The sequence below is a fragment of the Cupressus sempervirens genome, chromosome 10 (assembly GCF_028749045.1).
Source record: "Cupressus sempervirens isolate cs-2001-9-10 chromosome 10, ASM2874904v1, whole genome shotgun sequence".
Taxonomy (NCBI): domain Eukaryota; kingdom Viridiplantae; phylum Streptophyta; class Pinopsida; order Cupressales; family Cupressaceae; genus Cupressus; species Cupressus sempervirens.
In genome coordinates this window covers 782757875-782829963 of record NC_143127.1, presented here as the reverse complement: position 1 = coordinate 782829963, position 72089 = coordinate 782757875, and the positions used below count along the sequence as shown (strand labels likewise).

The window sequence follows — 72089 nt, the reverse complement described above, 5'->3', positions numbered from 1 at the left end:
AAGCTATCAAGCAAGTCTTGAAGCCACTGTAACTTGCATTTGCAGTATTAACAGGTAGAAAAATATTTTCCTTGAAATCATATGGAGATTTTGAATAACAACTATCAGGTGTTGTAAGCACCACTTCTTCAAGAGCTCCCCGCAATTTTCTATTGTAAGGTGGAGTTTGAGGTTCTCCATCTATTGCATCAGAAGTCTGTATTCTCCGACAACTAGGTAGCACACTAGCCTTTATCTATTGAATAGGATCTATCATGTCAATTTTTTTGTAAATTGCAAAATAATGGAGAGGCATTAAACCAAAAAAATTAGGAATGACAAGGGTTGTGTTGGTCATGTCAAAGTAGATGTTGACTGAAATTTATTTTATCTACTGTCATTGAATCAATTGTTTTGAGTATAACAGAGGTCATAGAAAGAAAAATTTGACACACAACTATAGAAATTATAGGGGATGAAAGGCTCCAGTATGGGGAAAAAATGAGGCAGATAGTCATATTTATAGCAGTGTCATCGGTTCCTACAAACATATAAGCATTACTTTCACAAAAATTTCAATACTTCCAAGTGAGGATAGAAAGCTAGTTTTGCATAATTCTTATATAGCCTCACATTTTTAATGCTTTACAATAAGGATTTGATTCTATTTCTCAAGGCTTCTTGTCTCCCTTAGATGGCACTCTCATAAATTCCAAACTAGATCCTACTAAAATGGTCATATAATCTACAAAATTTGTAGTAGCAATGTTAAATTAAATGACAGTCCTATAGATTTTTGAAGAGAAAATACTTATATGTGTTAGATTCATAACCAAAAAATTCAAAAATTTCTTTGAACATAGAAATAAAAATTACGACATAGGAACTCGCCAAATTTGATCCTTAATATGATGAAATAATTGCTAACATGATTGCATATGTGCATGTAGCATAATGCCACACAAAACATCAAAATGACATATGTCCTCAGACATGTAGTGTAATGCCACACAAAACCTTCAAAATGATACATATGTTACATTTGAGAAATTCCATGGCTACATTTTTAAACCCTATTTTCACTTAAATTTTCTTACAGATAAAATTGAAAAGACTACTGAGAAAGATGAGCACATTCAATCGAATAATAGAAAATTAGATTAAAAAAATTCAATTAATGAGTAATTTTAATCATACCATTGTATAAACTAGACATTCTACAAAATGCATTGTTACCGAAATGAAGATTAATTGATTTAGTCAATCAAAAACTATAGTCTCCGACTATATATATAGGCAGGACTGATAATCAAGAACTCATATATCTTTGGAGGTTTACTTATGAAGTATTATCTAGTCTTTATCACTATAATTACTTTTAACCAACATCATGTACTAAGTAGGATATTGATATTTGCATACCCCATCATTTCACATTCAAAGTTTTCTATAAATAGTACCAAAAAATTGTCTAATTGACACAAACCCATCTCTATTACCACTATTTTATAACCTTGCTTTCATATATTTTCTTTACATTTGATGCCAATAGAAAAAAGATAATTTTTATTGAAGTTTTAAAAATAATATAATATGTTACATCGTCCAAAATATGTATTTGGGTTCCAAGAATCCAAGCGTCTGCCATTAATAAATTTTAGGAAAATATAAATTTTCAAAAGTTGTGGCTTTTGACTGCCATATCTAGAAAAATGAGTTGTTTAAGTCAACTTCTCGAGATGAAGGAAGGGATGTATCGATGAGACAATTTTTCAAGATAGGATTTTCCAAATCTAGACAAGCGTCAATTCTTTTTATTCCACACAAAAATTGATAAACACTCTTCAATACATATGAACAACTTTATGACTCCTTATTCTACCTCTAATAAAAAAGTTGTAAATTTAGTAATTCTTTCTACATTGTACATGGTCTAAAAATGAGAAAAATGCATATTTACCAATATATTCTAATCAATTTCATGCATATTTAAAATATTTTTGCATTTTTCCTTATGCACTTAGGTCCATCATTTATTTTTTGAGTCATATTCATTTACCCATATTTCATGAATGGTTATTCAAAATGAATCCATCTCTCATGAGAATAAATGCAACACTTAGCACTCATTAAATCTAGGTGATGCTCACAAAGGTAAAGCCATGGGACTTCTGGGAGGTCACCCATCCTAGTACAACTCCATCTTTCCTTCTAATAATATAGAATTATTAACATATATTCCATTTGTAAAGTAACCTTAACGCTATTTCAGCTAGCCTACTAACTAGAAATTGTTGTATTTTTATTCATATGAATATAATTGTATTCTAGATTTTTGAACTAGATAGAGACATTCTATATACTTTAAGATACTAACATCACTTATCCTTATTGCCTAGCTATTTACCAATACCTCCACACTACCATTTCTTAACATCATTCTTATGGACTTTTTTTTTTTTTTTTTTGCAAACTAATTCTTTTGTAGAAATTCAGCACAATAAAATCTTAATGATCATGAAGTTATATCCATTAGAAATCCTTCATAAAATAGTTTCTACTCATTTTAATTATCACTCAATATTTACATACATATTAAATCATACTAGAGATTAATTATAAAATAAGATACACATAGAGTTCAATTCTCAAAGATGAAAATGAAAATAAGGCTTTTTTTGTTGACTAATTTGCTCTTTAATTTTGCAGTCATTTGCATGTAGTTGTGCATACTCAAAAAGTGAAGAAATATGTAATGGATGTTAGTGAATACCCTACATTTTAAATAATTTATTTTACACAATCTTACATAGATGTTATACGTATTCAATTATAAATCTATTTAATTTATTTACCAAATTATATGATATATACTCTAACACCCATAATCTAAAGAAAACTAGAAATCACATTTTTTCGCTCTCAATCCATAGTGACTACAATTTCCCTTCAAAATAAATTAATTCTTAGTACATCACAATGAAATCATTAGTACATAATAGATATATGAAATATGTATGTATTTTATTGGTATTTTTCTAATTCAAAATACTTTCTATTAAATTTTATTATTTATTTATTTAGTTAAAATGCATTTTGTTTATTCTAGACTAATTTTCTTTATTCTTTTGAACTTATCTTTCTCAACAATGGGTAAAATGCTTCATTTAACATAAGAAGTTGCATTAGTTGAACTAGATCACATGGTGTGGCATATTCAAGGATCAAGTTGCATTACATGGACTTATACTTAACATTGGTACTATGACATATTATAGGACCAAGTTGTATTACATGGACTTATCCTTAACATTAGTTACAACTCATTATATTTTCTAAAGTACATTATAGATTTATAGTTTGAAACTAAATAAGTTCCCCCTACCCATGTCCCACATTTTTTCAATTACTTACCTTACATTTACCATTCTAATAAATTAAATACTACTAAATAGTATATTCAGAATCATCTTAATTTGACTATAGTTAAATTAAATATTTATAATTTTATAAAAATTATAAACAGTATTTTTTAATCAACTTTACTTAGTTAGGTAGGGAAACTTCAACTTCTTAAATAAACTTTACAAAACTTACTACAATTTGTTCAAAATGACAGAAGAATTTTTGGATTCTATTTAAAAAGTGCAAAGGAAATTTATTTGGTCTAGAGTTGTGGATAAAAAAAGGTTGGCTCGGGTTATATGTGTTAAATTCTATAATGCTAAATCTAATGGGGGCCTAAGTATTCATTCTCTCATATTGCTAACGTTAACCCTTATGGCTAAGCAAATTTGGCATATTTTTGAAGACAATATAGATTGGAATAAGATCTTGAAGAGTAAATACTTTATCACTAATATGAGCCTTATAGATTTCCTGGACTCCCAAAACTTGATTTAGGGATCTTGTTTTTGAATTGCATCCAATAGGGTAAGAATTTTACTAAGTCAAAATCTAGACTAAAAGTGGAAAATGGTCAAAGTGTTGACTTTAAGGAAGAGAAGTGGAATTTCCAAGATCTGTTCTCTTCCTTGTTGATGTTGGCTCTCTTGAAGGAAAGATTCATTTTTTGGTTTGGATTGTAGGTTATGAATTACTCGTAGAATGATAGATGGGTGCACCTAACAATTCTTGATCCTATCTTTACTCATGTTATGATCAAGCTAAATTCTATAGTGCTAATTAAGATAGAGATTAATCAATCATTTGGGAAGGTAGTGTTAGTGATTCTTTCTATTTGGCAACAGGGATTACTTCTTTTCAAAATCAAATCAATCCTCCCTTGGTGTGGAACATGGTGTCGAACATTCACCTTATTCCAATAAATAATATCTTCCATTGGCTAGTACTACAAAAAAAAATGCCCACAGTTGATAATCTTATGAAAAGAGGTATTTTTTACTAATTGATATTTTATTTGTGAAGGGGCCCTTGATACTAGAGACAATATCTTCTTGAAGTGCCCTTATGCTTGGGAGCTAGAGATGGAAGTTGCATTGGACTTTTCTTGGGTTGGTATTTGAGATGTGGATTATGTTGAGAAGTTGTAAAGTGCTAGAGGATAAAGGTCTCTAGTTTCTCTTGTTTCTCTTGACTCCCCATGTATTGTAAAACTTCTAGAAAGAATGACATGATAGGGTTTTTAGGGAGTCCTTTCAATCACCACTAGTGCTAGTTGGTAGAGTCAAATTATTTCTAGTGTAAAAATTTCATAGAAGATTCAATGGAAAGTTGGACTTTGATAAGGGGATTATTGAAGATTTCTATGAGATGAAAAAATATATCATTAAAGAGAAAATGGAGAATGCTAAATAGGACTGTTGGCCTAATGGATAATGCAAATTGAATTTTGATGGAGAAACAAAGGGGAACCCTAGAGCTGTTGGCTATGTTGTGATTATTCAAAATGGAAATGAGGATCTTATTAAGGATATTTCTATTACTCTTGGATTTCAAGCTAATCACATAGCTGAAGCTATGGGTCTCTTCATAGTTTAAGGTTAGTGAAAAAATGTAACAACAAATGGTTATGGATAAAGGGGGATTCCATGAATATTCTAAACTACTTAAACAAAAAGGGTAAGGCCTTGTGGACCATAGCCAATATTATAATAAACTTTAAACTTATTGTAAAAATATTAGATATGGTAGTCATTAGCCACATGTATATCGAAGAAAATAATATGGAAAATATCCTTGCTAATGTTGTGGTCATGATCTTGACGAGATATTGCGGGATGATAGCATAAAAGGGTACAAAAAATTAAAAGTGATGATCGAACCTAACAAGTTGTTATGCAAAGCATGAAATATAAAAAATTTGGTTATTAATGAAAGCCAAGCCTAGGGACATGTATAGCAATGATGGAAGTATTTATCAAAAATTGATGTATTGATTTCAAAGATTTTCCCATACTTTGTGGGTAATTTTGTTTTCCTTCACTTGCCTTAGCCTTACTCTAAGCAAAGAGTGTTTTATTTGGAAAAATAACATTGATGAGGAAAGTTGTGGAAACATAACCATGGGAGGCATTCTAAAATGGTGAGACCCTAGGGACTATGTTTGATGGAGGAAAGAACCCAAAGTTTAGGACTAGTTAGAAAAGGACATTTTGGTTCCATATATGGAGAGAATAAAAGGTGTCAAATCAGAGATCACTGAGGCATTTATTAATGGATGGGATCTGGGAATGTTTACCTTACCAAAGAGATGTCTTAAGTATAACATCAACATCATGGTTATGATAAAGCAACTTAGAGCTAAAGGTGTGAACTTTTACCATAATAAAGAAATTATTAAGGAAGTAGTTAAAAATTCCTAAAATCTAATGATGGACCTCTAGTTAAAGAAAAGGGAGGGATCTTTGCTATTTCCTCTATTAAAATATTGTGGAAATTAGTCCTAAAAGCTACAATTTAGTACATTCCTTTGGATGGGAGGTATGATAGGGCTTTGACTATCATTTTTTTGCATTAAATCATTTTGGACATAAAATTATGGTTTGTTTTTCCATTTTACTTTCTTTGCTCTCTAGTGCATAGTATTAAGGATTTCAAGGAGAAACTGAACAAACCCATTCTCCATGAAGGGTTGATGAGTTTGATTTTTGAGTTTATGATGGTTAATGTTAAGGAGGATCTCCCTAGATATACTTTTTTTAAAATTGAGAAAATCCCCAAAACTCTTGGTAGTAACAAATGAAAAGGTATGCATTTGATTGTAGAGGTGGGTGAAGAAAAAATGGATTATGAAGGTTTTAGTCAGGAAGAGGTGAATAGTATAGATTCTAAGGATGATGGTGAGACAAATTACTTTGGTGGGTTAGTTGAAGAAATAATATGACCTTCGAGTATGTGCCCTTCTCCTGCTTTTGTCCATTCTAAGAAAGTTACAAAAAGTATGTAGAAGAAGGAAGATGCATCTATCAAAATGGTTGACTCCAATGAGGATGATAATGAATTTGATAAAGAAGCCTTGTGCTTCAAATATTTTGAAGAGAACATTACCCATGATATTTTTATTGCTTCTCAGAACATGCCACTAAAATCTTCCCTTGAAGACTTAAGAGATAAGAATGAGGAAAATAGGGAAATGAATTTTCTAGTGGCCAACCAAGTGGATATGAATGAGGTTATTGTCAAGATTTTAGAAGATGATCTAAAAGGGGTGGAAATTCAACCTCCTATGGGTGTTATGCAAATAGTGAATAAAATCTCGATGTATACCTTTGAAATAGAACAATGGACATTTAACTCCATCAAAAATTGCAATATAAATTGTAGATCCCTAAATGTCAGAATGGAAGAAGTTGTGAATAAGAAGAATGAGGGACCTGAGAATGAATATGTTGGGTATGACATGGATAAGAATATATTTTTTAAAACTTTTGTGAATATCATTGATGACCTAGAAAATACTACCAATAGCATGGTTAAAAATAACTAGAAACTCTTAGAGGAGATGGTGGAGAGCATAAACAAAATTAGAGCTAATGTTGTTTGAATATAGACAAGGTCATGGTGCTATACTTGAATGACCTTAAGGTAGTGGAAGAGTCTCTTTGTAAATAAATAAATAGGTCAAAAACTAGAAAGATAAAGGCTAAGAATTATGAGCTTAACAAAGAGGACACCAAAGTAATCATGGAAAAGATCAAGGAAATGTAGGAGATGACCCTTGAGCTAGCTTAAAGTTTGGTTAGTTACCGGTCTAGATTAATTATGTTCTTGGATTTTTGAGTTTAAGGGATAGGTCTGCAAATGTGTATTATTGTTGTTCTCTGTGTAAGTTTTAAGTTGGTCTAGTGGTGGGTTTCTGTATGTTAGGGGATCATGCTAGCTTTCATTTTGAGTATGATTTTAACTAGTAAATTATTTTAATTTTATTTTGTAATAACTTTCAGGGTTTTTGACCCCTTGTAAAAAACACTTTTTAACCCTAAATCAAAATCATATATTCTATATGTAAATAAACCTAAATATACATTTCTTAAGATAGTCTATTAATTAGAAATATTTGTATCAATGATTCATCACTCACCACATTCTTTTGGTATATTATACAAGGTTAAACACCATATTCTTGTTGGTATCTCTAACCATTGTTGTCTATTAGTCTCAATCAATTAGTCATTTACAAGGTAGATTCAAATGGTCATCGTTGCGATCGAGCTACTCTAAATAGGCCTAGTCATGTAAAGAAGATAGTATGTACTAAGCAGTTCTATAGAAACCAAGCAAGTGTTTGGTCATAGAGTAATAGATTAATTTTCTATATGTATCGATCTCATGAGCTCAATGATGGATTGAATTTCCAAGTATGAAGGAATCGAGTGATATAGTATGTACCAAGTACAATATATGTCAAGCATTAGAAGGTTAAAAAAGGTCGAGAAATAACAATGGTGAGCATTTGAAATAGTAAAGCCTAAGAAATGTAGAGTTTACGTAAAATTCAAGAATGGAACATAGTTTTAGGAAAAATTATTATTAGGCCAACTTGGAAGGTTTATTTAATTTTGGAGAAATTGTTATAGAAAATTTATTACTTGAAGAGGTTGTTACAAAAAATCTACATTACATGGATCACACATCCCTATGTGTATGTTCAATGATTAAGATGAAGAGGCAAAACATAAATCCATCTAGAAGACTCTTCATGGAAATCTCTAAATCATGATGATCTTAAAGTAGATCGTTTGACAATGAGAGAGGTCAGAGAAGAGAAGAGTATATGTGTGAACATGGAGCATTATAATATGGAGGATTGAGGAGATCGAAAGTCATTCAAGGGTTATGTTATCATCTAACAAAGCAAGCAACCTATTCATAAGTAGTGAAAGTAAAAGAGAAAAGATACATGTTATCAGATCAGAGGAGAGGATCATTAGTAAGGAAGGGACACAAAAAATGATTTCAACAAAAACTAAGAGTTAGGTACCAGTCATTTTTAACAAAATTAAATTAGGGTAAATCTCTTCATTTAGTGGTCTTAATAGTTCATTGTAAATCCCCTAATAGAGGCCTTAGTTAGTTGTAAGTGTCAAATCCTTTAACAAGGTGAAACCTAATAGTTTCTTAATTCTTTAACATGACATAATCCTCATAGGGTACATCATATATTATGGTCAAATATTGTAATCGTGACTCGTTAAATTTATTACTATAATAGTAAAGATTTGTGCCTGTCATCCCCACCCCAGTTTTACCTTTACCTTAGAGGGTTGTGTTATGTGTTATTAATTTCATGCATGTGATTGAAGTGATTTACATCCTACAAGAAAGTTTACATCTATATTTTTATAGGCACAAGTTATTATTAGATGTGGATGAATTTGTGAAAATTAAAAAGTATTATATATTCTAATTCACCCCCACCCTCTCAGTATCTAGTTTACCCCCCTATAAATCAACAATTGGTATCAGAGCATCTAGTTCTTTAAAAGAAGCTTAAAAGATTGGAGATTAGATCTTGGAAGATAGATGCTTTTGAATTGGACAAGACTATTGATAATCATTTGATCAACATCCAAATCAAATTGTAGAAACTTGAAAAGGCTAGACAAGATCTAAATGATTTCCTAAAAAGAAGAAAGGAAATTACTATCGAGATAAAATAATACTCTCATGAAGAAGTTGAGACTGAAGGACTATTTGAACCAATCAATCCTAATGAAAAATTATCTCCTAAATTAATTGAAAGGAACAAAATCCTCAATGAAGAGATAAGGGCACTGCAAAAAGAACATGAAATTGAGTCAATGAGACTATGAGAAGTGGCTAAACAAAGAAAGAACATTGAAGAAGATAGGAGTATGGAAGAAGAAGAAAAAAGTGTAATGGCTACCAGACTTGAAGAAAGGATATTAGATGTGCAGAAAGTCACAAATACACAAATGGATTTGATGAATCAACTAATGCTTGCAAATTAAAAATTGAATCATAAAGATGAGGAAATTACAAATCACAATTCAAGAAATGACATAATGAAGAATGAGAGGGAATCTATGGAGAAATTCAACAAATAAAAGGAAGTAATGAAGTACCTTGAAGAACTTATGAGGTCATCAAGCCATTCTAATGGATCAAGACATTCTTGCACTAAAAAAGGAGAATCATCTAGGAATGGAGAAATAAGAAATGCAATGCTTAAAGACAAACCAACATGCTATCGCTATGGAAAAATTGGTCATACTAAAAATATATGTTGAAGAAAACATGGTATGCAAAATTCTAGACCTATGTTTATTGGTTACTATTTTTAATGCAAGAAACAAAGGCGTCAAATACATGAGTGTACGTCAAGATTGAGAAATACATCTACTACACCTAGATTTGGAGGATACTCCTACAACTATTAGAAATATGGGCATAGAGATTTTGAATGTAGATTAGAGATAAAATACTACTCATAAAATTAGAGGAAGAAGAGTTATGCACCTAACAATACATGTTCCAAGTGTCGCAAGTTTGGACATCAAAGAAAGAATTGTAGAACTCAAGTACATTAAAAAAATCAGGATAGAGGAAAAGGTAAAGTGGACATTGAGAAAGTTAGAAATTAAATAAACCAAAAATGGGAAAAGAAAATAGAAGATGAAAATAGTGAAGCTAATGGAGCTGAGGTTACCCAATCCAATGGAGAAGGTGATCATGTCATCTCTAACTAAGAAAAAGAGGTATTTATGGTTACCTAAATTATATATCATACCTTAGTTTCTTGAATGAGTATATGCCAACAATTCATATTTTCATATACAAGATGCATAAGAGCAAAGTATGTAAAAGGTTGCTAAGTATTAGTAAAACTATCTATGTTGATTGAGTATTTGAATCATAGACCGAACACTCCAATAGAGATCGAAGGTTAAGGAAGAGACTGAGATGTTGTGCTAGCTGGCTTGCACTCAAAAAAGTACAAAAATATTAATGGTGAACCTAATCAATCTAAATAGAGGTATATAACAAATTTTGAATACATTATTTCATACCTTGCATCTAGATGTTTGAAGAGCTCAGAGCGATTATAGTATTTCAAGCAACCAACAAAGATTTCAAGTAGAAAATTTGATTAAGAAGTTTGAACGAGAGCGTGAACAAGTGTCGAGTATCTAGAGAAGATAGAACATCAAACCATAGTTATGACCATGGAAGATTCATCAACCACTAGAACTAGTCAAATAGTTAGTAAACTTCAATCAATGAAGAGTGATGTGTATTGTCCACATAAATTTTGTGCTATTCCAAAAGTTGTTGTAAAAGGAGACTCAATGGGTGCATTATCCTCAGTGCTACGTAAAGTCATTATGATACATGATGTCAGAAGTTTTTATATGTGAAAAATTGGAGAAGTGGGAGATTATGAAATCAGGGAAGCTTATGAGAAGTTGTGTAATGAAGGAATTTTGAAGGATAAGTTTTAGATTGTTGAGAGAAAAGGATTAATTTGAGCCCTAGAATTTTTGAGAAATTTCAGAACAAAATGTATTAAAGTTATTTTGAGTAGAATTCATCATATGAAGTACTAGTTATAGAATGGACTAGTGGAGATCAAAAATAAAATGATACACATGGGTACAACTTATCCAACCCTAGAAAAGAAGAAAACCATGCGATGCTTGAGATGGGGAGAAGTTGAGTTGAATATAGGAGCTGAGTGGAATGGATGTGGTCTGTCCATCACAAGCATTTATGATCCACTCATAGAATTTTCATTGAGAGCCATTGCTCAAAAATTCTATGATAGTGTGATGTGCATGGCTATGGACCAAGTTCAGAAGATTGTGATAAAAGATCACGAGTATGACCTTACGGAGCTGCAAATGTTACAACTAGCACAAAATCTCTTGTCAATTAGAAAGGAAAAGAATATAATGTGTAAGCTTCATTTCCTAATTATGTGTATATTCTATTATAACCAGAAATATTTTAATGTTATAGATAATGTTGTATGGGAACAAGATAAACAAGTGACAAGGAAAATCAATGATTTTTTACTCAATTGGGAGACAACTTTGAAAATTTAATGAATACATGTTTTGATGAATTAAAGCTAAGAATGAAAAAAGAGAATGAGAATTCCAGAGAAATTAGTCATAAAATACTGCAGTGATATATGTTTTCTTTTCGATATGGATGACACATTTGTACAAGAAGTTAAGCCTAGGAAGGAATGGCTATAAAGCTTTGAATATGAGACAGATAGTGATGATGTAAGTGCAAACATTGATGCATTATTAAAATAAGAAATAGATGCTAAGGTCGAACATTTTGGAAGATATGAAGAAGACAAAGAAAGGATAACAGTTAACATCAAGATATATTCCAAGGAGAAGGAAAGGAAGAAGATGGTTGAAGACATAGAAGCTAAACAAGGCACCCTAGGAAAGGGGAAATAACCATTGCAAATAACATGAGATCTTGGTGAAGATAAAGAACAAGACAGTGGTGATGATAAAGATGAAGCAAAAGAAAATGACAAGGTTAAAGCCCTAGTTTTTGTCATGACATCGAGAAATAAGGCTCAAAGAACAAAGAAGAAGAAGGCAATGACACCATCACCAAACAAGCCATGGACCAGGGAAACTACTATTGTCAAGTAGTTTTTAAAGAAGAAAGTAGCAGAGACTACTGAGCCAAGTGAACCTCAAACTAGGAGAAGGAGACTGGTTAGAAGAAATAGAAGTCAATTGATGAGGTATGCTCAGATCTAAAAAGATCAACATGACTATTTAGCTTTAGAATTGTAAAGTATGATACATTAGATGATTTTGATAGAAATAAGATAGAAGAGGCTATGGTGGAAAAGATTGCAAATAGTAAACTAGCCCATAGTGAAATAAAGAATAGGATGCCTCAAGATATTTTTGAAAGACTAAAGAAAAGGTGGTAGCAGGTAGAGGAATTAGAAACATAGATAACAACTGATACATTAGTTAGAGTCATGCCTGAACTATCATAAGATCAAATGAATATTTTTTTGGAGAAATATAGGAGCAGATTTGTTACTAAGTATAGAATATTTTTAATATTGCCAAATATAGAGGAAACTATACAAAAGAAAGATGAGGTACTTTGGAAAAGAATTTTTGGGCTAACAATAAAGAAATAAAAGTCTCTAAACATTGATGATGAGTACAGTACAGGGGAGAAATTCTAGGTGTGCCGAGTCCACAAGGAAATATGTCTCCTATACATACTGACACCCCTAACACTCCATAAGCTAGGTAGCCAAGGCTTACAAATGAAGAATAATATGGTGAATATAGAGAAAAAAATGAAAATGAAAATACTATTTCAGCACCTCAAAGTGAGGAAAAAAAAGAATCAAATAAGTTTGAACCAAGTGTGACTATTGTTGTCTCGAGCACAGATGCACAAGAAAGACCTAGTGGTGGCAACCCTTGACCTAGTCCTAAGGCAGTGCTGAGAAGAAACATCCCTTCATTGAACATCAAGAGACATGAAATAAAAGATGTTTCACTAGATATTGAGGCTAGTTTGGATGAAATCGTTGCAATGCCACAATTTGATTTGGCAAATCTCACCTTCCAACAAAACTTTTAATACAAGAAATTTTGAAAAAGAAAAAGAGACAAGAAGAGGTAAAAAGAGAGTTGAAGCAACAAAAGACATTATAGGATGTCAAGCATATTTGTGTTGATGCTTTTGACATACAAAATTTAGATGAAGTAACTCCAAATATTGATCAACTTGGAAATATAACTACTGATCAAGTTAATGCTAACAATTTTGAATCCAATGAGAAGTTGATGGATTGGTTACAAGAAGAGATGAAACCAAGGTTGTGGACAAATTTTTTGTAACTACTATTGAGAAGAAGGTGTTATTTCAAGAAAAAGATTAGGTTATGATTGAAATCATACAGAGAGTACAACATGTGTACACAATTTTGTCAGATGTGCCAAGGTTTATAGACTATATTTAGGCACAAATAGATAAGACTCAAGCTAAGATAAAGGCATCCAATATTATTATTTCAGAATCAGAAGAATCCAACATTGATCACTACAATACTCTACTAAATTGTCAAGCCACATTGGCTGAGATTTAGGCAGTTGATAACTATATGAGATCCAAATTGATCTCCAATCAAGAAATGATAACACCTCATTTGGAGGTCATGTAGAGAGAACTGAAAACAAGCTAGGATCTTATCATAGAAGATCATAACTTATCAATGAATGAGAGTTTAATTTATTTAGCTACAAGACTACAACTACAAAATCAAAATTTGGAGGCAACAAGAACCACATGGAACCATGTACTGACCATGATTACTAGAGTTCATAAGGAATTCATCAAAACATATGGATTACCTAAACCCTATCAACCCCAAAAATAGTGACATCTTGTGTTAAAAAACAATGGGAAAATGTAAGGGGGAGTGTATTGAAGAAAGAAAGAAAGAAATCTATACAAGTCTAGTATAAAGACTATAATGAAAATTTTATTCATTATTCATAAGTCATAGGACTTAGGGGAAGAGCTCACTTTATCAAGAGTGTAATTATATGATAAAGTGATGTAAATATGACAAAGTGTTTTTTCCACTAATGTCAAAGGGGAGATTGTTGGTATCTCTAACCATTGTTGTCTATTAGTGTCAATCACTTAGTCATTTATAAGGAAGAGTCAGATGGTCATCATTGCATCCAAGATACTCTACATAGGCCAAGTCATGTATATAAGATAGTATGTACCAAGAAGTTCTATAGAAGTCGAGTAAGTGTATGGTCACAGAGTAATTTTCTATATATATCGAGCTCATCAGTGACCGAGCAAGTTATCAGTAACCGAGTGAATATTATTTGGATATTAAGTCATGCTAGATATTAGTGATAAATTCAAGATGCATGTTAGAGATAAATTTTCAAAATTCAAAAAATAAAATTAAGTTATGTTCTCTCCTTGTGATGCAAGAGAATCCTGGGGTAGTTGGCAATCTCGTATCTTGGAGTGGTTTGGACCTTGTAGTTGGAGAACTTAGTAGAAGAAGTGATGTGCAATCACTATTGGAGTAGTTTCTAGTTATAGTTTTACTTGAGGAATTCGGTGAATGAAGGATCTCAATGATGCTTGGGATTCTTGGTTGATATGCTTCTTAGTGGAACTTATGCTCAGTGATGCTTGTGGGAAATCAGTGGATGTTCTTACATAGTATGCTTGGTGGCTTAGTTCACTAACTAGGTGTCTCATGAGATTTGATCAGTTGATCTATGTATTTAATATATTTTGGACATGATCATGATGTGGATTGATCATGGGATGTGTGAGACCAATTTAGGGTCTTTTTTATTTATCCTATGTGCATTTAATGATTTTTGTGAGCCAAATTAAGGTGTATTATGTTTAGTTGAATTCTAGATGATTCTATTTGCAACATAATGACTTGTGGTCATGCAAGTATGCAAGAAGGGTTTGGGGTAGTGTTATAGCTAGTTAGAGGGAAGTAAATTGGAGAAGAATAGTTGAGAGAATGGATTTTTAGTCAAGCTAGTAGCTGAGTGTGGGCTTAGGAAATAAGAAGGTTTCTTGGTTGTCTTGCGAGCACACATTTAGATATTGATTGGAGTTTATATCATATTGTTGTGATATTATAGATATGGGCTAGCTAGGGTTACCTAGGAGTAATTGGATCTTATGAGGTCTTGCATAACTATTACTTGATCTATATTTGTCTGTAACTAGGAAGGCCTTACAACTTGACACATTGCATGTAATTAGTTTTTTGTGAGTAAAGAGTTATTTTTGGTATCAAATCTTGTGTTCTTGTTGTCTTTCCACTATGTGGTTGTTAGTTGTAGGCTTGTACGACTATTTTAGGGATTCTCTAGCCTTGTACGACATCACCTTGATTAATTTATTCTTAAAATTTTTAAGCATTCATTTTGTATAGGGATGGAGATATAGAAATAATGAAAAAAGATGGAAGTAATATTAGTGAATACCGTGTATTTTAACCCCTTCATGTAATGCCATCCTACATAGAAGGAATGCGCATTCAATGTTAGCACTTATCTTAACCTATTTAATACCCAAAATAATATTAATCCTTGCACCTATAAGCTAATTACAATTATAAACCATTTTTTCCATTTCCAATTTCTATTTTTAGTACATATTTTTCATCAAGATACATTGACTATTAGTTTCAATCATTCACAATAACATGGCTATTAGTTGCACATTATTTGTATTAAAAGTGCATGAATTCTTTGCACTTTTAAAAATTCAACATGGCTTCTAAGAAACTTAATCTTTATGAAATTGATTAAAACATATTATCTCTATCCAACAATGTTTCTTATTATGCTTCAAAACTCATTTTTCTAAATAATCTATTTAAAATACATAAGTATTATTGAAGTCCTCATGCTTTATATTTGATAAACAATATCTCCATATTTGTGACTTCTACAAAATCTATAGGGTTTGATGAGCTATGACTTTGTTATTTGAAGTTTAATCTATAAGCTCACTACTTGAGTTGTTGAAACTTAGCTCAAAGTATGATATGAAACGTCTTCTAGTTATGGATAAATTTGGAAGCTAGAAAACTATTTTTCTCCATGACCATGCTATGTGATTTTTTATTTAGTGAATAAATAAAGCATTATAATATCATCCACAAGATTTAACATTCTATGTTTCGAAGACAAATGTTGTTAATTTATCTACATGCTCTTTTACATGTTAGACCTCCTCCTATTGATCTTGAAAAGGATGTTAACTATATGGTTCATCTTTTCTTTCTCAAACAACCAATGCAAGATTTTATGCTTATAGACTTCTTTTCAATGAGTACATATATATTCATAAGTTGCAATTCTATGCTAAAATGTCATTCCATTTCTACAGCTCCCTTGTAGAATATGTACACTATTTCTTCTACATTTTCCTTTTCCATCTTCTATCTAAGAGTCTCATATGTATAATGATGTAATCTTGTCCTCAATTTTATAGCTAGCAATCTAAAATTTTCTTCATCCAAGTTTTTTCTTGCAGTCCAGAACCTCCTTAACAATCATTTTAGGCCAACTATGATTATTCATAGTTACAACATTTTTAAAATAGCTTACCAACTAGATTATTAATAATGCCTCAAATGAAAATGTTCTAGCTTTAGCTAAAATAAGTACATTTGAAATATTTTATTTTATTTTATTATTGCTTGTGATTATATGAATCTAGATTTCATCTAGTTTTAGATTAGGGAAATTAGATTTTAAAGGAAGTGAAACCCCTTACAACATGATTACATTAGATTTATAAAGAAACTCAATTCTGACCAAATAACAGAATCTATAATGTTGACAAATAGAACAAACACCCCCAATTAAAAAGGAGAAAACCCAAAAAAAAAAAGAAAAAAAAAAAAAAACTCAGGCCCACTTGGAACAGTAGTTTAAAAGCTTAAGAAATTCAGCAACCTTCTTCATGTGCATAATCTTTATAATCTCTAGTACATCTAGTATAACTACATAATATGGAAAGTAGACTAAGCGAATATATATGGAAAGTAGACAAAGCAAATATCTATCGACACCCAAAATAAATATTATGTGGCTCACCAAATAATGGTTTGATTTAGAGAAAAGCAAGGTATTTGTTGTAGATACATGAAGCCTCTATAGTATGTACACCTTATAGATGACACGTTTCCCAAAATATGCGGACAAAACTGACAAAGCAAGCGAAGAAATAAAAAGTAGGAAAACTAAGAGTTTTTGTCTAATGTGATGGTGGGACTTCACAAACAACAAACACATGGTTGTACCAGTAGTCTTGAATCTTGACCTGATTTAATATGGCCTATGTTAGATTTCAGCTGTCAGTGCTATGATGCAATAGTTTCTCTCCAAGTGTTTCATCACCATACTATGAGTGTACGGATTTGAGTGTTAATCACATTGTCGACCCAAGGATAGTGGCTCTGTTTACCATTTCACACATTCCCAAGTTTCAATAAGGAAATAATATGCTTGTGAAATTGTTCTTGCATAAATCCTTGTCATATAGAATCGCCATTATCAATATATAATATTGGTTTGGGTTGTACTTTTTTAGTTAGCTATTTGAGAAATTCCCTCATGGTGGGGATAAGTTTTATTATTATTGTTCTTTGAAAGCTCATTTATAGATATCAATATGTTTTCTCACTTTTTAGTTGGTAAAATTTTAGCACAATATTAATGATGCCAAGAGGCATATACAATGGGAGAAACACTTCCCAGCACAAAGAATATTCTAAAAAATAATCCATGTAAGGAAAAAAGATTTGGTGAGAGTTACAAATGAAATTAAAATATGGAATGCCATTTGGCAATCGAAAAGATTTGGTGAGAGTTACAAACGAAATTAAATAATGGAATGCCATTTGACAATCAAAAAGGTTTGGTGAGAGTTACAAACAAAATAATAGGCCTGAAAAAGTAGGGCCCGAAAAAGTAGGGCCTGAAAAAATAGGGGCAAAATAATTTCAATATGATTTTTTTTTTGTTAAATATAATTTTGCATGCACATTCATACTTGCTTTTTGTGGGGAGTGGGGGAATTTGAAACAAATTCGTGGAATGTGAAGAGACGTCTGTTGGGGGATATGAGGAGCCTCTCAGAAGTTATAAAACCAAGGCTCACCATTTCATTTTCATTTTATGTTTTTGCAGGAAGGAAGAGGTGGAGGTTATTGGAGGATTAGATTGGAGTTTTTGAATAGGAGTAGATTGAAGTTTTGGAATAACATTTTTGTAGGTGAAATTTTTATTTTTTATTTACATTTTCATTTAGATTTAGATGTAAATGTAAATTGAAAATCAAAATTAGTTATAATATTCTACTTTGATTTAGATTTCAATTTTAATTAATTTCATTTATATTTAGAATTCTATTCATAACTATTTAGGCTTGCATTTAATAGTTTAGTCTTGCATGTTTGATTTAGATTTAGATTTGTATTCAAAATCTATTTGATTTATATATTTTATAATACTTCTCATTTACATATTTTAAAAGTGCATGTTTCAAATTAGTTTTATATTTGCATGTTTCATATTAGTTTTAGATTTTCATATTTCAAAATAGTTTTGGTTTGCATGTTTTAGATTTGAATGTTTCACAATAGTTTTACATTTGAATGTTTCTAAGTATTTATATTTTCATATTTCAAAACATAATTTTATCATTAATCTGGATGAGAATGCCACCATATCAATACAATTTATAGTTTATTAAAGTTAATGATTTATTTAAAGTAGATAAATCATATATTTAGTATATATTTTAACATTACTGAATTATAAAATAAAATAAAATTTTCAAAATAATAGCTAGCCAAAATAATATTAAGCCAAATGGATGCTGAAATAATAGAACTTGAAAAAATAAGGCCAAAAAAATAGAATGCAAGAAAATAAGGCTGAAATAACTTAATTAAAATTTTAAATATAAAACATTTTCTTTTTGTTAAATATAATTTTGCATGCACATTCATGCTTATTTTTTGTGAGGAGTGGGGGAATTTGAAACAAATTCATGGAATGTCAAAAGACATCTATAGGGAGATATGAGGGTTCTCTCATAAATTATAAAACAAATGCTCCTCATTTCATTTTCATTTTGTGTTTTTGCAACGAGGAAGAGATGGAGATTATTGGAGCAATTAGAGTTTTTTAACAGAAGTAGATTAAAGTTTCATATAGTTTAGCCTTGTATGTTTGATTTAGATTTAGGATTCAAAAACTTTTTGATTTAGATATTTGATAATACATTTCTTTTGCAGATTTTTAATGTGCATGTTTCAATTTAGTTTTACATTTGCATGTTTTACATTAGTTTTAGAGTTGCATATTTAGAAATACTTTTGGTTTCCATGTTTAGATTTGTATGTTTCATAATAGTTTTATATTTGCATGTTTCAAAATATTTATATTTTTAATGTTTCATAATTAAATTTAATCATTGATGTGGACAAGAAGTTCACCTTATCGATAAAATTTGTATTTTATTAAAGTTAGTGATTAATTTAAAATAAACGAATCATATATTTAGTTTATATTGTCATTATTTAATTAGATTATATATGTTCCTACTAAATATATTAATTAAGAAAGAAAATCATAAGTCTAAATAGATTCCTTAATGATAGGGAGATTTATTGATTACAATTCTTAATCATTGCAATAAAAATTGCATTAGCATTATTAAAAATTCAACAATATATAATGTTCTCACATCATCATGGAGAAATAATTAGAGTTAGAATTAGAGTTAGAGTTAGAATTAGAGTTGCAATAAAAATTGCATTAGCATTATTCAAAATTCAACAATATGATAATGTTCTCACATCATCATGGAGAAATAATTAGAGTTAGAATTAGAGTTAGAGTTAGAATTAGAGTTAGAGTTAGAGTTAGAATTAGAGTTAGAATTAGAGTTAGAGTAAGAATTAGAGTTAGAATTAGAATTAGAATTAGAGTTAGAGTTAGAATTAGAGTTAGAATTAGAATTAGAGTTAGAGTTAGAGTTAGAATTAGAGTTAGAATTAGAATTAGAGTTAGGGTTAGAATTAGAATTAGAATTAGAATTAGAGTTAGAATTAGAATCAGAGTTAGAATTAGAGTTAGAATTAGAATTAGAGTTAGACTTAGAATTAAAATTAGAATTAGAATTAGAGTTAGAGTTAGAATTAGAGTCAGAGTTAGGGTTCAAGTTAGAGTTAGAGTTCAAGTTAGAGATAGAATTGTGATCAGGGTTAAATTAGGGTTAGGGTTAGAATGATAGGCAGATTTATTGATTACAATTCTTAATCATTGCAATAAAAATTGCATTAGCATTATTAAAAATTCAACAATATATAATGTTCTCACATCATCATGGAGAAATAATTAGAGTTAGAATTAGAGTTAGAGTTAGAATTAGAGTTAGAATTAGAGTTAGAGTTAGAATTAGCGTTAGAGTTAGAGTTAGAGTTAGAGTTAGAATTAGAATTAGAGTTAGGGTTAGAATTAGAATTAGAATTAGAATTAGAATGAGAGTTAGAATTAGAATTAGAGTTAGAATTAGAATTAGAGTTAGAGTTAGAGTTAGAGTTAGAATTAGAATTAGAGTTAGAATTAGAATTAGCATTAGAATTAGACTTAAAATTAGAATTAGAGTTAGAGTTAGAATTAGAATTAGAATTAGAATTAGAATTAGAATTAGAGTTAGAATTAGAATTAGAATTAGAGTTAGAGTTAGAGTTAGAATTAGAATTAGAGTTAGAGTCAGAATTAGAGTTAGAGTTAGGGTTCAAGTTAGAGTTAGAGTTAAAGTTAGAGATAGAATTGTGATCAGGGTTAGATTAGGGTTAGGGTTAGAGTTAGAATTAGAATTAGAATTAGAGTTAGAATTAGAATTAGAGTTAGAATTAGAGTTAGAATTAGAATTAGAGTTAGAATTAGAATTAGAGTTAGAGTTAGAATTAGAATTAGAGTTAGAGTTAGAATTAGAGTTAGAGTTAGGGTTCAAGTTAGAGTTAGAGTTAAAGTTAGAGATAGAATTGTGATCAGGGTTAGGTTAGGGTTAGGGTTAAAGTTACCTTATTAGATTTAGGGTTAGGGTAAGAGTTAGGGCTAGGATTATGATTAGAATTAGGGTTAGTGTTAGAGTTAGAGTTATATATAGTGTTAGGGTTAGGATTAGGGGTAGGTTTATAGTCAAAGTTAGGGTGAGGGTTAATATTGGGGTTAGGGTTACAAAAAGTGTCAAAGTTAGAGTTAGGGTTAGAATTAGAGGTAGGGTTAGAATCAGGGATAAAGTTAGAGTTGGAGTTAGGGTTAGAGTTAGAGTTAGAGTTAGATTTAGGGTAAGAATTAGGGTTAGGATTAGAATTAGCATTAGAGTTAGAGCTAGGGTTAGAATTAGGGTTAGGGTTAGGGTTAGGGTAAGAATTAGTTTTAGATTTGCATATTTCAAAATACTTTTGGTTTCCATGTTTAGATTTGTATGTTTCATAATAGTTTTATATTTGCATGTTTCAAAATATTTATATTTTTAATGTTTCATAATTAAATTTAATCGTTGATGTGGACAAGAAGTTCACCTTATCAATAAAATTTGTATTTTATTAAAGTTAGTGATTAATTTAAAATAAAGGAATCATATATTTAGATTATATTGTCATTATTTAATTAGATTATATATGTGCCTACTAAATATATTAATTAAGAAAGAAAATCATAAGTCTAAATAGATTCCTTAATGATATGGAGATTTATTGATTACAATTCTTAATCATTGCAATAAAAATTGCATTAGCATTATTAAAAATTCAACAATATATAATGTTCTCACATCATCATGGAGAAATAATTAGAGTTAGAATTAGAGTTAGAATTAGAGTTAGAGTTAGAATTAGAGTTAGAGTTAGAGTTAGAATTAGAGTTAGAATTAGAGTTAGAGTTAGAGTTAGAATTAGAATTAGAGTTAGAGTTAGAATTAGAGTTAGAATTAGAATTAGAGTTAGAGTTAGAATTAGAGTTAGAGTTAGAGTTAGAGTTCGAGTTAGAATTAGAATTAGAGTTAGGGTTAGAATTAGAATTAGAATTAGAATTAGAATTAGAATTATAATTAGAGTTAGAATTAGAGTTAGAATTAGAGTTAGAGTTAGACTTAGAATTAGAGTTAGAATTAGAATTAGAATTAGAATTAGAATTAGAATTAGAATTAGAATTAGAATTAGAATTAGAATTAGAATTAGAGTTAGAGTTAAAATTAGAATTAGAGTTAGAGTTAGAATTAGAGTTAGAGTTAGAGTTAGAATTAGAGTTAGAGTTAGGGTTCAAGTTAGAGTTAGAGTTAAAGTTAGAGATAGAATTGTCATTAGGGTTAAATTAGGGTTAGGGTTAGAATTAGAGTTAAATTAGGGTTAAATTAGGGTTAGGGTTAGAATGATAGGGATATTTATTGATTACAATTCTTAATCATTGCAATAAAAATTGCATTAGCATTATTAAAAATTCAACAATATATAATGTTCTCACATCATCATGGAGAAATAATTAGAGTTAGAATTAGAGTTAGAGTTAGAATTAGAGTTAGAGTTAGAGTTAGAATTAGAGTTAGAATTAGAGTTAGAGTTAGAATTAGAGTTAGAGTTAGAGTTAGAATTAGAATTAGAGTTAGGGTTAGAATTAGAATTAGAATTAGAATTAGAATTAGAATTAGAATTAGAATTAGAATTAGAATTAGAATTAGAGTTAGAGGTAGAATTAGAATTAGAGTTAGAATTAGAGTTAGAGTTAGAGTTAGAGTTAGAGTTAGAGATAGAGTTAGAATTAGAATTAGAGTTAGAATTAGAGTTAGAATTAGAATTAGAGTTAGAGTTAGAATTAGAATTAGAATTAGAATTAGAGTTAGAATTAGAATTAGAATTAGAGTTAGAGTTAGAAGTAGAATTAGAGTTAGAGTTAGAATTAGAATTAGAGTTAGAGTTAGAATTAGAGTTAGAGTTAGGGTTCAAGTTAGAGTTAGAGTTAAAGTTAGAGATAGAATTGTGATCAGGGTTAGATTAGGGTTAGAATTAGAGTTAGGGTTAGAGTTAGAATTAGAATTAGAATTAGAGTTACAATTAGAATTAGAGTTAGAATTAGAGTTAGAATTAGAATTAGAGTTAGAATTAGAATTAGAGTTAGAGTTAGAATTAGAATTAGAATTAGAGTTAGAGTTAGAATTAGAATTAGAGTTAGAGTTAGAATTAGAATTAGAGTTAGAGTTAGAATTAGAGTTAGAGTTAGGGTTCAAGTTAGAGTTAGAGTTAAAGTTAGAGATAGAATTGTGATCAAGGTTAGATTAGAGTTAGGGTTAAAGTTACCTTATTAGATTTAGGGTTAGGGTAAGAGTTAGGGCTAGGATTAGGATTAGAATTAGGGTTAGTGTTAGAGTTAGAGTTATATATAGTGTTAGGGTTAGGATTAGGGGTAGGTTTATAGTCAAAGTTAGGATGAGGGTTAATATTGGGGTTAGGGTTACAAAAAGTGTCAAAGTTAGAGTTAGGGTTAGAATTAGAGGTAGGGTTAGAATCAGGGATAAAGTTAGAGTTGGAGTTAGGGTTAGAGTTAAAGTTAGAGTTAGATTTAGGGTAAGAATCAGGGTTAGGATTAGAATTAGCATTAGAGTTAGAGCTAGGGTTAGAATTAGGGTTAGGGTTAGGGTTAGGGTTAGGGTTAGGGTAAGAATTAGAGTTAGAGTTATAGTTAGGGTTAGAGTTAGGAACAAAGTTATAGTTAGGGTTATAATTAGGTTAGGGTTAGAGCTAGAATTGGGGTTAGGGTTAGAATTAGGGTTAGAGTTAGGGTTATATAGGTTTGGGTTAAGATTAGGGGTAGAATTAGAGTTACAATTAGAGTTAGAGTTAGAATTAGGGTTACATATTGAGTTAGAGCTAGAGTTAGGGTAAGGGTAATAATTAGGGTTAGGGCAAGAATTAGGGTTACAAATAAAGTTAGGGTTAGATTTAGAGGTAAGATTTGAGCTAGATTTAGAAATAGAATTAGAATTAGAACAAGAGTTGGAGTTAGAGGTAGGGTTAGAATTAGGGCTAGGATTATGGTTAGCATAAGGGTTATGGTTAGAGTTAGGATTAGCATTAGGGTTAGGGTTATAATTACTGTTAGTTTTAGTGTTAGTATTAGTGTTAGTGTTAGAGTTATAATTGGGGCTAGAATTGAGGCTAGGGTTAGGGTTAGGGTTAGGGTTAGAATTAGAGTTAGAGTTAAAGTTTGAGATAGAGTTGGAGTTAGGGTTAGATTTAGGGTTAGGGCTGGAGTTAGGGTTAGCTTTAGGGTTAGATTTAGGTTTAGAGTTAGAGTTAGGGTTAGAATTAGGATTCGGTTTATGATTAGAATTAGGGTTAGGATTAGAGTTAGAGTTACATATAGTGTTAGGGTTAGTATTAGCATTATATATAGTGTTAGGATTAGGATTATGAGTAGGATTAGGGTTAGATTTAGGGTTATTGTTAGGGTTACAATTAGAGTTAGAGTTATAATTATAGTGAAGGTTAGAGTTAGAGTTAGAGTTAGGGTTAGAATTAGGGGTAGGGGTAGGGTTAGGGTTAGAGATAGAGTTGGAGTTAGAGTTAGAATATGGGTTTAAATTAGGGTTAGATTTAGGGTTAGAGTTAGAATTAGAGTTAGGATTAGAGTTAGGATTAGAGTTATAGGAAGGCTTAGGGTTAGGGCTAGAATTAGGGTTAGGGTTAGAATTGGCATTAGATTTAGGATTATAAAGGGTTAAGATTAGGGTTAGGGGGAGAATTAAAGTTAGAGATAGAGTTAGAGTTAGAGTTAGGGTTAGGGTTAAACTTAGATATATATATATATATATATATATATATATATATATATATATATATATATATATATATATATATATATATATATATATATATATATATATATATATATATATATATATATATATATATATATATATATATAAACAAATAAATCGATACTAATTTTATCAAAAATAAAAAATTAGAATATATATATATATATATAATATTAAAATTATTATCATATCTTCCATATTCGCAACGATTGCTACTAGCTTATATATACTTATATATATATATATATATAAAATGACGAGAGTCATCCTTCTCGAGGCACCTATTTTAATTCAAATCGTATCCAACACAAAAAAACCATTACGATTTAAATAAAATAGGTGCCTCGAGAAAGATAACTCTCGGCATTATATATATATATATAAAAGCTAGTGAGTGTTCTGTTTGAGACATTTATTGTTAAGCATCAGCTATTTAGATAGAGTGGTTTTAGATCTTTGCCAAACAGCCCATAAAATTATATCATAAGTAGCAAAAGTGTTGACAATGAAGTTGAGTCAAAGTTGCAGCAAATAATTTATTGGAAAATGCAGCTCTGGTTAACTAAGAATTTGTGCTAGCTCATTTAGGCCTTGTATTAATGATGGGAACTGAAGGTAGAACTTCAGAAAGGAGGAAAACAAAACATCGAATCTATACAGGTGTTATAAAGAGGAACTGGGGACAGTGGGTGTCTGAAATAAGAGAGGCAACGAAGAAGAGTATATGGTTGGGCTCATTTCCCACAACAAAAATGGCTGCCATTACATGGGATGCAGCTGCGTTTGCCTTAAGAGGAGAGTCTGCCACTTTCAATTTTCCTGAATCGGTTCAATCTCTTCCTCACTCCACAACTTCCTCAGCAAAAGACATTCGAGCTGTTGCATTCCCGACCACCAGAAGAAGAACAACTGCCTCATCTGTGCTCCGCCAACAGCATTGATGACGATAACAATGATTTCCTAGACTCAGATCATCCACTACAAAACTCCACTAATAAAGCTGATTCCAGTGATCTTGCAGGGATTGATGATAAAAAGGAGGTGGTGGATTCATGGCTGGATTAGCCAACCTTGCTAATGAACATGGCAGATGGAGTGCCAATTGGATCTTCTATCGTCTTTCATAACCGAATCTCTGGAAAGGAGGAACAGGATGATCAGTTTACATCTCTTTAGGATTTCATATTCAGTGCTTCTTTTGGATTCATGACAAGGGCTTAACCACCTCTTGTGTACTATAAGTTAAATCGTTGTATCGGACATTGATAAATTGGTCTTTTGATACAAAGACAACCCCACTCTAACAAGATTGTTACTGATTATGCAGACTCTGTCTAATAGACAATTGAAGAAAATAACCTAGGTTTTATCTTGAATAGTCAATGCTAGAAATGCATTCGTAAGATCAGTTTTATCGCTGAAATTAAAGCCATTCTGCTATTGTTATTGCTGTAGTACCATCATGATTTTGGAGAGTCATGCATGTATAATTTCAGATTATTTTTGCTTTGCGTCAGTGTGAATCCATTTTGCTATTTTAGCATGACATCAAAAAGGTGCACAAGAAAAGTTCCACGAGTTTTTTTTGGGTAGGACGTTATCTACAGTAAAGAAAAATATTGTACAAACAATGTTGATAATGGTAAAACAGCTGGAATTCATTCTGCCCATAGAACTATCTCACATATTTTGAGGTACAAGTATCGTAAGCAACATTCTTGTTGCTGTAGTTTATTGACCTCAGGATGAGTAGAAACACCCCCCTTGGGACATAGAATTTTTATGACTCGTAGATTAGAATTCTGTCATACAATTTTACCATGTTTGTCCGCAGAGTATTGAGAAATCTCAATGAGACAAATCACATAGATCCGGATGCTTACCACACTGTTAAATTTTGGTGCAGATGATATGGAAGAATAATTAGAAATTCAAATTTACATAAATGAAGAATATGGAAGTGAGGAATTGGTCAAATCATATTCATTTATATAATTTTGTAAATAAATTGCTTTCTTATAAATGTGGTAAATAGAGTATAGAGGAATGACAGCTAATTAAGAGATGGAGGACAAATGTGGTAAACAAACTACAGAGGAATGACAGCTAATTAAGAGATGGAGGATAGGTCTATTTTAGTCCTTTACAATCCATTGTCACATATTTGTGATTCGGTTTTCACTTATTTATTATCTACATTCAATTTTGAGGCACCTAATTTGTCTCGATAGATGTCCTCTAATACCAAGAACTGATTTGAAACTCACACATCAATTTGCTTCTCATTCTCCACCTGTCGAATGAAGCCACCACTAACGCTCCCTTTTATTTTTTCTACAATGGTCAATTCAACTCACATGAGCAATGTGGGATAAAATATTTTCAATATAAAAAATAGTAAAATAATCACTTATGTCTCCCTTAGGCGCCCCTTTTGATTTGCACACATTCCCATAAAATTTAATATTAAAGTAACTTTAATATTTTACAACTAAATTAAATGTTGCTTTAATCATACTTTAGGCATAAATATATATTAGCTATTGGACTCTGAACAACATGAGTGATAGCTCGTTGGAAAGCTCTCGCCAAGGAATATCAAATCCAATCACCAAAACTAGTTTACACTGTGTCATGCCGACTTACTAAAAATAGTAAGTATGCCTAAGATCGAGTAAATCAACTCTGTTTTGGCCCAAACTAGAGATGACTATGCCAAAACACTCTAAGATCTCTTTAAACCCTTCGTTATCCCGTGGGACCATGTAGAACTAGGCTAATGCATACACACTTGGTTGACTGCTAAAGTGACGACATTACATTCAAGTTTCTCCCAACTACTGGTATAGTGATGTAGCTATCGTCCAAGCTTCGAAACAAAACTTGACACCATTTGCACATGAAATGCCTCATAACCCTCTTACAGGTACGATGTCATGCTTCTAGATTTTCAAATCTCTGTAACTATTGGACACCAATCAACACGTGTGTCTCATAACCCCAATGAGGTATAGTTTCCCCAATCCGGTAGCATATTACACTATTGAGCATCCATCTATCCTCTATTGCACCCTTTCCTATCTTAAAAATATTGTATTCTTCAAAATATAACATTTTGGATGCCAAATTAGAAATTCAAGTAAAGAGAAATGAAGAAGATGGAAGAGAGAAATCATATATTCATTTTATTGATCAAATGCTACTCATTTATACAATTTTGGAGACAAACTTCTTTCCTATAAATCTAGTAAACTAACTAACAATAAACTATAGAGGAATGTCAGCTAACTAAGAGATGGAGGACATATCTACTTTAGTCATCGTTTGCAACTCAAACACATTGCCACATGCTTGATGATTCAATTTTGACTTATTTAACAAGAATATCACTCAATATAAAATGTTTTAAGAGATGAAGATATAATAAGGAACAGTGTTTGATGATACCAGTTTTTCATAATTTTTAATATTCATTTTCTTCAAATTAAGAAGAATTCGGAGTTTAATCTACTAATCTGGAGCATAGTTTCTTATAGGATAGTTTCCGATTTGTAACATACTCTCATCAATATTGCAAGCCAATCAGAACTTGAATTCATAGTTTGCATTACATAAAGAAGCAATCAAGATTGAGTGAATTGAACTTTGTGATCTTTATGACATGCAAATCAAAACTTAAACTCGCAGTTTGTGCTACTCAAAGCAGCAATCAAGATCAAGCCACTTAAACTTTGAGATATCTATGACATACAATGTTGTTTCTTGTTATATAAGATTAAATTGTGTTAGCCTTTTTTTCATCAATATTTTAAATCACATTTTAAGATTAATCATTATTATAAAAGAAAAATTTAAAATAAAGTATTATCCAAAACTTTGAAAAAAATGTTAGCACCGTATGATTACAAAATGATGTGAATCACGAATCATGACTTGTTAACACACTTTGAATCTTAACGAAGATGTCTCGTAGATCTCCTATACAGGATTGCAGAAAGCATACTCAAGGCTGACCAACTATACATAACTCTACGTAAAGGCATTTTAAACATTAAAAATAAATTCTTATGAACAAATCTACTCTATTGTAACTGTATGGAAAGTATACGCAAATTTTTGAAAATTTAACAAGGAGAAATGTATAGGGAGCTCGTTCTGAAATTTTTGCATTTTTCTCTGTAAATTTGTGAGGTGTTCTTATCTATTGAATGCTTACAAGTGTTGCATTGTTTTCAAATAGCTTAGGCATTTTGAAGAATTTGTGAGGTTGCTTCTGATTGCACCAGACATATTCTCCCGGGGAACCATTTGTACTACAATATTTTTTTCCTAAAGTTTAAGTTTCAATATCATTTATACGTAATTAAAATGGTATTTAAGTTTTAGTACAGGAGTGGTGGTGGATCGAAAGTATTTTTTAATCTAAATACCGTGTTGTCGGAGAATTATTCTGTCGCTTGGAAAATGTTATCCTCATTGTTGACTTTTAAATGTAGATTATTGCTTATTAAAATATTACTATTTTTTTTTGCCATCATTTAATATAAATATAAAATATTAATTTACAATGTCTTTGATTTGAGTTACATAAGATAATGAAAGCCTTAAATAATTATTGTGTGAAGAGAATAGTTAAAGGAAATCTTAATAACGAGCTTAATTTTTATACTAATTTTAAAGGAATGATGTATAGGAATTATTCAAAATTAATTTTATAATTATTAAAAAATGACATAAAATATATGCAAATTGGTCAAAAGCAATATTAAATACTTAGAAATGATTTACAAACAGTTATCAATTTATGAAATTTATATATTTGTATATTAAAATATTTTTTAATGTTTTTAAATGTTCAAAGCAAATATATTTTTCACTAAGTATAATTAGTTTGTTTCAATACATACGCGATTCTCAAACATAACAAATACACAAAATTAATAATTAAATTTTTATTAACAAAATTATATATTTACTAAAAACTTCTATTAATTTTAGTCCATTTAAAGTTTCATAAATGAATTAATATTGTTCTCTCAAAAAAAAAAGAACCCAATCAATAATTTTTAACTAATTATTAATAAATTATCAAGAATTTATATCTCTTTCAAGGTTGGCTTATAAGTCATTATTTAGTCTTTTATCACTATATTTACTTTCAACCAACATCATGAATTATGTAGGATATGATATCAATGTTATTGGCATACTCCATCACATCATGTCCAAAGTTTTCTATAAATCATACCAAAAAAAAGGTCTAATGAAAGAGACTCATCTCTATTACCACTAGTTTATAGTTCCTTATTTCCATACATTTACTTTACAATTGGCGCCAAGTAAAAAATTGATAATTTGTATTGAAGTGTAAAGAAATAATATAATATGTTATATCATCAAACCTATGCATTTAGGTATCAAGCATCAAAGTGCTGTCATTTTCTTCATTCTTTACATTAAAGAAGAAATTTTAGAAAAATGTAATCTCCAAAGAGTTGTGGCTTTTCACCATCATATCTAGATAAATGAGTTTTTCAAGTCAACTTCTCTAAATGAAGCAAAATATGTGTGGATGAGATAAATTTTTAGGAAAGGTTTTTTAAAATCTATACAAGCATTGATTCTATTTATTCTACACAAAAATTCATAAATATGCTTTATACATATGAACAACTTAATGACTCCATATTATAGCTCTAATAAAAAAAATTGTACATTTAGTAATTCTTTCTACATTGTGTACATGGTCTAAAAATGAGAAATAGATGCATATACACCAGTATATTCTATTAACTTCATATATGCTTAAAATATTGTTATATTTTTCTTTATGCACTTAGGTCCACCAATTTGTGCCATATGAACACTTGACATCTGGAATACTTTTAGTCAGGCATGAGGTTTATCATATGCTTGTGACATTTTCATCATAATATAGAAGTTGTGATATTGCTATTAGGATTTAACTATGTAGCTTTTGAAACAAACTCATTGACCCATATTTCATAAGTAGTGATTCAAAACGAATCCATCTCTAATGAGAATAAATAGAAAACTTAGCACTCATTCGATCTAGGTGATGCTCATAGAGACGAAGTAGAGGGACTCCCTATAAGGTCACCCATCCCAGTACTACTCCAACATTCCTAATAATAATATAGAAGTATTAACATATATTCTATTTCTAAAGAAACCATAATGCACTTTCAGGTAGCCCACTAACTAGAAATTATTGTATTTTTATTCATATGAATATAATCATATTCTTGACTTTTGGAACTAGAGAGAGATGTTCTATCTAATTTAGCATAGTGACATCACTTATCTTTATTGCCTTGATATTTATCAATACCTCCACAATGATGTTTCTTAACATCATTTATATGGAGTTTTATTAAATTTTTACAAACTATCTTTTGTACAAATTCAACACAATAAAATCTTAATAATGATAAAGTTATCTCCTTTTAAAATCCTTCATAAAATAGTTTCCACGCATTTTGGTTGTCACTCAATATTACATACATATTAGAGTATACTACGCATTAATGATAAAACTAGATACACATAGAATTCAATAGTCAAAAATGAAAATGTAATTATTATTTTTGACTAATTTCCTCTTTAATTTTTTAGTCATTTAGATGTCGTTGTGCATACACAAAAAGTGCACAAATATCTAAGGGATATTAGTGAATACACTACATTTTAAATCCTTTATTTAACACAATCTTACATAGAGTTTATACATATTCAATAATAACTTGATTTAATTTATTTACCAAACTATCTAATATGTCCCATGAGCTATATACAACTAGAAATCGCATTTTTTGGTCCCAATCCTTGTTGATTACAATTTCTCTTCAAAATACATTAATTATTAGTATGAGGCATTCAAAATAAAATCATTAATACAAAAAAGAGATATTAAACATATATAAATTTTATTGTTATTTTTCTAATTCATAATACTTTCTATAAGATTTGACTTTTTTTTTTTTATAGTTAGTTAAAAGGCCTTCTTTTTATTCTACTCTAATTTTCTTTTATTCTTGTCAACTCATCTTTCTCAACAATGGGTAGAAAATACTTCATTTAACATAAGATGTTGCCTAAGTTGAACTAGATCAAATTGTGTGCATTGCATGAACTTACAATTAACATTGGTAGTATGACATATTCTAGGACCAAGTTGCATTGCATGGATTTATCCTTAACATTAGTAACAATTCATTATCTTTTCTAAAGTGCTTTAATCTTTATTTTAAATTTATCATTTGAAACTAAACAAGTTCCCCGTTCCTCCCACATTTTTTCATTTACTTATCTTACTTTCAACATTCTAATAAATCAAATATTATTAAATACTACATTATAATCATCTTAATTTGGCTGTATTTAAATTAAATATTTATAAACAATATTTTAATATTTGAGAGTTCTTACAATTTAGAGGCTTGTCAAGGCCTATTAAATTATTATTTGAAGTTAAATATTTAATTATTTTATAATTGATATAACCTTCATGAGGTAGATGATTTCTACTTAACTCATTGAAAGTGAACTTTGAAGTAGCATTTCAAATGCCTAGTTATGAATAAATTTTAAAGAAATTAAAACACTTATCTCTATGACCATGTTTACAATATTTTCCAATACACTAACATCCTATTATAAAAATAAAAGCATACTTAATTTTTGCTCATACTCATTTACATATGAGACCTCCTACTAGTTCCTTCTCTTAAAATATGTGGACTAGTTCTTTCCCAATTTTGCTTGCTATCATCCCTAAAAGTCTCACAAGTATGATGATTAAATAGCGTAATCGATTTTGTAACTAAAGAAATCTTTTCTTTTAATAGAAAATCCTAACTATTCTTTCTATATGATAGTACTTAGTTGGGTTGGAGTTTATGAGGTAGTATGTGTTTCCCACTCAATCATTTTTTCCACATTACAATTATTAATTTTTAAGTCATGTACCATTTCAATTCTTCATTATTACTAGGAAATCCTTTCTCAAGTTGATTTTCCAATTGTTGAGATATTTTACAATGATTCACCCAAGCTTTATTCTTAAATTAATTTAACCTCCTTTTCAATAATTTTAGTACTAGAAAGAAATATTGTTCAATGAAATTTAAAGCTTTTGCCTCACCTTTTAGTCTGTATAGGAGAACCACAATGTCTACAATCTCAAGTTTAAGATTAGTACCAAATAGAGTTTTGGGGACCTTACTCTTGGTGCTCCATGGCTTTTGAAACTAGGATTGCATAATTTCCCTCCTCCACACCATTTTCTTTACAGAGAACTCAAAGACGACTCCTCCTACTGTCAAGTCCAAAAACTCCTCCCATTCTAGAACTTAGAGGCAATTCACCAGAGTTTTCTTATCAATGGAGATTAATACTATATGATTAGGTAACACAATCTATCTAGTATCCAGATTGTAGTGATTTATGCATTCATAAATCAATTCTAGAGCTTGGACTACCATCGGGAAATTAGCTGCCTCTACTAGTCCACTTCCTCAGAGCTTCTCAATTATGGGATGAATTGGCTTCGACTTCAGCCTCCTTTGGAAATCTTGCATATCATAAAAATGGAGTGAAGTATACATGAAATTCTATAGTATGCATTTAATTCCATTTAGCCCATCAAACCCCTCAAATTTGGTTACCATTCTATCTGAGAATGAAGTAAATTGAAATTTTTAGTGTAGATGAAGAACAGGATATTGAATTTGCAAATACAAACAATTTGAAAGCATTATGCAATTTAACAGAATAATAGTTCAAGAAAAAGTGGTAGTTTGAATAACTATTATGTTTTCATCTATATAGGAGTCTCAATTTATTCGTTAGTCTTCAGGATTTGCACCATACAAATGAATTAAAGGATAAATACATTGAAATAGTAAATGTTGGAGCTCTAATAGATATTTCAGTGTCTTTTAACTATTTCCATTGGCCCAATGGTAACTTTCCTTTCCCTCATACTTACTTTTTTGTTTCCTATTAAGTTTTAGAGAATTATGAATAGAGTACCCCATAAGGAAATATCCACCTAGTTGAATTCTATTCAGTATACCTTTCTTGCAATGATTAGATTATTTCCATTATCATCTTAAGATGTTTTGTGTGTAATCTGTGGGCCCAATTTGCTAACAAAGGTGATTTTCTCTTGAATGCGGAAAATCGTCGTCATGGGTTGAAAACCCCCCGAGGAGAAGACGATTCCCATTTTTTTGCCCACGATTTCCTTTAAACTTTATCCTTTGAGTTAATATTTCCTTTGGTTTTAGAAAATCTTGAAAGGACTAAAAATCTTGTTTCTTTTCTTTACAATTGCCTTTCATGGAAAACGGACTTCATGGGTCAAAAGCCCACCAAGGAGAAGTCAATTTTGAGTTTTCTGCCTAAGATGATTTTGAGTGCCATGATGAATCTTGAATGTTTCCAAAGGTAGAATATTGTAGTGAAGATAGAGATTTTCCATAGGAAAGCTCATCATCTTCTTACTAGTAGATATAGGCTAGGATCTTGTGATACTTCTCACTAGTAGACCTAAGTCCTTGGAAATAGTCATGTAACTTTCACACATGCACAAACTAAAAACTAGCTGCGATTTTTTGGCTTTATTTCTCTTTGTGCATTGTCTATGGCAATTTTCTTGGTGAGTGTTCCCTCCCTAATAGTCTCTCAAGGATGTCATGAGCTAGAGGACTTGGGGCATGGGGCTTTTTTTTTTTGTCATTCTACCTATGAATATACTTTTTTGATCTTAGGTGTGTTGAGAATCTTACTTGTTCCATTTGACATTTATGATCAACTTTGTATCATCCTTGTATATTTTTGCAAGTGTGTGATCATGGCTATCTTGACATTTTGTGTCTCTATGTGAGAATAATATGGCTACATTAAACCTAGAGAATCTAACTATAATGCCATCTTTACATTTATGTCTTTGATGCATAGGTTGGATTCCCCCACTCTTAGCTAATATAGATACTATTCATATCCTCGTAGTTATACTAATGATGATTGTATGATCGTTTTATGTCCCTAATAAGGCTTAATGATAAAAGCAAGGAGCTACTAATATAACCCTTTAAATTGAACCTTGTATACTAGTTTTCATTTTAAGGCCATTTTAGCTTAGGTTTGTATTTGGATGTTGAGAGAATCTTCTTTATCTTCCATGGACGTGTTAGCTAACCATGTTCATCTTCTTGTGATTCTTCATTATCATACATTTTCATATCCTCTTCTCTTTTTCTCACCTCTTTTCTATCTTGTCATCGCAAGGGGTTAATCTTATGATGACATCTATCTACCCTTTTGGGCCCCTTATATTATCTTTTGACTTATTTTGACCTAAATTTTGAACTGCTCATATTTGTGCAAAAATTGAATCCATACCTAATTTTGATGTGCAAGATCCATTATCGAGATCAGAATCCAAATTTGGGTTCCTCTTGATGGTAAAAATTGCATTTTAAAATTCTTTTCTTCTTTTGCACAATTGGTTGACTTCTTATGCTGTAATATTTGAATATTGCTAGACACTCATCTTTTCTTTATCTCTTCTTCATTTCTACTCTCTTCCACTCTTCTCATTCACTTCATCATTCTTTTGCTAATATAATTTTGCTACAATAGGAAATATCTTCATTGCTTAGTAGTCACTCTTTGATCTTAATCTCTTATCTTTCATTATGAAAATTTCCTTATCTCAATTTGATCTAAATCCACCTCACTTTTGCATCTCCTCAATCTTATTTCAATTTCAATCCAGAGGGTGTAGGAATATTGTATCATTGCTACAAATTTACATTTCTACTATGTATATCTATTTGTTAAGACCATATCCTTGACGTTTTTATTTTCTCTTGATCTATTTAATTGTTTTGGCTACATGGCTTGATATATTAGTGCTTTTCCCAAGTGTTGATATTATCTATTTTTCTTTCCTAGTTCTCAATTTTTGCTGCTAGCTGGCTCTACATTTAGGATCTTCTATCTCTCTGCACTTTATTCTTCAGAGTCATATTTTTCTCATCTCTCTATCAAAGAGGGGAAAATGTAATCATCCAAAAATGGTCATCTTCACTATGAGCCCCCTTCTTAGCATTTTTTCTTAATGTATCCATCATTTATTCTTTGATCAAATAATCAGAAATCTATTTAGTTGATTATAACTAGTGGTTTGACCACTATAATTTCCTATTTAATTAAAATAACTTGCTCCCTTTTAGTTAGATAAAGTCTCAAAAAACCCACTTATCCTAAGTGCACACATGAAAAGAATTATTTCTATTTAAAAAATAAAAGAAAAAAGTTTTTTTTGTCTCACAAGATGGGCAAACTCTTCTATGTGAGAGGTATCTTTATTCTCTTCCTTGCATATTTTTCTTCTTTAAGTTTAATTGTTGATCTTGATTAGGTAAGATTCATGTGCACATGGATCACTCAAGATGCATTCTACACCCTTGATTAGACCACCCTTCTCTTTTAGTCTCTATCATCTTTTTATCTTTAAAAGGTAGGTCTCTCTCCTTATCCTCTAACCTAATGCTTTTTACTAATCTTATGCTCCATGATTTCTAGGTACTTTTAGAGCTTTAGAAAACTTGGAGAATTCTTCCTCTCTTGTATTTTAGCTTAGGTCTCATTCTACTTTCATTATGGCATTCTTGGCTTAGTTTTCCTTATGCTCTAGAGTAGCTAACACAACTTAAGTGGGAAGCTTCGTAATTCTTCATATTATGATTAACGTATTTTCATCTTTCATTTCATGTTAGTATAGCTTGCATTGCATTGCACTTGCATTGTGATTCTTGGATGCTACAACTCTTGCTCCCATATTTGAATATCTTATTCTATTGTGCACCTTGCAAGGGTTTGAAAATCTAGGTTCATTTGAGAGCAACCATACTTTTGTTTGCACCTTTTCACATTATAGATTGAGAGCTATAATATGCCTCTTGAGATGCTCTCTTTCAAGGGTATTCTTTAGAATAAGGGTTTATAGAAGTGTGCCTCATTTGTAATATACACTAAGAAACCTATTTCTTATGAAATTAATTAAAACATATTCTCTATATTGTACAATATTTCATTTTATGCTTCTAAACTCATTTCTCTCAACAATGGGTTTAAAATACTTTACTTAACTATTATTTAATTTCTCATGGTCTATATTGCTCAACTATTATTTAATTGAAATAAACTCTATTTCATTTATTTATACTTTAAAATAAAATTTATATATAGTATCTCCATATTTGTGACTTCTACAAAATCTATAGGGTTTGGGGAGGCTATGAGTTGATTATTTGAATCTTAATCTATAAGCTCACTACGTAATTTGTTGAAACTTAGCTCAAAGTAGGATATGTAATGTCTTAGAGTTATGGATAAAATTTTGAAGCTACAAAAATATTTTTCTCCATGACCATGCTACGTGAGATTTTATTTAGTGAATAGATAAAATATTATAATGTCATATAGAAGATTTAACATCCTTTGTTTCCAAGACAGACATCATCAATTTTTCTACATGCTCTTTTCCATTTCAAACCTCATCTTATTGATTTTGAAAAGGATGTTATCTATATGATTCATCATTTTTTTTCCTCAAACAACTAATGCAATATTTTAAGCTTACATACCTCTTTGTAATGAGTACATATATCTTCATAACTTGTAATTCTATGATGAAGTGCCATTCCATTTCTACTACACCCTTGTAGAATATCACACTACTTGTTTTGCATTTTCCTTTGCTATCTTCTACCTATACATATGATGATGTAATCTTGTCCTCAATTTTATAGCTAGCAATCTCAAATTTTCTTCTTGCATGGAAGCTCCTTGACAATCATTTTAGGCCAACAATGATTATTCATATTTACAAAAAATTTTAAATATTGTACCAACCATGTTACTAATAATGCTTCAAATGAAAATTTTCAAGCTTTAGCTAAAATAATTACATTTTAATTATTATTGTTTATAATTGCTTTTGATTATATGAATCTAGATTTTATCTAGTTTTAAATTGGGCAATCTAGGTTTTGAAGGGATGTGAGACCCTTTACAACATGATTACATTGGATATATAAATGGTAATCAACTCTGGTCAGATAAAATAATCTAAAATGTTGTCAATAGAACAAAAAACACATACAACATGACAAACTAAAATAAAAAATGAGAAATCCATGAAAAAAATCAAAATAAGTACATAGGCCCACAATAGAAACTAATTTAAAATCTTAAGAAACTTAACAACTTGAAGCTAGAATTGCTCCATATTTTCAGCAACCCTCTTCATGTCCATAATCTATAGTATATCTAGATATTTAGTTGATAGGATTTTACAATGAGGCAACATGCCTTTGTAAAACTCATGCATCTAGACTTAAATCAAAATTTTGACCCTTTCCTCCCACTTCTATTCACAAACATGTTCCATTCCATTTATCATTTTTTGACCCCCACCTCCTTTTGGTCATAAACAAATTTTGTTGTGTTTGAGCCACAGTGATACAATTCCCTCCTATATCAAGGTGTTATGTTTCATTTTCACCCATCAATTCAAGATGGAAAGGATCATTTGTACACCATCACATCTCCTCTATACAAACTTACCCATCTTGATATTGGAAAAGCATACAAGTTCTCATTCCTATCTCTAAGTAGTCTTTTAGAACAAAAGACATGTTTAAAAAATTAGAATAGGCCAATTCGACCAGCATAGGTACTTATAGTTTATTCAACACAAAAAGAATAGTAGAAATATTAATCTTTTAAGGTATTTTTCAAAAAAATCTGATTTATAACCCAGTCTACACAACAACTTGAATTATCTTTATGTGTCTCTTTATATATATATAAATAATGCATTTCCTTTACTTATTTCTTTAAATATTTTTAAATATTCTCAAATTATGTATTCCTTCTTTTCTTCTTTAAAATATTTTCAAGTAATATGGGAAACTATTAAATATTTTTTCATACTGTCAAATATTATTAAAATAATAATAATGGAATTAACTAGATATTAAATTAACTTAGTCTACAAGTACCTTCTAAGATTTGAATCTTGGTAAATATCTTTTAATTTTTCATGTTGTCATTTTTACCAATAGTAAGTAATAGATTGAGCTACAACCCTTTGATAATATAATTTTCTATTCATGTAATTATTTAAAAAAATTAAATTAGAAGTTATTTTTTACTCAAACTTTCTAAATATACAATTGAATTTCTCGAAGAAAAAAAAGGTAATGTTGATCTAATTAGAGTTAAAATAAATGATGCAATGAAACGACATACTACCATCCCCATTTTCAACTAAGTCAACTAAATTACAACCATTCAATGTTGTTCATAAAGTGTCACATCTTGAAAAATTGTCGAAGAGATGATTGACCAACTCTTACCTACTAACTATAGTAGCAATAACTTCATCTCCAATCAAGAGAAAACCAATGGTAATTGTATTTGGAAGTTTCAACTAGATTAAAATATTTCTATGCCAAAAAATGTAGTTACACATTAGCTAGTTAAGTTCCTCCATAATTGTATGTTAGGTTTGACTGGATAAATTACACTTGCTACCTACATAGTAGATTATTAGATTATATAGAAATTCTTAAGGTCTCTAAAGAAAGGGATCAACCAATGACAATATGAAAAGTATTGATGACTAATGTTGTTTGAGAGAACTTATAGCTACTGCCCAAAACATATTGGAAATAGACAAAGCAAATATCTGTCGACACACAAAAATAAAAATTAAGAAAATACATGGCTCACCAAATAATGGTTTGCTCCGGAGAAAAGCAGGGTATGTATAGACTCGATTGTAGAGACATGAAGTCTTTGTAAACCTTACAGATGAAACATTTCCCAAAATATTGCAAGCGAACAAGTAAAACAATAGGAAAACGAAAAGTTTTTGTCTATTGTGATGGTTGGACTTCAAAAACAACAAACACATGGTTGTGCCGACAGTCTTGATTTTGATCTGATTTAATATAGCCTGAGTTCGATGTTAGCTGTCAGTGCTATGATGCAATAGTTTCTCTCCAAGTGTTTTATCACTATACTATGATTGTGTTTCATCAATTTACGGATTTGAGTGTTAATCACAGTGGTGATGTTTACCATTTTCCTCATTCCCAAGTTTCATCAAGGAAATAATATCCTTGTGAAATTGTTCTCGTATAAATCCTTATCATATAGTAGCACCATTATCAATATACAATATTGGTTTGGGTTGTACATTTTCAGTTAATTGTTGTAGAAATTCCCTTATGGTGGGGATAACTTTTTTAATTATTGTTCTTCGAAAGCTCATTTCTAGATATCAATATATTTTCTCACTTTTTAGTTGGAATTTTTTTAAGCACAATATTAACGAGCCTTGTGTTTGAGATATTCAATGGCAAGCCGCTCCTTTTTTGGTCAGTGGTCTGAGATCATTGCAAAACAGCGCATAAAATTATATCAGATATAGCAAAAATGTTTGCCCTATTCAATTGTGTGCATTCACAAAACTTAGCGTAGCAAGGAAGCTGGGTCAAAGTTAGTGCACATAATTTATTGGGAAACTCAGCTCTGGTTTAGTAAGAAGTTGTGCTAGCTGATTCGTTCCTCTTATTAGTGATGGAAAATGAAGGCAGAACTTCAGATAGGATGGAAAATAAGTGGGTGTCTGAAATAAGAGAGCCAATGAAGAAAAAGAGGATATGGTTGGGCTCATTTCCCACACCAGAGATGGAAGCCATTGCACGTGATGCAGCTGCATTTGCCTTAAGAGGAGAGTCTGCCACTTTCAATTTTCCTGAATCGGTTTACTCTCTTCCTCACCCTGCAACTTCTTCTGCAAAAGACATTCAGGCTGGTGCCTTCTGTTAGAAATAGTCAACAGTCATGCTGTTATAACCAAACAGCAAGTATGCCACACATTTCCTATTAAATTGGTAACAAGATAGGAATGTCCTCCATGAAACTAGGTCATACAACATTATCCTAAGAAGATATGAATGTCCTCCTTGATACTAGGTCATACAACCTTATCACCTTATCCTCTAGAATCATCTTCTCATCTCATGAGCTCTCTATATATAGAGGCCATTGCATAGCCTTGTTGCAATCAGTTTGATGAATAAAAGTTGCTTCTCTCTTAAGTGTTTATTTCTATTTTTTTCATTGCCAAGTATTTGTACTTATTTCAGATCTTAGTAAATCTTAGATCTCTTATTTTTATCATGATATCAGAGCAAGGTTTAGCCAAGTTCAGCTGGAGATTTATTTAAAAATTCAGCTAGAAATATTGCTAGAGGGTTTTGTTGGAAGAAAATATATTGCTGAAAATGGTTTGTTTGCAGGGCTGATTTTTTTTGGAGTGATATTTGGTTGCAAGGCTGTTATGCTACTGGAATATTGCTAGATTTGTTTGAAGGCTGATTTTTTTGCTAACATGGGTTCTTCAAATGAAGTTTTGCCTATCTTTGATGGAAGTGGTTTTGCAAATTGGAAGATTGCAGTCAAGAATACTCTAAGAGAGAAGGCTTTATGGAGGATAGTAAATAAAGAAATTGGGGAACCTTAACAAACTGATAAAGAAAAGGAGTTGTGGAAATGTAAGTCGGAGCAAGCTAGAGGTATTATTGGTAAAGCTTTGAGCCCCAATCTAAATAGAAGATTTGTTGATATTGATAACCCAATAGAGTTGTGGGAGACCTTAGAAAAAGATTATAAAGATGCAAACATGGCTAGCACGTTTAGTATAGAAGAAAAATTGATGAATTTAGATCCATCTTATTTTGAAAAAATGTCTGATTACTTCAATGAAGTTACTTTATAAAATACTCGGCTAAAAAAAATAGGTGTTGAATATGCAAAAAAAGATTTTCAGTTGATTGCAATGGTTGAAAGTAAGCTTCCCCAGCCATATAAAGTTTTTAAGGAATCAAGGAAAAGGGTTCTTCAACTAAATCCCAATACCCCCCAGCAAACTTTTGATCAATTTTGCAAATCTATTTTAGATGAAGAAGTTCAGCTTATTAAAGAAGGGCATATTAAGAAGAATCATGCATATACGGCCAAAAGTAAATTTTTTAGAAATGATGGAAAAAAGAATTGGAAAGGAAATAATAAATTTCGAAATCATGAAGGTTCTAATCATTTTTCTAGAAATGATGGTGCAGAAAAGCAAGCTGGAAGAAAGCCTTTTATTTGCAGGTATTGTGGAGGTGAGAATCACATGGAGAAGTTTTGTCTAAAAAAGAGGGACAATGAAAGGCAACAATATAAGCCCAAGCAAGAAAGGTTTAAGGATGGAAAGAAGGATAATCATAGTTTCGTAGCTATCTCTTTAAAAAGGCAAGAGAAATCAAATGAGGAGGTAATTGCTACACCCAAAAGTAAATCTAGTGTTAAAGGGGGATACTTTGCTTCAGATTCTAATAAAGAATAGATTTTAGATTTGGGGGCATCATCTCACATGACTGGGGATAGATCTTTGTTTATTGATTTTTATGAAGGAAAGAATTTAGATCAAGAAATTTCTATTGGCAATAAAATGAAACTTCTAGTTTTAGGAACAGGAACTGTTAATGTAACACATGGGTCTTTGAAAAATATTTTATTGGTTAAAGGATTGGGAGTGAATCTTATTTCAGTATACAAAATAGTTCAAGCTAGATATGAGTTTGTTGTCAATGCTGATCAAGTTATTGTTAGAGATAGAAAAGACCCAAGCAATATAATTGCTATTGGTAGAGTTGATCATGAAGAGAATCTATTTAAATTTGTGGGGTTTCTTGATGATAAATATACACTCTCATGCTTTTATTTCTCATACTAATTATATGTCACAACTTTGGCATGCTAGACTTGGACATTTAAATTATAGAAAATTACAAGATATGGTTAGAATGGATATGGTTAGAGGATTAACAAAAATTTCAGCTTGTGAAGGTGTGTGTGAAGGTTGTGTGTTAGAGAAACATCATTGAGATCTTTTTGATTCAGGTAAAGCATGGAGAGCTAATCATCCATTGCAACTTATTCATAGTGATTTATGTGAACCAGGATATCCTTCACTTTTAGGTGCTAGGTACCTTCTCACTTTTATTGATGATTATAGCAGGAGAGTATGGGTTTATTTTCTTGAAAGGAAAAAAGAAGTGTTTGAAGTATTTCAAAAGTTTAAGGCATTAGTTGAAAATCAAAGTGGCAAAAAAATTAAATGTTTAAGGACAGATAATGGGGGTGAATATTGCAATTATGTTTTTGAGTCATTTTGTGAAAATTATGGTATTAAGGTGCAAAGAACAGTTCCTTATACTCCTCAACAAAATGGGGTGGCTGAACGAATAAATAGAACTCTTTTAGAAATGGCTTGTTGTATGTTGCATTTTAAAAGTTTGCATAATAAATTTTGGGGTTTGGCTGTTTCTTGTGCTGCACATATTATAAATAGAATCCCCACCAAAGCCCTCACAAATATCACCCCTGAAGAAGCATGGAGTAGTAAGAAACCTCACATTGGATATTTTAAAGTATTTGGGTGTATTGCTTAGGCACACATTCCTGATGCACAAAGGGAAAAGTTAGAACCAAAGAGTCATAAGTGTTTTTTTATGGGTTATAGTGAAGAATCAAAGGCTTATAGGTTATATGATTTGACAACAAACAAGGTCTTTGTTAGTAGAGATGTGAAGTTTGATGAGCATTCACAACTTATAGCCACTCCTTCTCACTCTACAACAACAAATGTTTCTCATTTTTCAGATATTTTAGGAGGAAATGGAGACTACATTAATGAGGATGAGTTGTGCACTTCTACAAATGATGAAAATACTTATGAAAACAACACAACTAATGCTTGTAATTAGACATTTTCTGCAGGTAGTAATGATGAAGAAGATAACTTTTCAGCTAGCCAAAAGACAAGGAGTGTTGAAGAAATATATAGGCAAGGCTCAAAGATCCAAGGGAGGAATAGTAGTGCTCTCATGGCCAAAGTATTACAAGTAAATGACCCAAGATCATATGAGGAAGCTAGAGGGAAGAAAGAATGGGAGCAAGCTATGGAAGAAGAATATGATGCTTTGGTGAAAAATAAAACTTGGGAACTTGTACAACTTCCCAAAGGTAAGAATGTCATTGGTTGCAAATGGGTTTATAAAACAAAATTTAAATCAGATGGTGCTATAGAAAAATTTAAAGCTAGATTGGTTGCTAAGGGATTTAATCAAAAAGAGGGTGTTGATTATGAAGAAACTTTTGCTCCTGTCATTAAAATGAATACAGTTAGAATTATTCTTTCCTTGGCTGCAAGTCTTGGGTGGCATATTCATCAAAAGGATGTAAAAAATGCTTTCTTAAATGGAGATTTATATGAAGAAATATATATGGATTAGCCACCAGGTTTTGTAGATCAACAACATCCTAATCTTGTTTGTAGATTAAAGAAGTCACTTTATGGGCTTAAACAAGCACCAAGAGCATGGAATGAGAAGATTGATAGGTATTTTCAGCTTCATGGGTTTCAAAAATGCAAATCAGATCCAAATCTTTATGTGAAGAGAGTGCAAAATGAAATTATTATTGTTGCAGTTTATGTGGATGATTTACTCATAGCTGGACCAAATATTGGGTTAATTAGTGATTTCAAATCAGATCTTCAAGGGGCATTTCATATGAGTGATTTGGGTGAACTGAATTATTTTCTTGGCTTGCAAATTAGTAGACTTCATGATGGGTTATTTATGTCTCAAGCAAAATATGCTTTGGATCTTTTAGATAAATTTAACATGCTTGAATGTAAGCCAACCCCTACTCCTTTTCAATCTGGAATTAAGCTTACTAAAGAATGTATTTCCAAGAAGGTGGATGCTACTTTATATAGAAAGCTTGTTGGTAGCTTGGTTTATCTAACAAAGTCTAGACCAGACATTTGTTTTGCAGTCAATTTGGTATCTAGATTTATGCAGGAACCAAAAGAAACTCATTGGTTGGCTGCCAAACGAATTTTACGATACATTCGTGGGACCATTTACTATGGCATTCATTATAGTTACAAGTCTTCAATTTCTTTGACCGACTTCACAGATTCAGACTGGGGAGGTGACATAGATGATAGAAAATCTACTGGTGGTTATATTTTTCAGCTCAGGTCAGGTCCAATTACATGGAGCAGCAAAAAACAAACTACTACATCATTGTCCTCATGTGAAGCAGAATATAGAGCAACAAAAGAAGATGGAAAGGAAGTAGTTTGGATTCGCAACCTTTTATTTGAGCTTAGTTTTGCACAAAGTTCAGCTACTCCTTTGTATTGTGATAATCAAAGTGCTATTCAAGTTGCAAATAATCCTGTTTTTCATGCTAAAACAAAACACATTGAGATTGATGTTCACTATATTCGGGATCTTGTTCAAGAAAATTTTGTTAATCTTCTCTTTTGTCCAAGTGAAGACCAAGCCGCAGATATATTTACTAAAAGTATGCTTGAGGCCAAATTTTTGAAACTACGCGGCATGCTTGGCATGATTGAGGTGAACATTAAGGGGGGATAGTCATGTCATGTTCCCCTCTCTTTCTTTTGTTGTAAATAGGTACCTAACAAGGCTGAATGCCGGGACCTATCCTATCTATATTTTTTATTGTAATTTCTCCCATACATTATCATTAGTGGTAGAAATTAAGGGAGGATATTAGAAATAGTCAACAATCATGCTGTTATAGCCAAACAACAAGTACGCCACACATTTCCTATTCAATTGGTAACAAGATAGGAATGTCCTCCATGAAACTAGGTCATACAACATTATCCTAAGAAGATATGAATGTCCTCCTTGACACTAGGTCATACAACCTTATCACCTTATCCTCTAGAATCATCTTCTCATCTCATGGGCTCTCTATATATAGAGGCCATTGCATAGCCTTGTTGCAATCAGTTTGATGAATAAAAGTTGCTTCTCTCTTAAGTGTTTATTTCTGTTTTTTCCATTGCCAAGTATTTGTACTTATTTCAGATCTTAGTAAATCTTAGATCTCTTATTTTTATCACCTTCAAACCTGCATATTCATGTCCACAACCACCACAAGAAGAACAACTGCCCCATCTGTGCTCCGCCAACAAAATTGATGATGATAACAACGATTTCCTAGACTCAGATCTTACAATACACAATTCCACTAATGAAGCTGAATCTAGTGATCTTGCAGGGATTGATGATAAAAAGGAGGCGGTGGATTCATGGCTGGATTGGCCAACCTTGCTAATGAACATTGCAGATGGAGTGCCGATTGGATCTTCTCTCCTTTTTCACAACCAAATCTCCGGAGAAGAGGAACAAGATGATCAGTTTACATCTCTTTGGGATTTCACATAAAAGATTTGTTAGAAATTTGTTCAGCATTTTCTTTGGAATTTAAGTTGAGTGGCTGTATCGGGCATTGATAGATTGGCCTTTCGTTGTGACGGCAAATCCATTCCAAAAAGTGGTATCAGCACTTGGTCATAGGTTCGTATCTTCAGACCATCTGATAACAATAAATCGATGTTCTGAACAAGGACAACCCCACTCTAACAAGACTGTTAGAGATTATGCATCACTATTTAAAAGGTTAGTATATATGCAGACTCTGTCTAATAGACAATTGAAGAAAATAACCTAGGTTTAACTTTGATAGCTAATAGTACAAATGCATTCCTCAGATCAGTTTTACTGCTGAAATTAGAACCATTCTGCTATTATTATTCCTGTAGTACCATCATTATTTTGCAGAGACATACATCTATGGTTTCAGATTATTTTTGGTTTGCGTCAGTGTGAATCCATTTACTATATCAGCATGACATCAAAAAGGTGCACAGGAAAAGTTCCACACGTTTTTTTGGGTAGGACGCTATCTACAGTAAAGAAAAATATTTTACCGGTGGAATTCATTCAACCCGTATCGTAAGTAACATTCTTGTTGCTGTAGTTTATTGACCTCGGGATGACTACAAACACCCTTCTTGGAAAATAGAATTTGTATGACTGCGGTAGATTAGAATTCTGTCCTGCAGTTTTCCCATGTTTGTCCGCAGGATATTGACAAATGTCAATGAAATAAACCACATAGATCTGGATGCTTACCACGCTCTAAAATGTTGGTGCAGAGAATATGGATTAATAATCAAAAATTCAAATTTATAGAAATCGACAAGATCGAAGTGAGAAATTTGATCAAAGCTGATATTATTTATATAATTTTGAAGATAAATTGGTTTTTTATAATTAAATGTGGTAAACTATTTGGTAAACTAATTGACAAGAAGCTAAAGAGGAATGGCAGCTAATTAAGAGATGGAGGACAGATCTACTTTACTCATTCTTTAGAATTCAAATTTATTGCCACATATTTGATGATTCAGACACCATTTGCATATGAAATGTCTCATAATCTTCCAAGCTTCCAGATTTTCAGATCTCCCTAACTATTAGACACCAATGAAAAGGTGTGACTCATAACCCCATTGGGGTATAGTTTCTCCAATCAGAAGCATTGGATTTTTCAAAAAAGACAAGTCTTTTGTGTTCAATTAAGTTATTGATTGACATCCTCTTAACTCTGATACCAAATTAGAAATTCAAATAAACAGAAATGAAGAAGATGGAAGAGAAAAATCACATATTCATTTTATTGATCAAATGGTACCACATTTATACAATTTTGAAGGCAAAATGCTTTCCTATAAATTTGGTAAACTAAAGGAATGACATCTACCTAAGAGATGGAGGACAGATCCTGTAATAAGAAATGGTATTTGACGGTGCCAGGTTTTTCATAATTTTTAATATTTGTTTACTTCAAATTAAGAGGAATTAAGAGTTTAATCTACTAATCTGGAGCTTAGTTTCTTATAGGACAATTAGTCAAATTTCTCACATGATCTGTAACATATTCTCATCAATATTGCAAGCCAATCAAAAGTTCAACTCATAATTTCCAATCAAGATGAAGCGTGTTAAACTTTGTAATCTTTATGATATCCGATTTAAAAGTTAAACTTACAGTTTGTGCCACTCAAAGAACAATCAAGATCGAATGAGTTAAACTTTGAGATTTCTATTATATAAAATGTTGTTTATATTATATAAGATTGTGTTAACTTTTTTTTGAGCATCTATATTTGAAATTACACTTTAAGATCAATCATTATTATAAAAAAGAAAATTAAAAAAAAAGTATTATCTAATACCTTGATAAGAAAAATTTAGCACCGTCTGATTACAAGATGATGTGAATCATGAATGATGACTTGTTAACACACTTTGATCCTTAACAATGAAGTCTCGTAGATCTCCTATATAGGACTGCAGAAAGTATACTCAAGGCTGACCAGATATACATAACTCTACTCTATTGTCACTGTACGGATGCATTCTTCTACTATTATTTTTCTTGTAGCTCGTTCTGAAAATTTTGCATTCTTCTATGTAAGTTTGTGAGATGTTCTTATCTATTGAATGCTTACAAGTGTTTTATTGTTTTCAAATAGCTTCAATATCATATATACGTAATCAAAATGGGATTCAAGTTTCAGTACAGGAGTGATGGTGGATCGAAAGTATTTTTCAATCTAAATACCGTATTGGCGGAGAATTATTCTGTCACTTGGAAAATGTTCTCCTCATTGTTGACTATTAAATGCAGATCATTGCTTATTAAAATATTACTCTTCTTCTTCTTTTTTGTGCCATCATTTAATATAAATATAAAATATTAATTTCCAACGTATTTTATCTGAATTACATAAGATAATGAAAGTCTTAAATGATCATTTTGTGAAGAGAATAGTTAAAAAGAAATTTAATAATGTACTTAGTTTTTATACCAATTTGAAAGGAGTGATGTATAAAAATTATTCAAAACTAATTTTATAGTTATAAAAAACTATACATAAAATATATGAAAACTGTTCATAAACAATAATAAATATTTAGAAATTGTTTGCGAACATTTATCAATTTATGAAAATTACAAATTTTTATATTAATATATTTTTAAATCTATTTTAATGCTCAAAACAAACATAATTTTTCACCAAATATAATTAGTTTGTTTTCAATACAAGCATGATTCTCAATCATTTTTATTTGAATATAACTAAAATACAAAATAATTTTTTAAAATTTTTTTATTAATGAAATCAAATATTTAATAAGAGCTTCTGTAAATTTTAGTCATTTAAAATTTCATAAATGAATTAATATTGCTATCTTGGAAAATAAGGAAATTTTGCTAACACAATCATTGTTTTTTAACTAACTATTAATAAATTATCAAGAATTCATATCTGTTTCAAGGTTGGCTTATAAGGCATTATCTAGTCTATATCACTATTTCTTACTTTTAATAATGAAAAAAAAAATGTAAGTAATATTAGTAAATGCCACGTATTTTAACCCCTTCATGTTACACCATCTTACTTAGAAGTGATGAACATTAAATTATTGCACTTATATTACTTTATTTACTACCCAAAATAACTTTTATCCTTGCACCTATAAGCTAACTAAAACTACAAGCCATATTTTCCATTTCCAATTCTAAATTTTCATACTTTTTTCATCAATATACTCTTACTATTAGTTTCAATTATTCACAATAAGATGACTAATAGTTATACATTATTTGTATTAAAAGTTCTTATATTCTTTGCATTTTTAAGAATTCAACGCGACTTCTAATAAACTTATTTTTTATGAAATTAATTAAAGCATATTCTCTCTATCCTAAAATATTTCTTATTATTCTTCAAAACTTATTTTTCGCAACAATGGGTTTAAAATACTTTACTTAAGTATTATTTAATTCCTCATGGTCTATATTAATTAAATATTACTTAATTAAAATAAACTGTATTTCATTTATTTATACTTTAAATAAAATTTATATATAGTATCTCCATATTTGTGACTTCTACAAAAACTATAGGGTTTGGTGAGGCTATGGGTTGATTATTTGAAGCTTAATCTATAAGCTCACTACTTGATTTGTTGAAACTTAACTCAAATTAGGTTATGGATAAATTTTGAAGCTAGAAAACTATGTGATTTTTTATTTACTGAATAAATAAAATATTATAATGCCATCCACATGTATCCTCATTAAGTTATAGTTCTATGATGAAATGTCATTCCATTTCTACAACTCCCTTGTAGAATATGCACACTATTTCTTCGCATTTTCCTTTTCCATCTTGTACCTAAAAGTATCATACCTATGATGATGTAATCTTGTCCTCATTTGTATTGCTAGCAATCTCAAATATTCTTCATCCATGTTTTCTATTTGGAGGACCCTCCTTAACCAGTATGAGAGGGTTTCAAGAGGATGCATAAAAAAAACAAAAAAAAAAACAAAGTATATTTCTTTAACATGGACAATGACTTGAGAAAGAAAGTTATCAAAATAGTGGAGTGCCATGATGCGTGCTTACTAGATACCTATATTGGCCTCCCTCTAACAATAAATGATGTTACAATATTGGAATGGGTTGGTGGAATGATGATAGAGGAAGCTTGCAGATTGGAAAGGAAAAATTTTGAGTAATGCAAGAAAACTTCAACTTCTCCTATGTACTTCCTTTTTCTCTTTAAAATCCTAGGAAGATATAAAGATATTATTGAAAAAATACAATGAATTTTCCTATGGTCTGGAATGAAGGACAAGAACAGAATAAGTTTAGTAAGTTGGGAGAAAGTTTTCCAACATAAGTCAATGGGGTGACTAAAGAATAGAAGAACAAGGCATTTGAATAAGGCAGTCTTGGGTAAGGTTTGTTGGAAATTTATGTGCTCTCAGAGCATTTGGTGTAGCATTATCAAGGTTAAGTATCTAAGGGGTGAAGTGTTATACTAACGTCTATGGACTGTGATACTCCCCTATGGCTCAAAAATTTGGAATAACATTGTGACAAAACACCAAATGTTGAAGAAGGGTGTTCATTAGGTGGTTGGGAAAGGGAAAAAAGTTGACTTCTTGGAAGATCACTAGCTACATGATGGAACCCTCACAATTACAAAGTGCCAACCTCTAAGGGATTCTTATGCCAGAATCCTATTTGTATGAGGGGAGACTTTTCTAGGGAGGACCTACACAAACCATGGGAGATTGTGTGCTATGCTATTATGCACTACATAACCCTCAAAGATCAACACCAAGTGTTGTATTATTACCATTTTCCTATTCTAAAGCATTTTAGGTACTAGGACCTGATATCTTTCCCACACCTTATTTTGTATTTGATGGAGGATAGTGTGTTTAAAGTTAGGAGAAAGAGGGAGGAAGGGAAATTATTTTGTATTCTTCCATAAGTATTCATGTTAAAACATTACAAATTCCAACTTTTCCTTAACCTGCCTCTTTTTGTAATCCTCTCACCACTATTACTCCCAAAGTCTCCATGAACCCTAGTCCTAGTTTGGCCTCGAAGAAGGTGAACAATAAGCCCCTGATTAATATAAAATAACATGATCATTATTGACAATGATACTGATACTAGGTGGAGTAATAAAACTACAAGGAGGTCTAGTAAAAGGCTTAAAATGGAAAAATTAAAGACACCCCCAAGTAGAAGGTGATTTCTGACTCCACAAAAAGTGAAAGGAGGTCCACCAAAAGGAAGAGGAAGGTCATGCATCGTAGTCTAGGGGGTAAGGAGGTTCCAAGCCTATCGCACATTTTGGATACCTTGGAAGCTAACCTATCCATGGATAAAAGTTTAGGGGAAGATATCACATCCCCAAGAAAGGATGCTACTAAGAGTGGAGGGAAGAAGGGATGAAATAGCCATGGGAAGGATTAGAGTAAAACCTAGTTTGTTAGATAGGAGAATTTGATGCCTGATCTATTTGATAATTAGGAAGCCTTTTGTTGAAAGGTTAACACCTTAGTGGAATTCTCTACTAAAGTCATCCACCCAGCGGCCATAAATCTTTATTTTCTATAGGTGCAAAAGGATGAGAAGGATGAGGCAAAAGATGGTGAGATCACTTGCTCCCTCTATAGCTTCCTAGAGGACGATTGGATGAAGACTCATCGAGAAAAAACCTGTTAAGGAGGAGGCTAAGAAACTAGCCATGGAGGATCCTAGTGAAAACAAGGAGGAGGACCTAGAGGACAAGGAGGGGAGCTAGCCCTAGTGCTTTTTATTACTTTAATTTTTTTAATGTTATGTTTAACTATGAACTTTGTGTCCTTGGTGGCAATTTTTATTACTATGGATATTAATTGTGTTATAAGTACCATTTATAATATCAGTTGTTGGTTCTTTTTTTGGCATAGTATTAATTTTAGGGGTAGTAAAGTGGATACTAGTGTTTTGAATTTTAATACTAGGGATTTAAACTTTAAGATGTTTTTGATGTTTTATTTGTCTAGAAAAGTGATTGGTTAGATAGAAGGGGTGTAACTTCCATTGGTCTCGAGCCCTCTATACCATGAGGTCAGCCCCCCTCTTTTAGGAACTTTATACATACATCAAAAATAATGCCTCAAATAAAAATGTTCTAGCTTTAGCTAAAATCAGTACATTTGAAATACTAATATTTATTTTACCATTTCTCGTGATTATATGAATTTAGATTTTATCTAGTTTTAGATTAGAAAATTTAGGTTTTGAAGGGACATGAAACCCTTTACAACATGATTACATTAGATATATAAATGAAACAACTTTCTAGAAAAATAACAAAATATAAAATGTTGACAATAGAACAAACAAAAGCATACAAAATGACAAACTCAAATTGAAAAGGAGAAAGCTAGGAAATTAAATAAAAAGAACACAGGCCCAAATAGACACTAATTTAAAATATTAAGAAATTCAACAACTTCTAGCTAGAATCACTCCATATTCTCAACAACCCTCTTGATGTCCATAATCTCTAGTATATCTACATAATTAGCCGATAGGATTTTACATTGGGGCAACATGCCTCCATAAAAGTCTCATGCAGATGAAGTGAAAATAATTTTTTGACTATTTTCTCCCAGTTTCAGCCACAAACACATTGCGTTATGTTTGTTATTTTCTTACCCTTGCCTCCTCCTTTTGGCTGCAAAAGTGATGCTATGTTTCATTTTGAATCATCAATTCCATATGGTAAGGATCATTTGTAAGCCATTGTGTCTCTTTAATCCAAACTTATCCATCCCGATATTGTGTGTATCATATGAGTTATCATTCCTAGCTCTATGCAATCTTTTGGAACAAAAAGCATGTTTAAAAAAAATAAAAAAGCAATTTAAGTTGGATAGGTACTTATTGTATTCAACACAAAAGAATAGTAGAACTATTATTCTTTTAAGGTATTTTAAAAAAATATATATGATTTAAAGTAAGAGCCAATTGAATTATCTTTGTGTATCTCTTTATATATTTTCACATCATGCATTTCCTTTATTTATCTCTTGAAATATTCTCAAATTATGTATTCCTTCTTTTCTTCTTTTAAATAATTTCAAATAATATGGGAAACTATTAAATATATTTTAATATTATAAAATATTTTAAAAATAAAAGTAATGGAATTATTTAGATATTAAATTAGCTTAGTCTACAACTACTATCTAAGATTTGAATCTTGGTAAATATCTTTTAATATTTCATGTTGTACCAATAGTAAGTAATTGATTGAGGTACAACCCTTTGATAATATAATTTTCTATTTATGTAATTATTAAAAAAACTAAATTATAAGTTAATTTTGACTCAAAGTTTCTAAATATGCAATTGAGTTTCTCAAAATCATAAAGATAATGTTGACCTAATTAAAATAAAAATAAATGATGCAAATACTATCATCCTCATGATTCAACTAAAATAACTAAATTACAACCATTCATTGTTGTTCATAAATAATCACATTTCGAAAAAATGCATCCAAGAGATGATTGACCTTCTCCTACCTACTAACTACTTTAGCAAGGACTTCATGTCCAATCAAGAGATAACCAATGAAAATTGTATTTGGAAGTTGCAGCTACAATCAAATATTTGTATGCTTAAAAATGTAGTTACATATTAACTAGTTGTTAAGTTCCTCCAAAATTGTATGTTAGGTTCTACTGGATAAATTCTACTTACTACCTACATAGTAGATTGTTAGCTTATATAGAGTACTCTTGAGGCATCTTTAAAGAAAGGGATCAACCAACGACATAAGGAAAAGTATTGATGACTAATGTCATTTGGGACAAAAGACTCTTTGAAGGAGCATTACACTAAAAAAATGGTCAAAATTGTATTAAATTGTACTTTATTTCAATAGAAATGTCTTATAATGCAAATGTAAAAGCTTAAAAAACATTTATTTTCTATGAGTAGGCACCCAAAAAATCTCTTACTAGAAGAACTTGTAGGTACTGTCTAAAATTTAATGTAAGGTGTTTTCAAACTATGAAATATGCACAATTTCAATATTTAAGAGAGACGTGTCATAAGAAAAGAAAATGCTTAGCCTTTCTAGTAAACATCTCAATAGGAATAGTACACGAAAAAAGTGAAAAAAATTGGTATAACACATTGAAATATTGTGAAAAGTCCGAAACTACAAGTGTTCCTAAATTTGATATTTTAATTTTAGTTTGGAATCATTTGCTCGGAAAATATTCTCTATAGTTCCACAGTGTCAAGCCTATATTTGAAAAGATATCTTCGAGCTCCAACTCAGAATTATAGTTGATATGCTTTGACGAGCTCTCCAAAAATACAATACAATGGGCTATACCATTGCACCTTATCCAGTGCAAGCGCTAGTATGGAAAGTGGACGAAGAGAATTTATATGTAGAAAGTAGACAAAGCAAATATCTATCGACATAGAGAAATAAAAAATTTAAAAATACATGGCTCACCAAATAATGGTTTGATTCGGAGAAAAGCAGGGTATGTATAGACTCGATTGTAGATACATGAAGTCTTTGTAAACCTTACAGATGAAACATTTCCCAAAATATGTAGACAAAACCTACAAAGCAAGCGAACAAATAAAACAATAGGAAAACGAAAAGTTATTGTCTACGTGGTGGTTGGACTTCACAAACTTGGCCGGCAGTCTTCAACCTTGGTCTGATTTAATATAGCCTGAGTTCGATTTTAGCTGTCAGTACTATGATGCAATAGTTTCTCTCAATTATTTCACCGCTGTACTATGATAGTACGGATTTGAGTGCTAATCACATTGTCCACCCAAGAACAGTGGTGGTGATCACCATTTCCCCATTCCCAAGTTTCATGAACGAAATAATATGCTTGTGAAATTGTTCTTGTATAAATCTTTACATCATATAGAATCACCTTTATCAACATTTAATATTGGTTTGAGTTGTACTTTTTTAGTTACATGTTTGAGAAATTCCCTCACGGTGGGGATATGTTTTTTAATTATTGTTCTTTGAAAGCTCATTTCTAGATATCAATATATTTTCACACTCTTTAGTAGGAATTTTTTTAGCACAATATTAACGAGCTTTGTGTTTGAGATATTCATTGGTAAGCCGCATCTGTTTAGATCAGTGGTTTGAGATTATTGCAAAATAGCCCATAAAATTATATCATATATAGAAAAAATGTTTGCCCTATTCAATTGTGTGCATTCATAAAACTTAGCTTAACAAGGAAGCTGGGTCAAAGTTACTGCAAATTATTTATTGGGAAACTCAGCTCTGGTTTAGTAAGAACTTGTGCTAGCTGATTCGTTCCCCTTATTAGTGATGGGAAATGAAGGTATAACTTCAGATAGGAGGGGAACAAAACATCCAATCTATATAGGTGTTAGAAAGAGGAAGGGGGCACAGTGGGTGTCTGAAATAAGAGAGCCAATGAAGAAGACGAGGATATGGTTGGGCTCATTTCCCGCACTAGAGATGGCTGCCATTGCACGTGATGTAGCTGCATTTGCCTTAAGAGGAGAGTCTGCCACTTTCAATTTTCCTGAATCGGTTCAATCTCTTCCTCACCCCGCAACTTCCTCAGCGAAAGACATTCAGGTTGCCGCCTTCCAATCTGCATATTCCTGTTCTCAACAACCACAAGAAGAACAACTGCCTCATCTATTCTCCACGAACAACATTGATGATGACAACAATGATTTCCTAGACTCAGATCTTCCACTACAAAACTCCTCTAATGAAGCTGAATCCAGTGATTTTGTAAGGATTGATGATAAAAAGGAGGCGGTGTATTCACGGCTGGACTGGCCAACCTTGCTAATGAACATGGCAGATGGAGTGCCAACTGGATCTTCTCTTCTCTTTCACAACCACATCTCTGGAGAAGAGGAGCAAGATGATCAGTTTACATCTCTTTGGGATTTCACATAAAAGACTTGTTGGGAATTTGTGTCAGGCATTGATGAATCGGTCTTTTGGTGCAATGACAATCTCATTCTAAAATGTGGTATCAGTGCGTGCTCATAGTTTTGAATCATCAGACCCACTGGTAACACTAAGGGAGAGATTGTTAGAAATAAGTTAAATGATTGTATCTTGCACATTGATAGGTTGATCTTTTGATATAACTGCAACCCCACTCTAACGAGACTATTACTAATTATGCATCATTTTATAAAGTTGGTATATATGTAGACTCTGTCTAATAGACTATTGAAGAAAATAACCTAGGTTTTATCTTGGATAGTCAATGCTACAAATGCATTCGTAAGATCTGGTTTACTGCTGAAATTAGAGCCATTCTACTATTATTATTCTTGTAGTACCATCATGATTTAGCCAAGTCATGCATGTGAGAAATATAAATACAACTTCAAAACTCACAACCCTAAACCTAAAAAATCTGCTCAGCAACAACTATTATCGAGTGACAGTATTAACTCGGTAGCCAAAGAAACCAAGTGGCAAGAGAGTTTACCGAGTGATCTCGGTAAATGAAAGAGCAAGCAACTCGGTAAAAGAAGAACTCGATATACACTGAATACTGAGTGAGCTCAGTAGTGTGGATGCCGAGTAAACTTGGTAGCCACAGGAGGGTGAAGCTCGGTAGAAGAAGGCACCGAGTGAACTCGGTAGCCACTGCAGAGAATGACTTCTACCAAAGACAATACCGAGTGCAGACTTATGATATGAATAATTTCACCATTAAAACCAGAGACCCAAAGCTTGAAATACTCAACAATAAACTTATCAAATGAAATGAATAGAATGAGGCAAATGGATTCAAGTATGTCTGCTTGCTTTCTATTCAACTTGGTTAAACCATTACAAAATTTGGGAGCATTCGACTTCAACCAGAAAACCCTAAAATAACCCTAAACTTTAAACTGATAAAACTTCAAACTTTAAGCTTCAAACTTACAACTCTAATGGCTGCATACTACAATGTCTAGAGAATTCATTGGTTCAACAGGTCGAATCAAACAAATAATAAACTTACAGAATAACCAGAGAAGAAACACGTGCAACTGTAGGCACGAAATGAACTTCCTTTTCTCTGCACTTTGATGATTGGATCTAATGATCACTTCTCTTCTCTCTACAACTCTCTGATCTGCTCTTCTTCACCTTCACTCTAATGTCTCTTTGTCTACTAGTCGAATGAATCAGATCATTACTTTTGTTATACTTGCAAAATGTTTTCCCCCCATTTCTGAATTTGAAAACTCACCCACCACATTTATATTTCTATCTGTTCTGTTGGTCATCAGGTGGTAGGCGAGAATTTGGGTCTAGGGAGAAATGACCATCTGCAATAAATATTCCAACACTCGCCCTTTGTCCCGAGCCAAACAAACAAAGATCACTACTGATCCACATCAGCTACACCAAGACACTCTCTTAGGTGTACAAAACTTCCAATGCCTAATGGCTTAGTAAAAATGTCTGCTAGTTGCTGCTCAAACTTACAATATTCAATTTTGATATCCCCATTCTCCACCAACTCTCTGATGAAGTGATATCTGATCTCTATGTGTTTGCTTCTCCCATGGAAGATTGGATTCTTGGACAATGCAATTGATGAGATGTTGTCACAATAAATTGTGGTTCCATCCTCTTGCCTTTCATTCAAATCTGTCAAGATCCTCCTTAACCAAATAGCTTGACATGCTGCTACATTTGCTGCTATGTATTTAGCCTTTGCTGTAGATTGAGCAACAATAGGTTGCTTCTTGGATGCCCATGAAATTGCACCCAATCCCATATGAAACATGTATCCGAAAGTGCTCTTCCTATCATCTATACTTCCAGCCCAATCACTATTAGTATAACCCACCAACTTGAAATCATTATTTGTAGTATACAAAATTCCAAATCCCTTGGTACCTGTCACATATCTTAAGATCCTCTTTCCCGCTTGCCAATGGGAATCCTTTGGTGTTTCCATAAATCTAGAAATCAAACTTATTGCATGCATTAGGTCTGGCCGAGTTGCAGTCAAATACATTAAACTTCCAACCATACTCTTGTATAGTGTTGGATCCACTGTCTTGCTAGAGTCTTCTTTGATCAACTTCAGACCTACTACTGTTGGTGTGGGGGCTGCCTTGCTGTTCTGCATTTTAAATCTCTCCAAGATCTACCCTGCATACTTTTCTTGAGAGATAAAGATGCCATCGTGCATTTGTTTTATTTCTATGCCTAGAAAATATTTTAAGAGACTTAGGTTTGTCATCTCAAATTCATTTTTCATGGTCTCTTTGAATTCACCAACTAGAGCCTTGTCATTACTAGAAAAAATCAAATCATCTACATACAAGACAACAATCAACACATTACCATTTGTTTCCTTGATGTAGAGAGTGGGCTCACCATTGCTTTTGCTAAAGCCATTTCTCATCAAATATGAGTCAATCCTACTGTACCATGCCCTTGGAGCTTGCTTGAGCCCATAAAGAGCTCTCTTCAATCTATATACTTTGTGTTCTTCACTTGTAACTTCATAACTAGGTGGCTGCTCCACATATACTTCTTCCTTCAATACACCATTAAGGAAGGCGGACTTCACATCCATTTGAAATACCTTCTATTTGTGCTGAGCTGCAATTGCTATGACAACATGCATGGTTTCCATTCTTGCAACCGGGGCATATGTCTCATCATAATCTTTGCCATATTGCTGTTTGTAGCCCTTGACTACCAGCCTTGCTTTATGCCTATTAATTTTGCCTTTAGCATTGCATTTGGTCTTGTACACCTATTTCACTCCAATCACTTGCTTCTTGGGAGGCAATTTAGTTAGCTGCCATGTCTCATTCCTTTCTATAGCATCTATCTCCTCATCCATGGCCTTACACCATTTCTTCTCCTTAATAGCTTCTTCAAAATAAATTGGATTACTATGAGAAAATAATGAAAAATTAACACTCTCATCTTAATCTTCATACCTTTCATCTTGGTATATCTCCCTAAGACTCTTGGTCTTTCTTGGTAATAGGGAGGAGAGTGTGGGATCAGAATCTTCGCTGCTACTACTTGGCACTGACACTCGGTCATGCTTAGAGGAGCTCGGTAATGACTGATGTTGCTTGCCTCTTCTTCTATCTGCTCCTTCTTCTTGATGTTCATCATCATCCTCTTCACTTATAATTGGAACTTTACTTGATGTGCTCGGTGACTCATCAATTGAACCATACCAAGACTGATTTTCAATAAATTCCACATCTCTTGAAAGCATCATCTTGTTGTTCAATGGGTCATACAATTTGTATGCCTTTGATTCTGGGCTATACCCTGTGAAAATGCATTTCACACCTATGTCATCAAATTTCTGCCTTTTCTCTTTAGGCACATGTGCATATGCAACACATCCAAATACCCTTAGGTGTTCAACTGTCCATCTTCCTTGTGACCATGCTTCCATTGGAATTCTATCACGAACTACCTTTGTAGGACACCTATTAATTAGGTAAACTACTGTTGCCATAGCCTCTCTCCAAAATTTAGTGGGGAGACCTTTCTCTTTCATCATGCTCCTTGCCATTTCAACAATTGTTTTGTTCTTTCTTTCAGCCACTCCATTCTGCTGTGGTGTATAGCTGGCTATGAGCTCTTTTTTTATACCATGTTTCCTACAAAAATTTACAAAAGAATTGGAGGTATACTCCCCTCCTCTATCTGATCTTAGGACCTTGGTACAGTGTCCACATTCTCTTTCAGCCTGGGCTTTAAATTCTACAAATTTATCAAATGCTTCAGATTTGTTCTTTAAGAAATACACCCATGTCCTACGACTGAAATCATCAATAAATGTCATGAAGTAAGTACTCCCCCCAATGGAAGTAACTTGCATAGGACCAACTAGGTCAGTATGCACTAACTCTAATGGATATCTAGCCCTCCTAGAATTTCCAGAATTAAAGGGAAGCCTATGTTGCTTACCCAAAATACAAGCCTCACACTTGTCACATGAATTTCCTATGCGTGGCAAACTTTCTACCATTCTTTTATTTGACAATAAATTTAAACCAGCATAGCCAAGGTGACCATACCTAAGGTGCCATAGCCGTGATGGGTCTTCAATCACACTCCTTAGAGCTGATTGTGTGGGAGGTGCAACACCAACTTGAGATGAGAAACATGTCTCTATCCTTAAGGGAAATATTCTATTCTTTGTCATTTGAACTGCTGCAAGTAAGTTCTTGCTCCCATCTTTTTCTTGAATGATACACCTGTCATTCTCCATCAGCACTTTGTATCTATTTTGAATGAGCTGACCAATGCTCATCAAATTTTGCTTCATACCAGGGGTGAAATACACATTTTATATTTCCTTCTTCTCACCTTTCTTGGTGCAGACCATAATAGATCCTTTGCCCACAACTGGTGGGGTTCCATTGTTACCCATTTTAATCTAAGATTTGAAACTCTTGTCAATGAATGAAAACAAGGTTTCATTACCACTCATGTGGTTGCTACATCCACTATCAAGGTACCAAACCTCAGGGCTTCCTTCTTCACCAACATTACACATGATGAAGGTGGTGGCATTCTTTCCACTTCCCATGTTCACATCAACGACATTTGCTTGTCCTGACTGATCATTTTTCTTCTTCCAGCATTCATTTGCATAATGCCCATATTTATGATAGTATTAGCATTCTAAATTACTCTTATTTGAGTTGTAGTTTTTCTTACCTCCTCTTGAGGTATTTTGTGAGCTACTTGCTCCATCTGCTCTTCCTGAGCTTTTTGATGTAGCATTTCTTTGTCCTCCATTACCTCGGCCTCTACCTCTGGAGTTTTTTCTTGAGCCATTTCTTCCTCTCCCCCTTCCTCTTGAATTTTTTTGAGTCTTGAATTATTTCTCTTGGGAAGATGAAGAAGTAGATCTATTGATCCTATGCTCATGGGTTTGTAGTGTACCCATTAACTCATCCATTGTCAAAATAGTAAGGTCTTTTGCCTCTTCTATGATCATGACCAAATTGACATATTTATGAGGTAAACTCCTCAATATCTTTTCCACTATCCTCTGCTCTTGATAGTCTTCTCCATTTGACTTTAGTTGGTTAATCACATTGGAGGTCCTTGAACTAAAGTCTGCAACTGATTCATTTTCCTTCATCTGAAGGTTCTCAAACTCCCTCCTTATATTCTGTAGCTTTACTGTGCAAACTTTATCAGTCCCCTTAAAGTTCATCTCAATTATATCCCAAGCTTCCTTTGCATAATTTTTTGCTGCAATCTTTGGGAATACTATCTCTGTCATTGCTGCTTCAATCAAACTTAATGCCTTAGCATCCTTCCTCCTTGACTCTTTCAAATGAGTCTTCTATGCATTTGTAAGGGTAGCATACAGAGTTGGGTCTATCACATCATTGAACCCATTAACTACAAACTCCCACAAATCATTTGCAACTATAATGGTTTTCATTTTCTTTGCCCATGTATCATAATTTTGTCCATTGAATGATGGTGGCTGCTGCCATATCTTTCTTGCATCTCCTACCATGATAAATATCCCTAAAATTTTTTTTCCCTAACTCACTGTGGATGTGGAGCCCCAAAGCTTTGATACCACATGAGAAATATAAATACAACTTCAAAAATCACAACCTTAAACCTAAAAATCTGCTCGGCAACAACTATTACCGAGTGATAGTATTAGCTCGGTAGCCAAAGAAACCAAGTGGCAGGAGAGTTTACCGAGTGATCTCGATAAATGAAAGAGCAAGAAACTCGATAAAAGAAGAACTCAGTAGACACTAGATACCGAGTGAGCTCAGTAGTGTAGATGCCGAGTGAACTCAATAGCCACAGGAGGGTGAAGCTCGGTAGAAGAAGGCACCGAGTGAACTTGGTAGCCATTGCAGAGAATGACTTCTACCAAAGACAATACTGAGTGTAGACTTATGATATGAATAATTTCACCATTAAAAATAGAGACCCAAATTTTGAAATACTCAAGAATAAACTTATCAAATGTAATGAATAGAAGGAGGCAAATGGATTAAAGTATGCTTGCTTGCTTTCTATTCAACTTGGTTAAACCATTACAAAATTTGGGAGCATTCGGGTTCAAACAGAAAACCCTATAATAAGCCTAAACTTTAAACTGATAAAACTTCAAACTTATAGCTCTAATGGCTGCATACTACAATGCCTGGAGCAATCACTGCTTCAACAGGTTGAATCAAACAAATAATAAACTTATAAAATAACCAGAGAAGAAAAATGTGCAACTACAAGCACGAAATGAACTTCCTTTTCTCTGCACTCTGCCAATTGGATCTGCTGATCACTTCTCTTCTCTCTACAACTCTCTAATCTTCTCTTCTTCACCTTCATTCTAATGTCTCTATGTCTACTAGTCGAATGAATCAGATCATTCCTTTTGTTATACTTGCAAAATGTTTTCCCCTCATTTCTGAATTTGAAAACTCACCTACTGCATTTATGTTTCTATCTGTTCTGCTAGTCGTCAGGTGGTAGGTGGGCGTTTAACTCCAGGGAGAAATGACCATCTGCAATTAATATTCCAACAATGCATGTACCATCATAATTTTTGCTTTGCGTTAGTGTGAATCCATTTACTATTTTGGCATGCCATCAAAAAGGTGCACAGGAAATGTTTCACACAATTTTGGGTAGGACGTTATCTACAACAAAGAAAAAATATTGTAAAAACAATGTTGATAATAATAAAATGGCTGAAATTCATTCTACCCATATAACCATCTCGTGTATTTTGAGTTACAAGTATCATAAGAAACATTCTTGTTGCTGTTGTTTTTGACCTTAGGATGACTAAAAACACACCTGTTCGGACATAGAATTTGTATGACACTGGTAGATTAGAATTTTGTCATAATATTGAGAAATCTCAATGAGACAAACCACATAGATCCAGATGCTTACCATGCTGTTATATGTTGGTGCAGAGAATATGCAAGAATAATTAGAAATTCAAATATACAGAAATGCAAAAGAGGGAAGTGAGACATTTGATCAAATGGTATTCATTTATATAAGTCTGGAGCTAAATTTCTTTTGTATAAATATGATAAACTATCTAGTAAACTAATTGGCAACAAACTACAGAGGAATGACAGCTAATTAAGAAATGGGGGACATATCTACTTAATCATTCTTTACAACTCAAATTTATTGTCATATGTTTGATGATTCAGTTTTGACTTATTCCAAGGTTCTCATTAAGCAATAACAATAACTAAATCAAGATGGTCTATTACCATATCTACATTCTACAAATTAGGAATTAAACACACTAGAAACATAAACTAAAATAGTATATTTGTATAGAAGTTAATCTTTGAAAATATAGACCCATAAGGCTTCTTCAAGTTGCTCCTAACTACTGGTATGGTCTTGTAGCTATCATCCAAGCTTCTAAACACCACTAAACACTGTTTGCACATGAAATGCCTCATAACCCTTGTAAAGGTATGACGTCAAGCTTCCAAATTTTCAGATCTTTGTAACTATTGGACACCAATCAACATGTGTATCTCATAACACTAATGAGGTATTGTTTCTTCAATCTGTTTGCATATCAGACTATTGAGTATCCATGTAACATCTACTACACCCTTTCCTATCTTCAATATATTCATTTTATTGGTTGAATGATACTCATTTATACAATTTTTGAGACAAATTGCTTTCCTATCAATCTGATAAGCTAACTGACAATAAACTACAAAGGAATGACAACTAACTAAGAGTTGGAGGAAAAATCTACTTTAGTGGTTATTTACAACTAAAACTCATTGTCACATAATTAATGATTCAGTTTTGACTTATTCCAACACAAATATCAGTGGATATAAAATCTTTCGCGAGATGAAGGTATTATAAGGAATGGTGTTTGATGGTACCAAACTTTCATAATTTTTAATATTTGTTTGCTTCAAATTAAGAAGAGGAATTCAGAGTTTAATCTACTAATTTGAAGCTTAGTTTCTTATAGCACAATTCCTCAAATCTCTCACATGTTCTGTAACATACTCTCATCGATACTGCAAGTGAATCAAAAGTTGATCTCATAGTTCATTACTTAAGGTAGCAATCAAGATGAGTGAGTTAAACTTTGTGATCCTTATGACATATAAATCAAAAGTTAAACTCATAGTTTGTGCTACTCAAAGCAAGCAATCAAGATCGAGTGAGTTAAACTATGAGATCCCTTTGACTTACCATGTTGTTTCTTGTTATATTAGATTAGATTGTGTTAACCTTTTTTTACATCAATATCTAAAATCACACTTAAAGATCAATTATTATTATTATAAAAGAGAATTAAAAACTAAAGTACTATCTAAAACATTGAAAAAAAAATATTAGCACCGTCTACTTACAAAATGATGTGAATCATGAATGATGACTTGTTAACATACTTTGAATCTTAACGATGTAGTCTCGTAGGATTGCAGAAAGTATACTCAAGGCTGACTAACTATACATAACTGTAGATGTTCTTATCTATTGAATGGTTTTGAGTGTGCATTGATTTCAAATAGCTTTGTTTTGCTTTTGATTGCACTAGACATATTCTCCCGGGGAACCATTTCTACTACAACTTTGTTGCAAAAGTTGAAGTTTCAATATCATATATATGTAATCAAAATTGCATTTAAGTTTAGTACTACAGTGATGGTGGATCGAAAGTATTTTTTAATCTAAATACCGTGTTGTAGAGAATTATTCTGTCACTTGGAAAATGTTCTCCTTATTGTTGTTAATTAATTTTTTAATTTTTAAAATATTTTTTATAAGATTGGCAAAAGCTTTGGATTAGTTATTATTATTTCTTTGAATTAATTATTATTGTATGTTAAGCATTGGTATATTTGAATCCAAGACCTCACACATAAGGAATTCATAAATTACCATTGTGTTATAAGCTTTTGCATATGTATTTGTTGGGAATTACATAAGATAATGAAAGACTTAAATGATCATTGTGTGAAGAGAATTGTTAAAGAAAATTTTAATAATGAACTTATTTTTTGTACTAATTTTAAAGGAGTCATATATAGAAATTATTCAAAACTAATTTTATAATTATAAAAAATGACACAAAATATATGCAAATTAGTCATAAGCAATATTATATACCTAGAAATTATTTAGAAACATTTATCAATTCATCAATTTATGAAATTTATAGATTTATATACTAATATATTTTTTAATGTTCAAAGTAAATATATTTTTTCAAAAAATATAATTAGTTTGTTTTCGATACAAGCATGATTCTCAATCATTTTTATTTGAATATAACAAACAAAAAAAATTAATAATTGATTGGGACATCAAAGTGGAGATTGCCCAAGAATATATATTTTTATTAATGAAATTAAATATTTACTAAAAAAATTCTACTAATTTTAGCCAATTAAAAGTTTCATAAATGAATTAATATTGTTCTTTCCAAAAATAAGAATTCTTTTACTAACACAATAAATATTTTCGAACTAACCATTAATAAGCAAGAGCATTGTAGAGCTAGAGTCCCACCTTATGAAGGAATAGTAAAATATTAAAATATTTTTTGAAGAGAAGAAAATATGATAAATACCATTTTGTATGTATTAAAAATAAATTGAAAAGAACTGGTAGAACTGATAATTACCAATTCAATCAAATAGGTCATTGTGTCATGGCAATGGATATTGAACATGGGAAGTATTTCTCTTTCCAAAACATCACTCTCTATTGTTTACCAACCTCAATGTTAGTTATAAGTCATCCAAAAAATGCATCTTGACCATCCAATTATGAGTGTATGTGTAAAGTGTCTCACTTTGTTTTGGGACAGATTTTCATTGCCAATTTGTCATCAATATAGATTATTTATATAGTTTTCGTTATTAATTTCTGACCACAACCTATCATTGGAATTAAAATTTCCCAATATACTATGTCTATAATAAATAGTTTTATTGAGAGATCTTAGAAAATCTTTATGCAATTTTTTAAAAAATCACTTAAATAAATTTTAAAATCTTAGAAGCAAAGATTGTTTAATAATGTCATGCTTGATTCAAAATAATACATTATTTTTAATTATTTATTTTGATGTCATAATTTTAAATTTCTAAAATCTAAAATATCACTTTATTGATTAATTATCAACCTTTAAGAATTTGACGATGTTCATTGAATTGTTTACATTATTTTTGGTTTTTCTATAATGGGAAAATTGTTAGTCACTAACTGTGCAAAAATGACTTTGTATACCATTATTAAAGGATATAAATGTTAGCAAATAATTCTAAATTTCATATTATAGAAAGATCTGAAAAAAAAAAAAAAAACTTTTGTACAATTCATTTGTTAAAAAAAAACACAAAAGTTGCAAATAAAAATGTTTTTCTATGAATAGATATTAAGTTAGTATGTTATATTCACACGTGCACATACAAGCTATCTATTTGAATTCTATATAGATAAAATTTTAAAATTCTAAAGGGTCATGTCATTTTGTCACTAGACGTTTTGTCACATGTGTTTGGCACAACTTGTGGCATGTTATAGACACATGGCTTTGGGCCCCTCTTCAACTAGCATCATTTGGTTTTTAATTGTGTCTTTATTTAATTTTTTATTTCTTTATTTTAACTTCAAATGGTCTTGGGTTAGATTCTTCCTTATGGAACACTTCAATTTATTTTTAAGTCAAAGTGCAAAGATTAGGCATAGACATTCTATACAAGGAAGCAATCTGAGAGATTTACTAGTTCCTTTAAAGATGATGCATTTCCCATGGTTTGAAGATATATGTATACTATTGGTGCTAGATCAAATGTCTTTCTCTTCTTGCTACCCTCATCTCTATCATTGATGCCTCGATAATAGGGATGTTGCTATGTTTTTGCTCTTAATCTTGGAGAATCACACTCTTGCACTCTTTTATTACCCCTCGCATAGCATATCTAATTTCATGTTGATCAATTAAATGTAGAGAAAGTTTAGTGTGTGAAGAACATAAATGTTTTATGGCATCCTGGCTCCACTATAGGTACTTTGTACTATTTCAATTTTAGAATAATTTATTTCTAATGTCTAATGTAGGATACTTCAATTTCACATGTCTAGTACTTATTCTCCTATTGAAAATTAGATTAGTATTCCTCTCTAATAGACATGGAATTTGTGAAGAACCTCCTTATAGCAATATCGTGAGAATGCTCGAAATAACAGAATACAAAGTGATAGCAGAACTCAGAATGAATCTACTGATCGCAGGCCACTTCGAGGGGGTAACCTCCTTTGAGCAAGCTCAATACAATAAATTCGTCCGTGCCCATCAAGGGCCTCAACCTATTCTTATATACTGGGTACGATCTAGAAAAGTAATACTACCTATGCATGTGGGATAATAAAATATACTCACGGGACGACTTACAAAGCATATGCGTCCAACAACACTACTCTAACAAAATAAACAGAAGGAACACATAGGTTCCTAACATCCCCTCTCCCTTAGAAAAAAGCTTTGTCCTCAAAGCTTAAGGTGTGGAAATTGTTGTTGAATCTGAAGAACGGGTTCCCAGGTAGCATCCTCTGGTTGCATGCCATGCCACTGAATCAAGACCTCAGAGATGGAGCGAGAGCGAAGCTGGCAAGTGCGCTGGTCAATGATTGCCACCGGCTCCAGGATAATGGATCCTTCCGTATCCATTTCAGGGAGAGTAGTTTGTGCTCTGACAGTGGTACCCAGAACTTTCTTTAGACAAGAAACATGAAAGACTGGATGAATGCGGGAAGAAGGAGGAAGTTCCAGTTTATAAGCAACTGAACCAATCTTCTGCAGAACCTTATAAGGCCCATAAAATTTTGGGGCCAGCTTATGACGCCCTTTCAGCTTTAGGGAGGATTGTTTGTATGGCTGTAGACGAAGATAAACCATATCCCCAACTTGAAATGAGCGCTCAGAACGGTGTTAATCTGCTTGCTGTTTCATCCGATTACGGGCCATGTGAAGATTATCCTGTAAGGTACGAAGAATCTGATCCCTGCTGCGGAGAACTATGTCAACTGCCTGGACTGGTGAGCTGTTGGGAGTGTAGGGAAGGAGCACTGGAGGTGCCTGACCATAGACTGCTTCATATGGAGTCATTTTAGAGGCAGTGTGGTAAGAGGTATTGTACCACCATTCAGCTAAAGGGAGCCACTTGGCCCACTGATGTTGCTGTTCGGAAGTGAAGCAACGAAGATAAGTTTCCAAGCATTTATTGACAATTTCAGTTTGACCATCAGTTTGTGGGTGATAGCCCGAACTCATCTTCAGTTTGGTGCCAGTTTTCTGAAATAGTTCAGTCCAAAAATGACTGGTAAAAGTTGCATCACGATCAGAGACAATGGAAGAAGGGAGTCCATGAAGACGAAATATCTGGTCCATGAAGATTTGTGCAATAGAGGAGGCAGTATAGGGGTGGCTGAGGGCACAAAAATGACTATATTTCGAGAGACGATCAACCACAACCAAGATCACTGTCTTGCCACCGGATTTAGGAAGCCCTTCAATGAAATCCATAGAAATATCAGTCCAAATCTGTGTAGGGATGGGCAATGGTTCGAGCAAGCCAGGAAGGAGGGTCGTTTCACCCTTGTGGCGTTGGCAAGTATCACATTCAGCCACCATCTGTTGAATCGTCTGTTTCATCCCTTTCCAAAAGAAGTTTCTCCTTGCTCGCTCATAAGTTTTGAGGAAGCCTGAGTGCCCTGCTGAAGGAGAAGCATGGAGTTCATAAAAAATAGCCTGATGTAGAGCTGGGTTCTGAGGAAGCACTAGCCGACCCTTGTATCGAAGAGAAGCACCATCCCAAGAGTAATGTGGTATAGCAGAAGGATTATTGGCTAGCTGGTGAATGATTTGAGATAAAGAAGAGTCGCTGTCATAGCCCTGCTGAACAGACGCTAACCAATTGGGAATGGGCATAGAAATAGCGGAAAGGGAAGCTTGATTATCAAATGTGCGAGAAAGAGCATCTGCCACAATATTCTCCTTACCCTTCTTGTAGGTGATCTCATAATCATACCCCATGAGTTTGCTGACCCATTTCTGTTGTGTAGGAGAGGATACCCGTTGTTCCAGGAAGTATTTCAGACTTTGGTGATCGGTTCTGATGCAGAAATGACTCCCTAAGAGGTATGGTCGCCACTTCTGTACAGCATGCAAAATAGCCATCATTTCTTTTTCATAAGTAGAGAGGGCTAGATTCTTACCAGAGAGGGCTTTGCTAGTGAACGCAATAGGATGGTCATCTTGTAGGAGAACAGCACCCAATCCATTGCCGCAAGCATCACTCTCAATAGTGAAGGGTTTGGAAAAATCTGGCATCGCGAGAACAGGTGTACTGCACATAGCCTGTTTCAGTTGTTCAAATGCAGTCTCAGCAACAGGGGTCCAGGAGAAGGCATCCTTTTTTAACAGAGCTGTCAGTGGTGCTGCAATTTTCCCGTAATCTTTGACAAACTTGCGGTAGTAGCCAGTCAACCCCAAAAAACCCCGAAGGCTCTTGAGAGTTTTAGGATGCGGCCAAGTTTTCATGGCATCTATTTTTGTAGGATCCACCCGCACTCCATGGTGTGCAACAATATGCCCGAGATACTCCACTTCCTCCTGGCCAAACACACATTTAGATAGTTTTGCACAGAGTTGATGATCAGATAGAAGTTGCAAGACAAGCTCCAGATGATGGAGATGCTCAGCCCAAGTTTTGCTATATATGAGGATATCATCAAAGAAGACCAGAATGAATTTTCGGAGATATGGTCAAAATATGTTATTCATCACTGCCTGAAATGTTGAAGGAGCATTCATGAGGCCAAAGGGCATCACTAAAAATTCATAGTGACCATCATGTGTGCGGAAGGCAGTTTTAGGTATATCCTCCTCATTAACCCGAATTTGATGATACCCAGAACGAAGATCTAACTTGGAGAAAAAATGAGCCCCATGAAGTTCATCAAGAAGTTCATCAACAACTGGAATGGGAAACTTGTCCTTTATAGTGAGATGATTAAGTGCTCGAAAATCAATGCAGAGTCGCCATGACCCATCTTTTTTGCGAACAAGCAGAACTGGAGAAGAAAAGGAACTGGTACTAGGGCGAATAATACCTTGCTTCAGTAAGTCACGGACAAGTATCTCGATTTCGGTCTTCTGATGAAATGGGTAGCAGTAGGGCCTGATGTTGGGCGGAACACTGCCAGGAAGGAGCTGAATACGGTGGTCCTCTAGATGAGAAGGAGGTAATCCCACAGGTTCAGCAAATAGACCAGAATACTTGTCCAAAATGTGTTGGAGATCGGCAGGAGTGCTAGAGACTGCTGATGACTGCATCTGAATCGAATGGAGCTGAGCGATGACACCATGTGAATTCTTCTTAAGAAGTTTTTCCATACGGTGTGAACTGATGATGCTGAGAGACCCTGGTTGTAAGCCTTTCAAAGTGTGTTGGTGCCCCTCGGCTGAAAACTGCATCCAAAGTTCAGCAAAATCCCAGAGAATGGGGCCAAGAGTGCGTAACCATTGGGCACCCAAAACCACATCACAGCCACCTAAGGGTAAGGCAAACATGTCAGAGCGCATGTTATAATCTCCAATAGAGAGACGCACATTGCGACATTTCCCTTTACAAGGTAAAGTGCCCCCATTGGCAATCATGACTTCAAAGCTAGAGCAAGGATGGATAAAGCAATCAGCCTGTTTGGCTATTCGTGGATCAATGAAGTTATGAGTGCTACCAGAATCAATGAGTATAGTAAGAGGGATCTTCTTGAAGAAACCCTGGACCCGCATGGTTTGTGGAGTAGTGACTCCTGCCAAAGCATGGACAGATATCTCTAGTGGAGCTTCTGGTGAAGGAGGTTCAGGCTGGTGAGGCTCAACCTCATCATCCACTGTTTCCTGAGCATCTACATATTCTTCCAGTTCCGATGGAGAATCCACATCCAAGAGATAGAGCTTTTGCTGAACACATCTATGGCCCCGAGACCATTTCTCATCACAATTATAACAAAGCCCTTTGTCTCACCTGACTCGCATCTCTGTTTCAGACAAGTGCTTGATCGGAGTAGTTCTGGGAGCTGGTATGACTGGAGGGTTGTGAGAACCTATATTTTTGAATGGAACAAAATTAGATCTGGAGCGTTGTAGAGCACTAATCTTGTCTTCCGCTAACTTAGCCAACCCAAGGGCTTCCATCATTGTAGTAGGTCGAAACATTTTGACTTCTGAGCGAAGTGCATCCTTCAGACCACTGACAAAACAACTACGGAAGAATTCATCAGACAAGCCCTCTGTGTAATTAGCTAATTTTTCAAACTCTGTCTGGTATTCTCTTACAGTGCCTGTTTGACGCAGTTTAGTGAGTGCTCCTGTGAAATCATCAAAGGAACTAGGGCCAAAGCGCTCCAAAATGAGGGTGCACAATTCGCTCCACGTTGGGCCTACATTAGCCTTGATGTACCAACGGAACCATTGAAGAGCTTCATGTTCCAAATGAAAAGATGCAAGGGGGACTTTGTGGTTATCCAAAGTATTATGCAAGCTGAAATACTGCTCTGCCCTATAGATCCATCCAGTCAGATCAGAACCATCGAAGCGTGGAAAATCAAGCTTTGGTCCACGGAAATTGCTAGAAGAGGACCCAGTATCTCCTGAATGGTTTCGGCTCATGGCTGACTGCTGAA

General features: G+C 32.3%; 2 protein-coding genes and 1 pseudogene across 2 annotated transcripts; all 3 read left to right on the top strand.

Moving 5' to 3' along the window:
* Positions 1-25475: 25475 nt before the first annotated feature.
* Positions 25476-26094, top strand: LOC149536222 (ethylene-responsive transcription factor ERF024-like; annotated as a pseudogene).
* Positions 26095-40557: 14463 nt separating this feature from the next.
* On the top strand, positions 40558-46304 carry LOC149536221 (ethylene-responsive transcription factor ERF035-like). Its single transcript, XM_089806251.1, has 2 exons — positions 40558-40795; positions 45952-46304. Exons 1-2 carry the CDS (start codon positions 40558-40560, stop codon positions 46302-46304), a joined length of 591 nt encoding a protein of 196 aa, XP_089662377.1.
* Positions 46305-55682: 9378 nt separating this feature from the next.
* Positions 55683-56291, top strand: LOC149536220 (dehydration-responsive element-binding protein 1A-like). Its single transcript, XM_089806250.1, has one exon. The coding sequence runs from the start codon at positions 55683-55685 to the stop codon at positions 56289-56291; it is 609 nt and encodes a 202-aa protein (XP_089662376.1).
* Positions 56292-72089: the final 15798 nt, after the last annotated feature.

Bases quoted from the DNA above. Each gene is read 5' to 3' on its own strand.
- LOC149536221 (XM_089806251.1), top strand. From the start codon at position 40,558: ATGGAAAATGAAGGCAGAACTTCAGATAGGATGGAAAATAAGTGGGTG. The intron at 40,796-45,951 runs GTGCCTTCTGTT...TTCAGATCTTAG, and splicing joins TGCAAAAGACATTCAGGCTG to TAAATCTTAGATCTCTTATT.
- LOC149536220 (XM_089806250.1), top strand. From the start codon at position 55,683: ATGGGAAATGAAGGTATAACTTCAGATAGGAGGGGAACAAAACATCCA.